This window comes from Peromyscus leucopus, chromosome 2, assembly GCF_004664715.2.
Source record: "Peromyscus leucopus breed LL Stock chromosome 2, UCI_PerLeu_2.1, whole genome shotgun sequence".
NCBI lineage: Eukaryota > Metazoa > Chordata > Mammalia > Rodentia > Cricetidae > Peromyscus > Peromyscus leucopus.
In genome coordinates this window covers 89,883,747-89,955,835 of record NC_051064.1, presented here as the reverse complement: position 1 = coordinate 89,955,835, position 72,089 = coordinate 89,883,747, and the positions used below count along the sequence as shown (strand labels likewise).

At 39.5% G+C, this 72,089-nt stretch overlaps 1 protein-coding gene across 4 annotated transcripts; it reads left to right on the top strand.

The window, feature by feature from the left end:
* The first annotated feature begins 14,602 nt into the window (after positions 1-14,602).
* Positions 14,603-68,150, top strand: Zdhhc21 (zinc finger DHHC-type palmitoyltransferase 21). Of its 4 annotated transcripts, none has more exons than XM_028873295.2 (10): positions 14,604-14,750; positions 20,172-20,318; positions 24,194-24,224; positions 26,377-26,572; positions 27,931-28,029; positions 35,685-35,796; positions 38,776-38,914; positions 48,945-49,061; positions 60,326-60,369; positions 60,916-68,150. In XM_028873295.2, the coding sequence occupies exons 4-10, from the start codon at positions 26,419-26,421 to the stop codon at positions 61,046-61,048; spliced, it is 798 nt and encodes a 265-aa protein (XP_028729128.1). In that variant the 5' UTR covers positions 14,604-14,750; positions 20,172-20,318; positions 24,194-24,224; positions 26,377-26,418; the 3' UTR covers positions 61,049-68,150. The 4 variants fall into 4 exon arrangements, 3 of the variants coding, with proteins under 3 accessions (XP_028729129.1, XP_028729128.1, XP_028729127.1); XR_005090856.1 differs by lacking the exon at positions 24,194-24,224 and having other exon boundaries at positions 14,605-14,750; positions 60,916-66,127; positions 67,543-68,150; XM_028873296.2 differs by lacking the exon at positions 24,194-24,224 and having other exon boundaries at positions 14,603-14,750; positions 26,377-26,455.
* Positions 68,151-72,089: the final 3,939 nt, after the last annotated feature.

Here is a 72,089-nt window from a genome sequence, read left to right as displayed (position 1 = left end):
GTGCTGAACACAGTACAAAGAATATGAATAAATAGGCACATGATTATCTGGACATAATCCCAGACCTTTGAAGTCTACAGTACAGGAACAAGTAAAAATACATGCTTTTGCTTCCTATTCATTCTTTTATAAAGCATACTGTGCTGATCCCTCCAAAAATCTCACCCCCAAGCTCAGAAACTGCTTTCGGAGGGAAGCCTTCCATAACCCCAGCCAAGCTTGGGTTCACTGCTTGCATCCCTCTGTGATACTGCATTTCTTTATATCATACTTCATCGCAGATCATAATTATACTTTTGTTTCTATCATTAACCAAATTCTAAGTTCCGTGAGAACAGAGACTATATAGGGGTATCTTTCCCCATTGTAGTTGGTTCCTAGAGGAGTCTAGTACAGCATGTGTAGAGCTTGAAAAATGGGTTTGTAAGTACAAAAGGTGCAATATTAATGTATGTCACATGCTGAACATATATAATGTGTCAAGAACAGTGCCAAGTTCTCTCTCTCTCTCTCTCTCTCTCTCTCTCTCTCTCTCTCTCTCTCTCTCTCTCTCTCTCTCTCACACACACAAACACACACATACACTAACACATACATGCACACATACATATATGGAGAGAGATTTTATATATAATTTCATTGAATCTGCATGAAAATGCCCAGAGTAGAGAATTCAGTGCCAAGTTTTCTAGGTGACAATGCCCAGGCCCCGACAATAGGAACCTTGCTCAAGTGTCACTGCTAAGAAGTGGCAGAAGGTGAATGACTCCCACACTTGTTTCTCCCTCCACTGTTTCAAGGAAAAAAAAACGTGTCACACACACCAGTAAACCCGTACATTCTATGCATATATGCATCCGTATGCACATAAAGACACGCACACAATACGCCTGGGTTCATCTAACGTCTATCCCTTCTTTAGGTTCCAAAGCCCTTTCTAAAGTCGTAGTAACAGTAAAGTACTTTCAACTCCGGTGCCAGAAAACACAGCCCAGAAGGCATTAAATATGCTTACTTCATTGACATGGAAGCTGGCTGAGTCAGCATCTCTACACTCTCTTGGGGACATGGGCTCCTTCCTTCTTGCCTGTCACTGCCGATCCCCACACACTCTTCTCGGTGACAATGTGGTTGTGGCTCCATCATCTACATGCCAGTGTCTATAGTAGAGAAGAAAAAGGATGTCCAGCGGTGTCTCATCCTGCAAGAGTGTTGGGACTTGAGCCCCAGCTCTGGAAACAGTTCTCTTCACTTTTTTCCCCTTGTAAAGAACTTAGTACAATCGGAATGCCCAAGATAATTGAATAATGAAATGAAGAATAAGAGAAAGAGAGCTGTTGGGCAGCCAAAAATATCGTCATCCATAGCCATACTGCTTTTTTTTTTCCTGGTTGTCATTACTTCCTCTCTAGTTCATCAACCCTTTAACAGAAGTCCTGTGTATTATACACATCTTTGTTGTACTTCCGTCTCTAATACATTGTTTTATAGTATGTGTATACACAAATACATAATGCATCATTTTAATGTTTTAAAGGAATGAAATGAGTATAAATGAGCATGTTTCATGAACTACTCTTGGAAGGGTAGCTTACATATGTGGGGCTTGTGAGTATCAGTGCACACATGTAAGCCACACCGAGTTTCTGAGTAGAATACTGTAAAAAGGCCTGAACTGAACTGTGCACACATGTTGGAGTATTCAGGGCAGAAAGCTTTGCATTTACCTGAGTGTCCCAAAGCTTTCTCAGGGGCAGAGATTGTTCCGCACGATAACAAACTGGAATAGAGAGGAAGAACAGAGGTCAGAGATGCCTGAAGAAATCTTAGAATACTCCTGCACAGGCCTCTTCCTGCTGGACGGCCACAAAGCCAGGTCTCTGTGTTGGGGACAGAAGTCACAGTTTTGAGGACAGCTCATGATCTCTGCTTCCTCGTCTAAGCCGGATCTGCACTGTGGAGTTCACGGTGGTGATAAGGTGAGTAACTCACTGAGTGAAGGACACTTTCCTGTAATGCTCGTTTCCTAAAGCCAGGCCTCCTGTCCCCTCCCGCACTTTCAGCTCAGATTGTCACAGCACTGCTTCCCTCCTTCCTCTTCTCCTTAGTCCTCCTACTTCTCTGAAAAAAAAAAAAAGGGAAAAAGAAAAAAAAAACATAAAACAAACAAGCAAGCAGCAGTGGCCCACCTGGGCTGAGTTTGGGTTAATACTTTCCAAGGAAATTGTTACAACTTCCTTTTGTCTGCCAACTAAAAGAAACACACCTCTTTCATGACCAATGCCGGAAAACAAGAATTTCCAGTAGGCATGTTTCTGTACCGTGCAATCATGTCAATGCGAGGAGCCTGGATTCCTGTTCAACAAAGGAAGTGAACACTTACCTCAGGCAAAGGATGCTCTCTTCTAGATGCTTCTACCTAGCTTAATGTGTCTTAGAAGACTGATGAATGCTTCTCCAGGGAACTTGGTTGGGCCATTACAGGGGTTCTCAAAGAAACAAAAGTAGACCCCACGCCCCATTTCCCTGTTTGTCCTTAGGGGTGCTGAGATTATGGCAAAATCGCAACGAACATTGTATAGCAGGTAGACTTCTCTCTGATGTCACATTAAACTACTGTTTCCCTCTGATCTCACTTCGAGGTCTTGCCCTTGCTCACCTCATTTCCAAATATTCAGTTATCTACAGTTCCCTAAGGCTCCTAATTAAAGTCTGCTAAGGTGTCTAGCCCATAGACATAGCAATCCAAAAATAGATACATTGTGAATCCAGGAAGCCTCAGGAATTGGGTTGGCTCATGGGGGTACCTTTACTGGCCAAGAAGGGTACCTTTCCGGCTCCCTGGCTCAAGAAGACAGAATGTGCCTTTTTGAGGAGTTTGGGTTTTATTCCATAGACAACTGCTTTTTAACCCTGTCTCTGTATACTATAATTTTACTATACTTGAGATTTTGAAATACAGAAGCTGTTCTAAGGCCTGGAGGTGGGAGCCGGGGCCAGCACATTGGTCTGCGTGTTTTAAGCCACACAGGTGATTTTTGCCAGTCAGAGTGACTGAAAATCTCTGATCACACCCAGCAAAGTCCTAGGCTCACACCCAGCGCTGGAAAGCAAGCAAACAACAACCGAAATAACAAAACCAAACCAAACCAGGAACTAAAATCTTTGTATGGCAGGAATTCCGAACACTTCTTCAGACTGTGTGAGAGTCCGGCTGTACTGTTCCCTCACCCTCTCGGGCGGGTGCTGTGCTTTTCTACCAGGACTCTGCTGAGTTCTTCAGGTCGGGGTATGGAAAGCTAAGGAGACACACTTCGCCTTTCTGATTTACTCTGTTGGTTTTGTTGGCTCACACAGGTGAGGCAAGAGTTTTACTCAACACATTTTGGTTTGGTTTGGTTTTGTCCAAAGAAACTTGGGTCTTTAAGTTGATTTACTCCTCTCAAATATCACTTAAGAAACAAAACAAAACACTTTTTAAATTGCATTTACTCTTTTCTTAGAGTTCAACTTTATGGTTCCATAACCTTCAACTATTATGGCCAATTTTACTTGCTTCAGATATTCAACAGCAATGTCTATTTCTGGGAGTCTGATTCAGTGGATTTGGGGGATTCTCTGGAATCTGAATTTTCCATAAAATATTTTAATATGGAAAATAGTTGAAGAAGTGGAAAGTGATAGGAAGAGTTCCAAGCTCTCCACCTCAGCTCAACCGCTTTGACATTCTGCCTATCTCCCGTGTCGCTCCACGTGTATGAGGTGTGTATTTATACTTGATATGCATTTGTATTTTGTTGGGCAATGTGAAAAGTAAATGCCAGGGTCTAGAGAGATGGCTCAGCAGAGCAGATCACTTAGAGTCTTCTAGACAACCACCCATCCTATTCTGTAGATCCTAACCACACAGGACTCCAGCCCCAGGGGATTTAATGTCCTCTTCTGGCCTTGGTGGGTGCACACAACACAAACATATGCACACACACATAGATACATATAAAAGAATAAAATTAATTTTTTTAAAAAATGTGAATTTCAAGTATTCTGACATTTCACTTTTAATGTAGTGTACTTACTTTCTAAGAATTATGGATATTATCATATGCAGTTAAGACAACGTCACCATTCTTAAGAAAATCAACATTTTTAAGATGCCATCCAGTTGTTTGCATTATGAGAGATACCTTCTGTATCTAGTGCTTTCTTTCTGGCATGATACCAAGGGGGAGCATTAGAGACCTTTGTGGGATAAACAAGACTTCCAGCATCTGTCCAGTCTCATCTGTTCTGGGTCAACTTCAGGAGCAGATCAGACAAATGTCTCAACTTGCCAGAATGTGCATTCCACGGCACACATAACCTATGCCAAGCCCGGCTGCTCATCCAGCTCTCAGATGCACCTCCACTCACCCGTCTGAACTGTAAGAAAGGAGAAAAAGCTCTCTCTCCCTTGTCCTGAGAAACACCAAAGAAGACCCACCTGCCCTCATTTTTATATGTGCTTCTACAAGAAGGCGTCTGCATCATTAACTACACATCCTGGTTTAAGGGAAGAGTCTTGCGTAAGCATAGGAGTCACCGGTCAGGTGACTCCTGGTGCGATTAAAGAGTTAAAATTGCAGTCTGCGTGGTGCTTTGGGGCAGCGGTAAGGAGGAGGGGTCATGGGAGTCATCGTGTGGTGTGTTTTCATGCTGAAACTGTCTCCACAGGACAGCCTCCGCTGCCGCTGCATATGCTGTAATTTTTAACACACTCTTAATCGTTACCGAGCACCCACACAAGGCTTCGTAATGACAGCCTGGTCGTTCCCGCAGCAATTAATAAATGACAGACAGCACATCCAGGAAAGAGTCTGAGAGTTCAGACTTTCACAAGTCGGGCCCGAGAAGGTTCCTGGATGCAGGACTTCCTAAACCCGAGGTCACGTTCTACTGTTGCCTACGTGTCTCCACACAGTCCCACCCCCAGGCTCTTCCTAAGCAGGAAAAGTCAGAGAGAGAGGAAGGAGTGAACAGGATATTGCTTACTGAAAAAACTCCACCGAGGAGTGACTTTTTGTAACACTGTTATAATGGAAGTTTCCACGTGCCTGAGAGGGCCCAGAAGAAGACTGTCAGAAGAGCCCCGTGTGCTGTCTATTGTGTGCATCTGGGAGCTTCCTGGGTGCCTCTATCCAGAGCAGCACAGGCAACTAATAAACCCAAGATGCGTCTTCAGGGAGAGTGGCCGGTCTTTCACTGTTGATTCTCCTGAATTCCTAGCTGCCTGTTTGCTGCAGGCTTTTCTCCTCATAACTGTATCCTGCGTTTCCTAGCAAGTTTTCTCAGGCACATTTGCTGCGCCACTCATGTCAATCAGTTTGCGCGTGCGCGCGTGCGCGCGTGTGCGTGTGCGTGTGTGTGTGTGTGTGTCATGAGCTCACATGTGTTTAAACAGCTAAGTCTGAGTCTTCCTTCTGTGGCACTGTGGAGTGTCAAAAAGGGAAATGCCAGTGGCCTAATTTTTCCAGGTATTACATGTGGATGTCATGAACTCCAAGATGGTCTGTTGAATTCATACATTTGGAAAATCTGTTAAAAGTTATTTCTCCAGTGTTTGTGGCTGTAAGACACAACAGAAGTGACTGTTTTTATTTCTCTGATTTTCCTTAAAGGACGCGGTGATCTCTCCTGAGGTTGACAGACTCGCACTGAGAAGTGCTGGGTCCTTCTTTCTACTCCCCTGGAGAGCACAGCACTTCTGTTAGAAGAGGTTAGAAACCATTCAGACCTAAGCACTCAGCTCCCCTCCTCTCCACTCCAACACCTCCCACCCTCCAGCCCCTGCCTTTTCTTTGTCATTTGATGTTGCGGACTGAGGGACTGAGCGACTGAGCCTTTTCCTGACGATGCTAACCATCCTCCTGGGTCTACTGAATCCACTGGTGTCCCTGCTCTCACCGAGTGTGACTTCCCCGTTCTCCTTCGTCTCTCTTCTCCACGTCAGGATTTTGTCCTAAAGACAAACCAGGCATCTCTCTCCTGAAACACAAATAAGAAACAACTTCTTTGGTTATCAGCTTCTTGCGGCAATAATCGATGCCTCCATTTCCAAATGATCTACCTTCTCTTGAATTATTTAGTCATTCAAATGGATTCTTAGTTCTCCAGGAAATTTCTAATCACCAAATCCAGTGGTCTTTCCTCAGCACCATGATCAGCCTTTTTTTGTGCTTTCCTGTTTCTGACTGTCCCCTCTCCTGACCCTTCTTTCACCTCCTGAATGTCTAAAACCCGTCAGTGTTCCCAGTAAAGACCAGGCTCAGACCCATCCCCAACTGTCTGGTCACCATTCTGACTCTTATTTTGAATGCCTTCTCCCCCCATTTTCCCACAAGGCAGGGGTCCATAGACACTGATGTAATGGGCCAGAGAGAGCCTGAACCCATTGTTGAAATTATAATTTCATTGGTACCCAACCTTTCTGTTCATTTACAGATTGTCTAAGGCTGCTTTACAGTACAATGTTAGAGCTGAATAGTTGCAACAAAAAACTATTAGGCTCAAGATTCAAAATTATTTCTGTCTCTTTATGGAATGTTTTACAAACCCCATCCTGAGGGTTCTAGTCACTTCAATTGACGGTTTCCCTTTTGGATGTGTGGTGGTGGGCAAGGACAGACATACAGCCTTTGGTCTTTCAGCTAAACCTCTGCAAACAACACATTGGCCACCTACATTCTCCTCCTCCCCCTGTTCCTCTTCTTCTAAGTCGTTTGCTGTTCATGGTTCCTGCTACAGAAATGGGTGAAAGTTAAAATGTTCACAACCACTTTTGCCTTACTTCTCAGAAGCAGGATGTGACACGTTTCTTGACCTAAGCTATCAATGGAGATGCACATACCTAAAAAGAAAAAGAGATTTTAAACAAACAGAACATTCATAAGTCAAGAGGTTATTGAGTTGTTTTTGTTTTGTGCATTAACTTAAGTTGTTATCATTTCACTTGGCTTTGCATCTTGGTGAGTGTAAAGCCCAAACTAGAATTACCAAGAGACGAAACCTGGTGAGTTCATATATAATCACATAATCCAGGCACTTTTCTGAGCATGCTCAGTTTAAAGTCATAGTTCAAGAAGGAAAGAAGGAAGACATATTTCTGGGTGTGCTCACCTCAAAGCCATCAAGCACATGTTAAGATGGTGGGCAAAAATGTGTGCAGACAAGCTTAGTTTACATTATAAAGATGGCGGATGTACAGGGGTGCTTCTGGGCATGCTCCATTGAAAGTCTTAGAAGAAAACTTTCTTAAAGAAATAGACACTTTAAAGGTACCAGTTGCAAGAACCATTACATTTTAGTCCTTTCTATCACTCACTAAAACTTTATGTATAATGAGAAATTAAAATCTTTTTCTCTCCCTCACTGTTTAAGACACTCCTAAAAATCTTTTTCTCTGTCCCACCTTGTAAAACCTTTATGCAAATGCTTTAATCCCTCCTTTCCAATAATACTTTTATTCACACAAAGATCCTGCTGCATTCTGGGAACTTAAGTGATTAAAGTGGCTTACCCCTTTCTGCTTTGTTTCATTTCCTGTGCAATTCTTTTAAACTAGCCAATTGTGAAGACTGAAGTCCAGTCCAAGACAACGAGCACCTGGGTTAGAGCTAAAGCCAAGCATGCTTCCTGCCCAGTGTCCTTGCTCTTCTGCTTTTGCACCATTTGGGCACTGGGAACTTATTTCTCCCATTGCTTCACTCAACCACTAATGGGTTAACAAGTACTCTTCAGAGAAAATGAAGTAAAGAGGCTTAGCCTGCCTTGGGAAGAACAATAGTACTTTCCCTGGACTCTCACAGCTGGTCCCAAAGACTCTGCATATTTGAGTGCACACAATAAACAAGGGTGTGTATGGGGTGGGGGAATCATCTTTTTTTTTAATGTATGGATCTGAAGCTCAATGGAAAACAGGGCTGGATATTGACTTGTAAATAATTGTACCACAGGGAATTATTGCATCATTTCTTCCTTTCTTGGATCTTAAATATATGTCAGCTGGTTCTCAAGATTCAGCCTTCTCTCCACTTTTACTGCATTCTCTTTCTTGGAGACCTAATCCACCCATCATCTCTATCATCCCTGCTGAGAGAACTCTACAGAATGCAGAGAAGAGCCTTTCCCAGACCAGTCCTAGAATATCACTCATATATTACTATGGCACTTCTCCGTTTCCTTGGTGTGAGATCTCATTCAATCTCTAGCTCTGATGGCTGTCACCATCAAAAATGTCTTGTAAATTATTATTTATATATTTATTTGAGGGTGACACCCATTACCTGGTATATGCTACGCAAATGCTCCACCACTGTGCCACGTCTTGAATCCTTCTCTACTTTAACATAGTCTTTGTATTGTTTTTCCCAAGGCAGGGATTTTCATCATCTTTCTAGACTCATTTACTGTCTTACTGTTTTGGGACTCTGCTAATCATATTTACGTAGATATGGTAACTTAAGCTATGTATGAGTAGGCTGTATTAATAAAGCATTTTTCCAGGCAGGTATGGTAGCACATAACAATAATCCCAGTACCTGGGTGGTGGAAAGCAGAGGATGAAGAATTTGAGGTCAGCCTGGGCTACATAGCCCAAACTTATGTACAACAAAGCAAGAGCTATGGATGTAGCTCAGTGACAGTGCCCTTGCTTAGCATGTACAAATCCCCGAGTTCAGTCACCAATACCCAGACAGGATGGTTTCCTCTTTGCAGTCTACTTTGACCTGCATTTCTTCAAAGGCTGAGGGAACAGTGACCATCTCAAAGCATCAGTTCCTCCCACCGTGGTAGAGTCCCAGTGCAAACTGCTGAGCCTCATTGCTGGGAGTGGAAGCTGCTTTACTGCACCATTGGCACTGAAAGGAGACCATGTCCTGAAGAACATTGACTTAGAGTAGTGACAACGGAAAGCTTTCGTCATTAAGTGGTCTGTTAGGACCCAGTCAGCCGACAAGGAGCAGAAAGAGGCGGGGAGCCTGACACAGTCAGACTTATTGTCTCCCAGGGAGGGGAGACACCCCTAGGCCAGAGGGATGAAGGACTGCAGGATTGTAAGGTGGACTTTTATTGAGAAATCTGTAGTTGGGTCTGAGGAAGCACAGGTCGCTTTGGGATTGATTGGCATTTGGAGGTGGGGTTAGGAGGAAGGAATTAACCAGGTATTGAGGTAAAGATAGCCGTGCAATTGCGTGTCAGAAGCAATGTGTGAAAATAGCCCGCAGCTCGAGGCTTCCATGGCAAGAAGTCAGTTACCATCAGAGGGCATCATTATGGTGTAGTTTAACTGCCCTGTGACTTCAGCAGCAATGGTGCTGTAGTCTACTCTTTGCACCTTGTTCTGTCTGTCTGTCTGTCTGTCTGTTTTTCCAGCATGGTGAGTGTTAGGCGTTCTTTTCTCTTTTTAGTTGATTTTCATTCTTTCCATTTCAAACAGATTTTAATTTGTTTAGTGTCCTGGAATCTAAATTCATATGAACACCTACCAGAATGTATTTCCCTTTGACATTTATCAAAACGTTACAACCTCAAGTTAATATTTATTTGATGTAGTCAAAACATCCAGAGTAAGCAGCAAACAAACACCAGGTTCAGTTTAGAACATTTAAATCCTTCCAAACATATTGCCGCTCTGCTTTTTGACAATGATGCCTTCAACAGCAGTCTTTCCCAGCTTAGAGCAGGTAATGACCCTGTCCACCGGCTCTTCTTCAGACATAGCTTTGCTTTTGTGGCTCATCATGACTTGACTGTTTTATTCCATTCTCTTCTCTGTCTTTCTACCTATTCTACATGTGATCCATACCACAGGGCCCTTACGTTTTCATGTCTTCATGCGTTCATCAGTCACATTTTCCTCCTCTGGAAATTTGAACCCTACTTCAAACCCTAAACCCCACATCCTGCTCTCTTTTGCTTCTCCATGAGGCTGCCCCTGACCATGAGGCCACCTGACCATGAGGCCACCCCTGACCCACCCTATTGAGACTACTGGCTTCTTCGTAACAGCAGCAGCACTTAGCGTGTGTCTGTCCAGCAACACTTCTGCTTTGTCTTCTGAGGACTCGGTGCTCTTCAGAGTTTCCCTAGCTGTTTGAAATTTAAAAGCTCACTTTATCTACATTTAACATCCTAGGGCAAGCTTTTAACCTGGTGTTCATAACTTCCTTGTGATCCTCTTAAAATGTGGGAAGTGGGACAGCGTGTAGAACTTTATACATAAATATATGAAATAATTGTGCACACTCATGTGTATGTGTGTGTGTGCACGCGCGCGCGCGCACACACACACACACACACACACACACACACACACGCACGCGTGAATGCACTTTTCTGAGGAAGGGATCTACAACTTCCATCACATGTTCGAAGAGATGTGCTACCCCAAACAAGGTTAAGACCAACTTTTAGATGATTAGTCTATTCTGGAATGGGCACTCTGCCACTCACACAGATGGAAGTGATGACTAGAGCCACCAAGAAATCATGAATGTGCATCAAATGTGGGTGCTTAGGGCATGGTACCCAGCTGGGCAGGTGGAGAACGCCATCCACCCAAAGCTGCCAAGGGCTATTAGCCAGTGCTGATTAAACTCTGGACTGCACTGACTTTTGGAAATTGCAGTCAGACCCAGGCCTCCCTGGCATGGGCACAGAAGCACAGCAGTTGGCGGAGTTTATCTCCACAAGTGCTCTCTGCCCGTGCCGTTCTCAGACACGACACTGGCAGTGGCAGCCCTGTTACGTGTCCCTGTCTATGTTTTTTTTTTTCCTCAGATACAATCAGTTTGATTAGTAATCATGCTTCAGCATCACAGATCCGTGAAGTAGAACAGAATTCTGGAGGGAAATATGGTGTGTGACCTATTTCCATGCTTAAATTAAGTAGGAAGGCTCTTGGGCTGGGGATGGTGTTCATTGGTCAAGTTCTTGCCTAGCGTTTCTGAGGCCCCAGGTTTGATCCTCACTGTGACAGCAACAAAACATTAAGAAAACCAAGAGCAGTAACAACCAAAAACCTCTTCAGGCAAGTATCTGCTACTGATGCCATATTTCTTCTGTGTACTCACCTTGACATGTGCCTATCAATACAATCAATGCCTAGAATGAATCATGGGATGAGATGATGCAACCTCATGAGGGAGGTGGTCCTTTGTCTATATTCTTTAACTTCCCATGCTAAAGCAGTTCACGGTTGGGGGAATTTTTCTGGCCACTGACCTCCTTCCATGCTTTTGCTAGAAAACTTTCTGTGGAATTGGCTTGACTGATTAGAGAAGGTTTAATTTATGAAAACAGGCATAAAAAAACATGTGTACTTTCAGTTTTCATGTGCACTCGTATGTCTCAGCTAATTATTTTGGGCAGTGGTTAAGATCATTTGACACAGATTATTCCCCTCCAAAGAGATGTCTGAAGAGATATCAAAACAATATGTAATTCAGGTCACTGAGTTTGGGGAATTCATCTAAGTATTTTCCTTCATAGTTGCCCCTCACCTTTTTTTATTTTTGCCTATTCAAAGAAACCAAGTAACAAAAATTTCACTATCTCAAATGCATAATGATAACCAAAGTTACTTATTCCAAAAGCAACTGTGACAAGCTTTCCAACACCATAGCTATGTGTGAAAGGGGGAACTTGTTAATGTGAAACAGAAAAAAACTTGCATTCAGTCAAATCAGTATCTACCATGGGGTTACTTTAGGATGTAATAGTCTATCTGAACAATTCTAAGACATGAATGTGTGTTGGAGTTCAGTGTTGGGGTTCAGCCCCAACCTATCAAAGGGTTCCTTGAAGGGAGGAATGAGGAATTGAGAAATGCTAGATAGAAATATAGATGAAGAAAAAAGGTAGAGACACAGGATAGCTTCGGGAGGGCCCTGGGTCAATACCCAGCAGCCTCAAGTTTATTTCTAACAGGCTTTTTATACACTGCTAAGTGGAGAGGCAAAAGACCTCCCCCTTTCAAGAACAAAGCACAACCTACAACCAAGTGTAGACCCTTCAAAACACCTGGTAACCATGCCCCAAGGCAAAACATCTTGTGATTAGGCCTTGAAGTATAAAACACCTGACAACCCTGCCTTTGCACCCTATTATGCAGCCTTGGAGAACAATGTCAACTCTGACTCTCTGACCTTGAGTCAAACCACAAGTTGCAATCTTTGTGGCCTCCCACAAATGTGTGTTCTGAATCATCTGGCTGGTTGTTAGAACACAGGTTTGTAGACTTCTCCTCCAAAACTTTTAGTACTATAGGTTGGGGTATGGCTGAAAAATGTGATTTTTTTTTTCACAGCTTCCCAGGTGGCACAGATGCTGCTGGTCTGGGGGATCACACCACGAAAAAAAAATTAACCTGTGACTTTAAAGGTCATGAAGTGTTTGCAGTCAGAAAGAACACATTTTCAATTCCCAAGCAGCTCATGATAATATGAAGGTGTAAGTGCTATACAAGTTCAGTAGTGACCCAGAACTCTGTGTTGGCAGGGTTCCAGATGAGTCGCCTTCCACACACACACACAATTTGGGTAGTATTAAGAGCATCATGTCCAAAAGATGGACATAGAGCCACACTCTTGTATTCCCTCCACTCAGGAGCCTGAGACAGGAGGCTGGTCTTTAGTTGGAGATACAATACAGCATTGTCATTGGAGGACTTCCACAAAGGTAAAGCCTGAACTACATTCAGAAAAGAATCAAAGACTATCCAAGGCAGCATGAATTTATTAAGTATCAATAAGGGACAACACACACTTCAGATGTAAGTGCATGTGGGGGTAGAATTATGGGAGTGAGGAAAAAGAGAAACAAGCACAAAAGAGGGGGAGTGTGCTTGAGGAAAGGACAATAAATACTACACACCTGAGACATGATTGTGTGTGTGTGTTGGCAGGGAGGCAGTTATGCTAGGAGTCTGTATGATATATACATGTTTATATATGTGTGTATGTGTGTGTATACACACACATATAATTCTGCAGCTTTCTAAGTTAACTTGTTCAAAGTACATAATTTACAAGGTTTAAAGATTAAGCAAAGTTAAAAAGTTAAGTACAGCTTAAAAATAAGAAAGGGGATGATTTACTTATTTCTCTTATCTTAAAGAATGCCCTTGAGGCAGAGGCAGGTGGATCTCTGAATTCAAGGCAGCCTGGTTTCCAGGACAGCCAGGGCTACACAGAGAAATACTGTCTTGAAAAAAACAGAACAAAACAAAAACAAAACAACAACAAGAATGTCTTTTTTTGTAAATAAGATTGTAAGGTTGTTTTATGCGGTTCATTGTTTATAGATTTAGAGTTGAGAGAGTGGTGCTAATAGAGTTAAACTCAAGGCCACAGCCATTCTGACTCTAAGTGACCACAGTGACTTTTAATATTGTTTGAGATGTATCGGGGGAGGGAGGAATGAGCATTATCTCTGAAGGCAGCCTTGGCTTTACGTTGTTGTGTTATAGTTTCTTGACACCCAGCTAAGATGAAACCAAAGGGTGAGATTCTATTTTCCTTCCCCATGTCCCTTGTTTTCTCTTTCTTCCTATCATGCCTCAATCTAAGAGGAGAGAGAAGACATTTTAGGGAAATAAATTAAAGGGATTCTACGGGAAATGACGCAGCTAGTTGAAGGGAAGTTTAAAGTTAGTACAGCTGTCATCCCAGGACCTGAGTAATTGGTACCATCAGGAAGAATTCCATCTGGAAGGCTTTCAATACCATTTAAAAAGAAGTACATACTTCCCACAGCACATAGTCTCTCTCCCATTCACACTTTGTCTTCTTCTGGGTCAAGTAGGCATAACCACCTAGCTTCACACACCATCAACAGTGGTAAGCTTTCCACAGCGCTGTTTTAGGGGCTGGGGTGAGTTGCAAAAGGTTTTACCCACTGTATCTCAGGCGTTTGTGAGGATAGCAACTTAGATTGGGAGATGGGTTATTTGGACTGTTGAGTCCAGTAATTTTTCCCAGGTTTCACTGATTGGAAAGCTGGCAACTTATAGAGATCTCCTGAAATACATATAGAGATTATTTGAAATACATATAGAGATTATTTGAATGTGGATTTAGGTTGCCAACAAGAACTGGAAAAAGCTTGGATGGCTGGAGCATCCCAACAGAGGGTCTAGAGGCCATAAGACTGAACACTGATGCTTTTCAATCTTTGGGGTGCACTGATAGGAGTCACCTGCAGATCCTATTAAAAATCAGGTATAGAATGAGCAAGCCTGAGACTATGCATTCCCTACAAGAGCCGATGTTGGAGATGTCAATGTTGCAGACATTTTGAAACAAAGCACATATGGAAAAATCCATAACTTGTCACTGGGGAGAGAGGTCTGTCCCCTAACAGAAGACCAGAGCACTGCTTAAAGCTAAGGCTGGTCCTATGCAGGAAGAGTGTGCGGACACAGGCGGGCCCCCTGGGCAGGGCCGGGGCAGCAGGGCGGGGAGGCGCAGGTAGGCTTAGGCTCTGGGCTGCAGAGCGCTTTCAGGTCTTTCGGCCCTCGGCGGCTCCCATCGCAGCTCCGGGGCGCGAAGCGGAGACGACGGCGACGGCGGCCGTGCCTCCGCGCGGGCGCGCGGGCATGCCGACACCCACTCGGCCGGTCCCGGCGTCCCGGCTCCCGGAAGCGGAAGGGGAGCGCGGCCCGGCCTGGGCGGCGGAGGCGCGGAGCCGAGTGGAGAGCTGCGGCGCGGGCGGCGGTGAGTGTGGGCCGGCGGGCGGTCCACTCCTGCCGCGCGGAGCATCGGTCCCGGAGGCCGCGCGGCCCCTGCCGGGCCGGGTGAATTGACTGGGGTGGTGAGAGAAATCCGCCGAGTGCTCCCCGGGACTCGGGCTTCCCTGCACCTCCCGGGCCCGGGCTGTCCGTGTGACCGGGCGTTTCATTCATTTCGAGGCTGCCGGTGCGGAGCTGCAGAGGATCCCCTGGAGAAACCGTGCACCTCCATTGACCTTCTTCTCTCTCCTCTCCCTCGGCCACACCGGTGGTTTTGAGAAAATGGCTTTCCGCATGGCAGCACTTTGCACTTGTTACCATTCTCTGTAATCGCTACCTGGACTTACACTGCAGTGATCGTTTAAAATTTATGGTCTTTTTTGAGCTGTATTTGGGTCACATTTTAAGATCCCTTATGAGTTAGTGGAAGATGTTTGTATCTTCAGGGCTAAGAGGACCTGGTCGATTATTACTTGAAAATACTGCAGTCTAGCAGTTCATAAAAGTACAGGAGGGAGGGAAAAAATCAAGGTCATTGTGGGTGGGTCATAAATCATAGTGTAAAATTGCAGCTCAAAATAAGGGCAAATAAGGGTAATTAAGTGTAAGTTAAAAAGACTTGTCAAATGGGTCCTCCACCCACTGCTAATATGTGCATCCCCCCAAATTCACTACCTACTTTGTGGTAAAAGATAATAATAGTACTTGCCATTTGATGACTGCTTAGTATGAGCCGTCCCTAGATGAAAGGGTTTGGTGCAGTATCTCATTAAGTTCTTCCAGCGCTTGAGATTCACAGATAAAGTTCAGAGGGGTCCTCTGTTTTGCCTTAGTTGTGCCCTCTCTCAATAGTAAGGCTTTTGAAGAGGTGTGAAATCAGTTGGAAATAAAACAAATACGATTTGGAGTTGAGGAAAGAAAAACCAGATTCTCTTTTGGTTTCTGTACTATCCAGCTGTGGGGTCATGGATAGGTCAGGGATCCAGTTTATTTTCTCATCCATATATTTAGGTAGCCAGGCTAAAGTTTTCCAAAAACTGTTTTTTTTTTTTTTTAAAGCCTTTCCATGTTTATTTGGCAAATGCCATGTTTTTAATTTAACACCTTTTGACATGGTAAGGGGACATTTAAAGTGTTACCTCATGGGAAAAAAATGTAAATATGTTTGTAGTTCCAGAACTCTAGAATTCAATTTGGATGTAAGAGAGTAGAATTATACTAGACATCTTCAGACTGTGGAGATTTCTGTTAGTACTTTAGGAGCTGTAGCTGGAAGAAACCAAATAGTACTTGTTCAAGAGAAACTGCTATCTAAGTATGCTTTGTTTTATTAAGAAAATTTAAACACTTAAGTATCCACACATCAATATAGCAATTAGGATCCAGACAAAAGGAAATCAGTCGATCATGACGTTTGTTCTTATTCGCTCACTGCCTGATTCTCTAGTTCATAGTGGGTGATTCAGAATCATAACAAAAAGCACATATATTAGTAAAGAAACTAAGAACTCTGGGAATGTCCACATGGAGCCAATGGAAGTGTTTTCAGCGTAGGGTTTTACATTGAACACTAGAACTTTATTAGACATAACTGGGAAAGCAAAGGGATGTAGACTTTCTTATTTAACAAATATTAGGACTTAGACTCAACTTTTCAAATGTTCTAGAAATAAAAGAGCATTCATTTATCATCTAGTGGAACAGTCAGTGTATAAATGGCTCTTATTGAAATTGAAAATGTTTGATCTCTGCGGCATATATTTGAGGGGGGCGAGGAAGAGAATGGAAAACAAAAGTAGAAATCAACACGCCTTCAGTCTTGTCAGGATTATGATTTGTTGGTTAAGAGTCCCCAGTAATCTGTATCTTTTGTTTGTTTTTGTTTTGTATTTGGAAACAGTGTTTCCATGTGTAGCCATTGCTGTCCTGGAACTCGTTTTTTTTTTGTTTTTTTTTGTTTTTTTTGAGACAGGGTTTCTCTGTGTAGCTTTGTGCCTTTCCTGGAACTTGCTTTGGAGACCAGGCTGGCCTCGAACTCACAGAGATCCGCCTGGCTCTGCCTCCCAAGTGCTGGGATTAAAGGCGTGCGCCACCACCGCCCGGCTTGGAACTCGCTTTGTAGACCAGGCTGGCCTCGAACTCACAGAGATCTACCTGCCTCTGCCTCTGCTGGGATTAAAGGTGTGCACAAACACTGCCTGGCTAAGCTGTATCATTTTAATAGGCATATTTTTCATGCCTTAGGCAGCTAGCCAACCCAAAACACATCTTTATTCATAATATAGATGGCAAGTCCTAATTTACTTGTTTCCTGGTTTACATCTCCCTGGGGTAAATTGTGACATTTTCTGGGTATGTCTTTTGCATTATAAGGCTCCTTTTCTTCTGTAGTCATCGTAGGGTAGATTAAGCATCTTCCAGGACTGAAAAGGCTGGATGTAGATATCTGTGTATTGCACATGTGTGTGTGCACATGTGCACAAGTGCGCATACACACACCCACACACACACCATAGATTGATCAGATTAGGTACAAATTAGTAGTGCTTGATGGTGATCTCCAGTTTCTGCTCTTCGGCTTTTTTCTGTGGTTATAGAGTTCCTGAGTTGTTCAAAATTTGCAGGTTTTCATCGTTAGGAGCATTTAGTATTAGTGTGCGTAACTCATACTTGTTTTGGTAAATTCTGCTACTGTGGGCAACCTAATCTAGCTTCCTTTTCTCCTCCCAGGATGTCTTGGCCCAGTGGCTTCTTGAAGGGCACTGGCTTACTCACTTTCCTACTTGGAAGAGCATGGGGTCAACAACCAGGAAGAGCCTTACTTAGCTTCTTCATTTCTGGCTTTTACTTCCTATGATCATGTTTGTTTTCTCCTGGTACTATTTTTGGAGGAAGGTTATTATTGAACCATCCCGACCCTACGTTAATGTTACCTTTTGTGTTCTTGTACTCCCACGTTCCTCAGTGAAGATGCCCACAGAACTCCTGTATGGGCTGAAACAGTGTTTGGTGGTCTGTCCTTAGTCGATACCATTCTACATCTTCCAAGTTATTATTTTTAGTTAGAGTCTACTGAAGTATGTAACTCTAGCTCAGTGTTGAAGTGCGTTCTTTGTGGTTATTTCACTCATGAGACCAGTGTACAGAACAGCAAATCCATGTGAAGAGCAGCCGCCGTTGTTCAAATTCAGTGGCTGAAAGCCTTCCACAGAGTCCATTCTTGAACCGCTGGAGGTGCAAGGGTGGGACACTTGGACACTGCTGCACCCACACTTCTTTCGGACTCTTCTTGGAGAGCTGTCTCAGAATGCCTTGCCTGGACTTGTTCCGAAGTCAAGTGCTGATTTCCATCCACGCCTCACTCCCTAGTTTGACGTCTTGCTTTGAAGACTTGAGACTTGGAGTAGGGCTTTGTTTCAGATCAAACTCATAGTTTTCTTTTTCTGCTTGAAAAATCTATCAGGCAGTATGTGGCACACCTCTTTCTTTCCTGCATACTTATAATGCACCACAATGCTAGTGGCAAGAATGCAGTAACTGAAGGGGTTTTCCTGACTGTTTAGTTATTTTGTGTGAATGTGTGTATGCATGTGTGTGGGCACATGCTTGCCATGGCGCGCTTGTATAGCTCGAGGACAGTGTGAAGGAGTTGGTTCTCTCCTTCCACCATATGGGTCCGAGGGATTGAACGCAGGTCATCAGATTTGATGGCAGGTGCCTTTAACCCACTGAGGCATCTTCCTGGCCCTAAAGGGTTTATTATGACAAATAATCCCCTGGCTTTGGTAATAAACAAAGTAGAAAGTAGATAGATGGCTACATTTCTGTACCACTTTTATTGATGGGATACAGGGATACTTTTTTCCTAGTCATTGCTAAAGGTAGAAGCAATACTTTAATTCACTTCCCTTCAAGTTACCTTTGGGCAATGCTGCTGCCTTGCTAAGCAGCTTCTCACTGAAGTCTCTAAGTTGGCATTATTACCTCTGTTTTGCCATGTTACAATGAAGCTTGGAAAGCGAAACAAGACTGTGCCACCATTTTACCTAGCTCCTTATTTTTAATGCCCATACAAGACTTAGGTCTACTCTGTTGACAATATGCTATCTGTGATATTTTAAAATTTGCATTAGCTTATTGGCTGATTCCTAGAGTCAGTCAGAGACTGGTATGTCAGAGTTAACTGCTGTGATTAACTAATTTTTAGAGTAGAGTAAAATCGAAATAGCGTTGTGGGTGTCTTTAAAGATATCCATCTGCAACTTTGGTTTTTATTGTGGTGTGTTTGAAAAATTATTTAAGGAGTTATTTATATTCTTTTTGATGTAGAGTGTTAATAGGTGTACAGTGTTAATGTTTTATGACATTTTATAGTTCTGAGGCACTGGGATATTCTTATCCCCTAACTTTTGGATTTAGGGGCTAAGCTAGATATTACTTATATTCCACAGAGAGTGATGCCTTTCTTGATTTCAAGTCAGTAAGTGCCTGGGATTTGACTCATGGATGATTATCCTGTGCTCTTTCCTAATAATGTGACTAGTAGAAAGTGCCGTGAGGAAGCCACTATTGAGCTTTAGCCTTACAGCAGTATTGACTTTGGCCATATTTCAAAATGTACTACATGTAATGCTCAGGATTTTTTTTTTCCTGGAAAAAAATTTATTTACCATTGAGGGGTAGCAGCTCCTCAAGTTTGTCATAAATACTTGGTTGGCCCCTAAGACCAAGGCAAAGAGAAGGAGACCCCTTTGAACTTGGTTAAAGTTAGTGGGAGCTGTGAGAAGGCTCAGTGCCTACGAGCACCTGCTGTTCTTCCAGAGGACCCGAGTTTCTTTAATATCAGTACTCTAGAATATAGTATATAATTAATAACTTGGTTGAATCAAGGAGTGAATTGGTATATCCTAAAGTTCTTTATAATATTATCTTTAAAATTTTGAACTGTAGGAATTCACTTTTGTGGTTGACTCTCCATGGTTTTGTTACAGGAAGAAAATTCTTTTGTTAAAAAAATTTGAATGAAACATATATTTTACATTTACTCACTTCATCAGTCATGCTTAGATAATGTCTAGCTTCCCATTCTGATCATCATTGTCCTGAGTCTCACCAAGTGAGCTCAGAATGCTCTGTGACTCTGCTTTGTGGCTAAGGAAGTTCAGTAGAGCCCAAATGCAGGACATAGGATTATTTGGTTTTATGGGAACTGAGTGATTTCAAAAAGGAGAGTTTCCAGGAATAATGGCCATGGGTGCTCTTGGGGGTGGGTGTATGAATGCACAGGTCAGGTCGGGTGGGATTGTCTTATTTCTGATTTTAACACTCTTAGTTATTGGCATTTTCTCAGAATGTCTACCTGCTTACTATTTTTATCTCTGAGCAATTATTGTTAAACTATTCATAGGTACTTTCAGGGAACTGTTAATGACGGGAGGCCCATATGATGAAATAAGTAAATAAAGAAATAAATAAAAGAATGACTCAAGAAGATACTACTTCTCAATGCAAGTGACAGACAAAGTACAGCTCATCTCAGTGAATCTGCAAGTTGGTAAGTGGGCATTTGATTTTACATGGAAATGTGTTTGCTTTCTGGGACATGGTATGTCCTTGGAATCTAGTGTTTAGAAGGTTGTTCATTTGCTAATGAAGAATTAAAGACAATTTAGACTTGTTTGACTTTTTAATTTTAAATCTTGACAGAATGTATTTTCTTAAATAAGACTCTTTCCATTAGAAACCTCAAAAACATCTTTTAAAATTATACATTTTACATTGTTTTATGCAGATCTTTCTGTACCACTTTTAAAAAAACTAATTTGAAGTGAGAAATCTCAAACACTTTGTAAGGTCATTAGTGTCTGTGCTTTAGGCTATTTCTATTTTTCAGTTGGTTGAAAAGAATTTAGAGTTACATGTCCTCACTAATAGACTCCGAAGAAAGTTAAGTATGTACAGAAAACATAAAAGTTGTCTTCCTCCTTACTCTGTCTCCATGTGTTCTGTGTGGTCTAAAGAACGATCTGTGATGGCCATGTGTTCAGTCCCAGGTGAGTGAGTGTAGCGAGCAGAAGGAAAGAGAAATACCAAGTAGTGAGTAGCGAGAAGCAGCACTTGACAGCAGACTGTCGTCACTTTAGGATTTACACTGTCCAGTAGCGACACTGGAGTGGCTTGACTGAGATAGCAAACACAGGTGACATCAAGCCACGGGCTTGCCGCGGCAAGCAGAAATCCATTGGGGAGTTGAGGCAGTCAGCTGTACTTCCCATTCAGTTCAGTCAGCATGTGAGCTCTCTCTCCATGGACGGCCCACCCACGGCTGAATGTCCATTCTGAGTTGGAGACGGTTCACTTTCTGCCGTTCTCAAGGACACAGAGCTTTTACTTTTAGGCTGTTGTGCAGTTTTCTTCCCTCCTTGTCACAGACTCAGGCAGGCCAACCCCTCCTTGGTTTTGGAGGATGTATGGAATAAGCATGCTTGGGTCTGAAATGGGGTGTAACCCAGCTTCCAGAGCCAGCTTCTCAGTGAGCTCAATCAGCACAGAAGAGTTGAACCCATCTGTATCATGGATGAGCACGGTTAGCAGTTTGGTTTCCGTTTCCTTCAGGCTTTCCTGTCTACTCTGTAGAAATCTCTTCTATTTTATCTAATAAAAACTATTATACAAGCTGCTCTATAATTTAGGCCCCCAAATTTCCATCTTGAAAAAAATCTAAATGAACATGGAAATAAATATGGAGGTGTAACAGCTGGATGCCATCACTTAGGTTCTGTAACTGATGGTCTGAACTTCATCATATACTCACTGTCTCTCTGTCCACCCATCAGTCAACTTCATTGTTATTCTATTTCAGAGTAACTTGCAGACATCAGGAACCCCACCCTCATACTTCAGTATTGGTCATTATTAACTAGAGTGTAGGATTGGCTTATAGTGTGGCTTTGTAAAGTGCCATGCACATAGCACAGAATGCCTTAGTCTCAAATGTGCTTTTCCCAAGTTTGGTAAATCTGTGATAGCCTTTGGATGGTACTGTACTTTCATGATTACTAAAAGTGTTGTATCTCTGTATATCCTTGTTCTGTCTACTTTGTACACTTGGGAGTATGCTTTCATAGGTAGTATAAATAAAACTGCTGGGCTAAAGGCTTTCACGTTTTGATGGGTGTGCCAAATTGCCCTCTCAAGAGGACTGTATCATTTACATGCAGGTCAGCAATGTATGGGAGTGCTCTTTTCCCTGTGCCTTCTCAGCATGTGAAAAAATACCTAGTCACTCTGCATTTCCTCATCAGTAATGACGACCCATTAGATTTTCTTCTGTTTGTGAGTTGATGCCTCATATATTTACTTTGTCTGTTGCTTATCAGCCATACATACTATCATTGTGAACTAAAGGACCAGGGAAGTTTGTATTAGCTTTGGATCATGAGTTAAATTTAAACAGTAAGCAGAGTGCTGGGGATACTTCAGACACGAACAGCAAATGATGAATATTTTTCATGCTTATGGAATAGTAATAAAGATTACAAATATATGCTTGATTTCATTTCTTGTTAGTTATTTTGGCTAATCCTTATTTTTCTCTAAAATTTTCACTCGGATATTGCAATCTTCTGTCATTTAGTCATTTTTTTTTTCCCCCCTCAGTGACTCAAATCTTTTTTCTGAGGTGGTTCATTGAAGGTTCAAGACAGGAAAGATCGTATTCCTTCAGAATAAACTGAACATTGTAAATATTTCCTCAGGGCAGTTTATTATAGTTGAATTATAATTTCTTTAAAAGTAGTTTGTGCTGTAGTAATTTACATCCATATGAAACTAGTCACTCTACTATAGTCACCAGATAGCAATTCCGGTGTTGACGAACCAGTTCATCAACTAGTCACTTCAAAGTTTGATTATGAGCTCACATTTAATATACAAATTAGCATGTGGGGATCGCCAGCTAATGAAAGTATTTGGCAAATGCCGCCCGTAAGCCTGAGCAGCGCTGTTCAGTTTGATTGTTGCTCAGAGTGTGTAATAGTTTCTGTCCAGCCATCAGCCACACCTGGTAGCCATCTACACTGGCGTGATCCTGCCACTCCACCAGTCACAGGCTCTTGGCTGTGAGCAGCTGTGGGCTCTCGGAAGACCACGGTTCTCCCGGCCTACTGTAAGGACCATGTGCCGCTGATTTTTACTGATCAGGTATTGATTTTCAGTATTCAGCAGTGTGTTCCCTGTTTAATTTCTCTGGGCTTGGTCTTCGCGAGGATGCTGTTTTCGAGTTTCACATTCATATTTTCATTCAGGGAAACAGACCCATCTTAAGTGGTTTTGTCACTGTGTGGTAGTTTCTGTTGTGAGGGATTGATCTTTAATAATAAGAAAACATTGTCACTTCAAAACTGAAGGAATTAAATAACAGTTCAAAAGGTGAATAGATGATGATTTTCCTACTTGATTAGCAGATTTGTATGTGTTTCTGTTTCTCGTGTTAACAAGATTAGGAATGAGCCACAAAAGACCTCTAGCATGTGAAATGAGTTTTCAGTCTTGGGTAGAACCAAAGCATGGAAAGCCGAAGAGGCAAATGAAGTTCTTACTACTGAGTATGTTGGGAGTCAGAGCCTCTGTCTTTTCTTCTAGCCCTTGATAGTTACATAGCAAAGCTCCTGTTCAGCTTCCCATCCTCTCAAATTATTCTTTGGAATGTGTCTCTCTAACTATGTGTGTATTTGTATTTGTGCTTCTTTAGTTTTTAGTGTGATGATTCCTAGGAAATACACAATGTTCTTTATTCTCTCTGATTTTCTTTACTTTAGTGACACTGAACTGTCCTGTAAGTTTCTGACTAAATGGTCTTTTTAAAAGACCTAGGCTCTATTCCTATTTTAGCATTCTTATAAAAATACTGATTTGAACTTTATCTGATTTAAATTGTTGAGAGTATTTTGTTTGAATTCTTGCCATTTTTTTCCCAAGGGGAAACTAGTACCTTTTAATTTAAATACATATATTTTTTAAATTAGTTTATTTTCATGGTTGTTCTTGGGATTGATGCTAGGCAAGAAGTCTGGATGGAACCAGAAAATATCGTCCTGAGTGAGGTAACCCAAACCCAGAAGGACTATGTACTCACTCATAAGTGGATACTAGATATAAAGCAAAGAACAATCAGACTGCAACCCACAGAACCAGGGAGGCTACCTAGCAGGGGGACCCTAGGATGACTGTGGCTTATAATAAGTTTTGGTTTTACTCAATTACTGGGCAAGCCTCAGTGAAACATTTCACTATTAGGATAAGAATTTATACTGTATCAAGCTGATAATAGAAAAATAAATAAATAAATAAATAAATAAATAAATAAATATGAAAAAAAAAAGAAGTCTACTGTTGCTTAGCTGAGTTCTTTTTCTTCTGTTGCTTCAGGAGTTGGGAGTTTCTAAGGATGAGAGAAGAGGTATTTTTTTTAACTTAAGTGGCCTTTGATCTTTGTTTTGGTAGCCTATGGCCCCGCTGAGTACCCTAAAGGTGGGAGAATCACGTAGTTGGGGTATCATATCAACTGCAGATCTGAGAGTCATCCTTGTCTATTCTTTAATTCCTAGTAGTGAATAAATTAGTAAGGCTCACTGATTTGATTTTACTTTAATTGGTCTCTTCTCTAAAATTAATTTTGGCTTTTGTATTCTTTTATTCTAACTGATCTGTCTTTAACTTTAGTCTCCACATGAGTGTCAATAACTTAAAGTAGAAATTTTACTTAACCCCCATTTTAATAGCTTTCCTGTGGGTAAGAATAAAGTTTGAGCATTCTAAATGACATCTCTGTTTCCCTCATGGTAGAACTCCTCTGTGTTCCCCGAGTCACAGTCCCTGGGAGGTATTATAACTTTTGGTGGCAGATTGTGACCCTCCTGTGATGCTCAGGTCATAGTCACCCTGCTCTTGCCTCTTTTTGCAGTCCCTTGCCATGTTTTTTTTTTTTTTTCTCCCAAGATAACTTCTACGTCTTTTAAGATTAAGCTCAGTTTGTATCTGTTCCAGGAAGTCCTGCTTGAATCCCGATGTAACTAGGCCCCACCTTCTGTGCATTTACTGACAACTTGTTCACAGATCTAGAACTTACCATAGTAAATTTAACCCCTTTAAAATGACTTTTTCCAGTTGGACTTGTATATTTAAGAAAGTGGTTTCAACCTTCCTAACGCTCCGACCCTTTAATATAGTTCCTGTTGTGGTGGTCTCCAACCATATATTTTCATGGTTGCTTCATAACTGTAATTGTCTACTGTTATGAATTGTAATGTAAATATTTTTGGAGATAGAGATTTGCCAAAGGGGTCATGACCCATAGTTGAGAACCACTGATTTAAGCAAAGATCATGCCTTATTAATAATTGTATCTACAGCTGGGCATTGCACGCCTTTAATCCCAGGACTTGTAGGCAGAGCCAGGCAGATCTCTGTGAGGTCGAGGCCAGCCTGGGCTACAGAGTGAGATCGAGGACAGGCACCAAAACTACCCAGAGAAACCCTGTCTCAAAAAAAACAAAAAAAGATAATTGTATCTACAATGTCTAGGAAACAGCTGGTACAAGTACTGAGCCAGCAGCAGTCATCTTGGGTTTTGAGCCTTGTTGGGAATTATTCAGTGGCCCTAGAATGGGGTCTGGGAATCTGTCTTTCTCTCTCTCCCTTTTTTTAAAGCTCTCTAATTGATTCCGGTTTGCTGCAAGTTTGAGGATGACTGGCCTAATTTATTATTATACCACAATAATTTATGTCAGAGATGCCCCTAGACTATATACAATAAGCTGCTTTTTAATCTTTGTAAGTTATACCCACTACAGAATGGATATGTTGTAGGTCACTTTGTGGACATCACTTCTGATTGAAATTTCAGCTCACTTGGAGATTGCATCATGGGGATCTGTTGCTAACTCTCAGCTGAATGCAAGTCCCATTTAAACAAGAGTCTTCTTTAGTTGATAGTAATGAAATTAGCTGGGCTTCATCCCACAAATTTTAATCATTTTAACTATTTGTAATTTTCACTTAGTTTTAGCATTTTCAAAATGGTTTATAACATTTTTCATTGCAGTTTTAAGTACATATACAGTCTTTATGTTTATATTTGCATATATCTACAAAGTACTACCCAGATAGAGGTGCAGATGTTTTTGGCCCTTTAGCGGTTCAAATTCCTTTCCAGCTAGAACACACCTCTTCTGTAAGAAAACCAGATTCGAGTCTGTGATGTTAGGCTCCTGGTTAAAGTGCTAAGACTTTTGTACATGTTTTTCGGTGGAATAGTCACTCTTTCTTTGTGTCTACACATGGCATTTGTAGTTAAGGATAAAAAAGTATTTTCATTTGAGCATATCATGCCAATTTTTACTTTTACTAGTCAAGATTTAGAATGAACAATTAAAATTAAATTATTTGAAGATTATAGTGAACTTTCTCTATTTGTTCCCCTAAATTCCTAGTGGACAAAACCTAAATATACAAAGAAAATTCAGTGACTGTTGTTATGTAGTTTCCAGGGACACAGTTTTTCATTGAGTGATTTTTCCGTGTTAGTAACTTTGCCTTTTCCTCTCTCTTAGGTTGTCTTCCTGTGGGTTGGCAGGCAGTTCTAGGACTGCAGGATGGGTCTTCGGATTCACTTTGTTGTTGACCCACATGGTTGGTGCTGCATGGGTTTGATTGTCTTTGTCTGGTTATACAATATTGTTTTAATTCCCAAAATTGTCCTCTTTCCTCACTATGAAGAAGGACATATTCCAGGCATTTTAATAATAAGTAAGTTTCTAAGTCTTATTACCTTCTATAAAGATTTTTTTATCTCATTGTGAATGTTTTGAAGTAGACTGTCTCCATGACTTCCTTTGAATGTGCTATTTCAGTAGTACTGCTAACCTTTCACTTAAATTACAGTTGTATAAAACAGTAGCTTTTTTGGACTTGCAGAGTTAAGATTCTACCTCCATATTCATTTCACTCTGAAAAGTACTTGAAGACCATTTTGTTAAGAGCAGCCTGATAGCAGTTTTATTTCTCTTTTGGATTTAACTGCAGATATAGGAGGTGACTGGTTGATTGATTGATGTTTTGAGACAGGGCTTCCCTCTGTTCCCTAGGATGGCTTCAGCGTTGCCATTCTGCTGCCTTCTTCATGCTGGGGCCCCAGGCATGTGTCACTGTGCCTGGCTTGAAAATGGAGGCATTATTGAGAAGGGGATGGGACATATTACTGGTAGATGAGAATTTCATGACCCCAAAAATGACTCATGAAGTCATCCATAGTGTTTACAGCTTTCATGTTCTTCCCCTCATTTTGATCTCCTAAGAGCTATAAGAAATTATAATCCCTATTATACATGTGACAAGACTGATCCATATTGCTAGAGATGATCATGTATGCAGTAGTCCTAGCACTCAGAAGACTGAAGCAGGAAAATGGTGACGTCTAGGCCAGCCTGAGCTCCGTAGTAAGATGTACATCAGACACACAAGCAAACAGACACACTTACGTTGCGGTCAGACACACATTCAGTGAACACTGTTTGCCTTTCATGTGTTCACTGTCTTGGCTTTTTAGTCCCCTACAAAGGCCCATGTTTTAACTTCAATTGTGTAATTATTGTGATGACTGAATCTCAATTGCTCCTTAATATTATTTTTATGGTTACTTTAACATTCAGAAGTTTCTAATTCTTCATTTCTTAATTCTTAAGAGTACCTCTCTTAAGATTCATCAAAGGAAGTAATTGAATTTCACTAATAATCAGGATAATTTTGAAGATAGAGTTGATGAAAGGTTAAATGTAGAATTTTTTAAAAGGCTGTTTTGATCCTTTAAATGAGTCCATCCATTTATTTATCATTATCAGAGGTCACTGTGTGAAAGAATCTCATTTATTTTAAGTTTATCAGTTATTGTAGAAAATCATATTTAAATTCGTACATTTAGTGTAGTTATTATCATCTTGGCAGGACTATTTGATGAGTAAAAGAAATCCTCTTCATTTTAATATCTAGTCTATTGATAAAGTTATCCTGATGGGGTTGATTAAAATGCATTTTTAAAACTTTATGCTTGTTGATAAAACATTTTAAAGGGTGAATGACTAATTTCTCTATTAAATTTCATATTACAGTATTCTATGGCATTTCCATATTCTGTCTGGTTGCCTTAGTGAGGGCCTCCTTAACTGATCCTGGAAGACTCCCTGAAAACCCCAAGATCCCACATGCAGGTAGGGTTCTCTTTATGTTTATCCATTTTGCTGATGCTAGAATTATTATTTATTAGCACATCTTATTACCTGTAATATATGGGTTATGTAAGTCACTTGAAACCCCTTTTGAAGTCTTTGCTAACATGTCCATTTTCGGTTGCAAGACCCCTCCCCACTCCCTCCTTTTGTGACTGTTCTTCTCTCCTCGCCCCTTAGATCCATATATATTCTGAACATGTAGGTTCTTTTCCCTTCTGTGTGTATGTATGTTGTTGTGAACTGTGTCTCTAGTCTCCAGAAGAGCCTGCCACTTACAACAAATAACTATCTGTTAAATGAAACAAATTACCTGAGAAATTCTGGCTTATTTAAGAACAGGATTTTCACCTTGTGATATTGATAAATTGCTTAGAGCAAATATTTTCAGTGTTATGGACACTATTTCCTGTCTTCTGCAGATTTTAACAACTTGATGAAGAATTGAAAACTTTTGATCTTCATATCAATTAAAGATAATTTTTATTATTCTGTTGCCAAATAGCCATTCAAGTCACAAAAAAAAAAAAAAAAGAAAATGGATTGTTTATTTTGTTATATGCCAGATACAATAGAAGCTCTCTTGAGCTCATTTTATTATTTCTATGTTAACTTTTAGAGTTCTGTACTTTTCTATATGTTTTTGTAGTCCATGTTGGAATCAGAGCATTTTCCATAGTAATTTAGTGGTTTCCTAATTTGTACTTTAAATTTCCCAGAGAGCTTTAAAAAAATCTCAGTGTCCAGGTCACAGCCTGTATTAGTTAAATCAGAATACTTGGGCACTGACACCGGTGTGTGTTTGTTGAAAGATTCCCCCATGGTTTCAGTGTGTAACAGAGCCTGGGAACCAAAGTGGTAATTCCATGTGAAATGAGATTGACAAGTCACCACACAGAGCTCTCCAGAAATCCTGGTTCTTGGTTTTTGAGACCTGCCATTCAGAGCCTTACTTGGTGCACAAATGTATAGATTAGATAGGAGTTTCACACTGATGTTTGTATTGCTGTAGCATTGTATCGAATATGTAATTTTTATTCACACAGAGCAGTAGCAGCACAGCCTCTCAGCAGCTAATGTGCATTTGTTTGGGGGTGAGAACAGAGAAGTGGTACTCTGTAATCCTCTTCCTCCCAGGCAGTATATCGGAAAGATGTCCATATCATATTCCTATGCTGCTACTTCAACACTGAAGTCCAGTAGCCCCAGAACAAAGAAACAGGCCTTTTGTAACTCCAGACCCACTTCTAAGGAACACTTCTGTTTGCAGTGGTCACACACTCAAATATCTATAGGTTCCTGACACAGCTAGTCCCTAAAATTCAGTCTAAAGGGAGTAGCCATGATTCAGCTATTGTGGAATTGTTACACAATTAAATTACTAGATCTTAAAATTTTAGAAGAGAAAAATGGGCACATTGCTAAGTTTTTGTCATTACAATGAAATACCCAAGGTAGGCAAGTTTTATGAAGCACACATTGACATGAGAAGGCTTCCATCAAACATTAACTCCTTCCTGAGCTTCCTCCAGAATTGCCCATAAGGCCTTGCTTTATGTATTCTAGGCTTTTCTAGTGTGTTCTCCCTAACTCTTCCAGAAGCCTAATTGTAAAACCAGTTGCACATTTTCAGTAAAGAGTTATTGTAACAATCCTACCCTTAGACTCTAGTTCTTTGTGTAGTTTTGTGTTATTGTAATGAAATACTGATGGAGAAAAGAGATTCATTTAGCTCATAGCCTAGAGGCGCAGGGGAAGGTATCTACGCTGGCTCAGCTTGGGTTGAGCGCCCTTTGTGTCACATCTTCATCCATAGCAGGCCGAGATGCTTGCAAGAACAAGCAATCACATTTCAGAGTCTGTCAGCATTCACATTTCCTGTTCGCAGCCAGACTCTTAATACATAGACCTTTGTGTTCAAACCTCACTCAAACATGAGAATTAGGAAATCTCAATTTTTATAAGAGACTTTATTAAAAAATCAGCCTAGTTGAGGAAGATGTTGAAGTTGAGCCCACCTGAAGTACATGGTGACATAGACACTCAAACTCAGTGTCTCTCAAAGAACCATCCAGACAGATAAACAGATCCACTACCAATAAAGCTCCAAATTCAAACTCTTAACACTGGGGGAAAAAGCCAAAACATACATACATACATACATACATACATACATACATACATACATAAGCAAGCAAGCAAATAAATAAGTCAGCAAGTGATGAAATTATAAAAGCATTGAACACTAAACAAATAACATAGTTTTACGGATTCTGTGTGTGTGTGTACGTATGTGTATGTATGTATGTGCACCATGTGCATGCAGGTGTCCCCAGAGGCCAGAAGAAGGCATTAGATTCCCTTGGTCCCTTAGAACTGGGTGCTGGGAACTGAATCCTGGTCTTCTGCAGGAATAGAAAGTACTCGTGATCACACAGCCATCTCCCTGCCCCACAAAGAATATCCTAGTGTATGCTGACTTGAGTCCATATAAAGCACCGCTTGTCCTGGTATCTTTATAGATGCAATGACCGAGAACACCAGGGAAACTTGCTGACTTAGGGGATTCACATTTTGTCTTGTCTTATTTGATGGTGGCAGTTTTCTTCTTAAGAGACCAAAGAACTTCTCTATTACCCAATTAAAACAAACAAATGGACAAACTCTCTTCATTACATTTTAATTTTTTTCGAAGTCTACAAGTCTCATATCACATGATGCTTACAACAGTTGAGCAGATGAGCTGGGTAGGAGTGTGATTGTCCTAGGTTACCTCGCTGGAGAGTTACACCGCTGTCAACACACCAAGGACTGTCACTGTCTTGTTTTCAACCGTGTGTGCAGATTCATTTTTCCTTGGTCATTCACCTCTGGTGTGATTGATTTGGGGGATTGGAGTTGCCCTGTACTTTTCGGCACTGGTTATGTGATACATTTGTAAGTATGTTTTTTAACTTAGTAAAAGTTGCCAATTTAACATAGGAAAATAATATAGCATGACAGATGTTGAAAATACAGAATCATGATTTTTTTTTTAGTGAAATCTTGAAGGTTAAGCAGTTTCATATAATTGGATTCTTCAGAAAAAGAAACTTAAAGCCATAATCCTTACATGTTATTAACCATATTTATTGAATCACACAGAATTACTTTATATACAGTTTCTTCTTTCTTTTTCTTCATATTTATTTCTGTGTGTATGAGAGAGAGAGAGAGAGAGCGAGCCACAGTGTGTATGTAGAGGTCAGAGGACAACTTTTGGGAGTCATTTCTTATTGACTAAGATGTAGAATGTAATAACTTTAGGGAAGCATTGGAGCAGGGTGTCCTGTCTCTGCAGCTACATGGAATACTCCAGGCTGGGTAGCCTGCAAGCTTTTAAACTGATTCTGCTACATCTGTCGCTCATAGACATGTTGTTCTTTTTTTTTTTTTTTAAAGGATACCTTTAACATACATGTGATCCACTAAATATGAGGTGAAGTTAAACACAAGGTTTTTTTTTTCCTTGAGAAGGTCCTCGGAATTTGATTTTAAAACCTTTGGGCATGTAGATGTAGTAGTCAAATGAGATTGTTATACATGTATATATTATTAAAATTATTTGCATGTATATTTGAAATAACAAGTATAAAACAGTAACCTAACTTAGAAATATCACTGTCATTTTCAAATTGTGTGGAATAATCTTATTTGAGCTCTTAAAAAATGGCTTTGTTGAGGGGAAGTCACCTGCCATTTAATTCATTCATTGAAAGTAGCCAGTTTACTATGTGGCCATCTCCATAGTCTGCTTTGGGACACATTCACAGCACCACTGACAGAACATGCTGTATTTTTTTAAAATCAAAGATTTTGTTTTGTAATACTGTGTCACAAGTGTTCTTGGGTTTTACAGAAAAGGAGTGGACTTGAGTGCCCTGCATACTGGAGTTTGCTAGTCTGCTAGCTTGGGCCCCAGCTTCTTAAACTGTGGGTCCTGTAATTGAATGTGGGGGTCAGGAAAACTTGAGCTACAGTAAAAGATTTCTGAGTTGCAGGCTTAATTCTAAATCAAATGAATGATAAATCTGAGGCACCTTTGGTAGCATTTGCCTCCACCGAGCTGGGTCGAGTCACTGAGTTCTAAATGCACAGTCTTCCCCGTGTGAATGCCTCCTGAAACACTTAGGATCAGAATCATGGCTATTATGTTATTATATGTATGGATGGTAGGGTTTGTAACTGTACATACAAAGTTTTCTTCTATTACAGAAACAATAGTCTAAAGAGAACAAGGACTTAGTATTTCCCCCCATCATTCCTCTGCATGTATGTATCAAATGAGTATATCCTGGGTGTATCGTACTGGAATGTTGGATCTTAAATATTGCTGCTTGAAGAGCTGGGTGAGGTAGAACATGCCTATAATCTTACTCAGGAGGCAGAAGCAGAGGAGTTACCCACAAATTCAAGGCCACCCTGGTCTACATAGTGAGTTTCAGGCAAGCCAGGGTTAAATAGCAAGATGTGTCTCAAGAAAGAAATTTGTATTTTTTGCTTAAATTTTTGACTTGAGTTTCATTTAAAAAAAAATCAGTAAATGATTTTTGGCTTGGTATTATGACAGAATTTCCAATAATTTCTGAAATGGCTTTAGACATTCTTATGCCATATATGTATTTACACAGTGTTCTCAGTACTGAAGATTATAAAATCAAAATATCAATCAGCTGCGAAACATTTAAAAGCTTTCTGTCTTGCAGTATCAAATATTCATCAAAACTTTCTTTTGTGAAACAAACACAAGTATTATTGGTATGAAATTCTTTAAATGTCAAAATCTTGTGTAAACCAAATAATTGCTTAAAATAATCTGTGATTCATCAATAATGTTTGATTTGTAAACTTATTTACCTATATAACTGGGGTCCTATAAAAGTGTCTGTGGTGAGAAGGGTTACAAGTGGGGTAAGTTAAGAGCCCTGGTTTGGGCAGAGAAGTTACTGTCCTCTATAGCCAGATGTTCTCTTCCCTCAGAAGGAGGATGTTAGACATGGAATAAAGCACTGATTCTCCATATGTTGCTCCATGCTAATTCATCAGAAAATGATAGAATGAAAACATGTTTGTGTTTTAAGGATTGATTTGTGGAAATTGGCCCACTGTGGAGAATCTCCTGTCTGCTTGTTTGTGGGAATTGTCAGTGTCAGTGTTGGGTGCTGTGGGATGTTCTGTATGGCAAATGTGTTGCTCTGATTGGTCAATAAATAAAACACTGATTGGCCTGTGGCTAGGCAGGAAGTATAAGAAGACAGAGGGAGACACTGCCAGCCTCTGCCATGACAAGCAGCATGTGAAGATGCCAGTAAGCCACGAGCCACGTGGCAAGGTATAGATTTATGGAAATGGATTAACTTAAGCTATAAGAACAGTTAGCAAGAAGCCTGCCATGGCCATACAGTTTGTAAGCAATATAAGTCTCTGTGTTTACTTGGTTGGGTCTGAGCGGCTGTGGGACTGGCGGGTGACAAAGATTTGTCCTGACTGTGGGCAGGCAGGAAAACTCTAGCTATAGTTGGGTGTTTGGTGTTGAGTGTAGCCGGGACATGTGCTGGGGCCACTGTGCAGGTGTCTCCATCCTGTGTGCTGTAGCAAGGCCAGCTCCAGGTGTTTACACTGCTGCCATAGTGTCTCCCATGATATGTTTCCATTAAAAAGGAACTGTAAGAGATCGTTCAGATAGTTCATTGGATACAGATGTACTTTTACTTACCTGTTTCTTCAAAACATCTACAGCAGTGTTTTCCTCACACTTTTCTGTTAAGATTGGAGTATGCTGATCTATTCCCAGCCATTAAACCAAAGTAATAGAACTTAAAAAGGGAACCCTTTCAGAAAATTGAACGCTATTGTCATCTTCTTCTAAAAACATTTAGAATCTTTTTTAAAAATTTAACTTTCGTATTTGAACAGGCATTTAGTGATTTGCATTGTATGCAAGGGCCACACTCTACATGATAATATTCTACATTCCACACTCTACATGATAATATTCTACATCCCACACGCTACATGATAATATTCTACATCCCATACTCTACATGATAATATTCTACATTCCACACTCTACATGATAATATTCTACATTCCACATTCTACATGATAATATCCTACATTCCACACTCTACATGATAATATTCTACATTCCATACTCTACATGATAATATTCTACATTCCATACTCTACATGATAATATTCTACATCCCACACGCTACATGATAATATTCTACATTCCACATTCTACATGATAATATTCTACATCCCACACGCTACATGATAATATTCTACATTCCACATTCTACATGATAATATTCTACATCCCACACTCTACATGATAATATTCTACATCCCACACTCTACATGATAATATTTTACATTCCACATTCTACATGATAATATTCTACATTCCACACTCTACATGATAATATTCTACATTCCATACTCTACATGATAATATTCTACATCCCACATTCTACATGATAATATTCTACATCCCACATTCTACATGATAATATTCTACATCCCACACGCTACATGATAATATTCTACATGGTAACAAATGAGGACTGCTATGTCTGTCCATTTACTGTCAGATTATGAAGGTAGTGGAAGCATAAGTGCTGAAATTTTAAGAATTTCATAATGGTAAAATTTCATTTTAGTAACTGCAGAAAATATGCATCTCATATAAGGAAGCAATTATTTTATCTTGGAAGATGAATAAATAGTTTTTGTGGATGTGGTTAGAACAATTTATAGTGAAAACAAGGTGCCTTTTCTTTTCACTTCTGTAAACCTGTCATTGTAGACTGTTTCCAGTACCCCAAAGGAAATTACTAACTGGGTAATAGGCAAAGCTGATTTCAGTACTAGGAGGCTGTCACAGAGGCTTCAGCAGTTCAAAGCCTGCCTGGGTTGCATTGTAGCAAGACCCTGTCTCATAAAAACAAAACTCATCTTTTTATTTGCATTATATACTAATGATATTTCTAACCTTCACTTTTTTTAATTGGGTGTCTTCTGCTGTATAAGTACCGCGCGCTAACCGATTGCGCCACTGGAGCATCCAATTGGGTGTCTTCTAAACCCAATATGACCACCAGCCTGTTTCTAATACACATGTTCAAATTAATTCATTAATAATTAAAAAAAAATGATTCAGAGAAATATTTATAAGATTGATTTCAATTTATTTGTCTACTGAAACTAAGACTTAGTCTTATTTCTTCATTGCTCTTAGATAAAATATTTTGTATAAATTAATTGACTTATATAAAATTCTAATGTTTTGATTGATTGTAGAATTTTATAAGATTTTACTTATATTCTCATGATTTTTTCAGAACCATGCTTTCTGTCATTTACTTTGAAATAATGATTTCTTATTTTTGTAAGGTTAAAATAGAAATGTGTAAACTCAGAACTCATAGCAGCAGTTATGGCAAAGGTACTTGATTACTTTGGAGACTCAAACAAGTTGAAGAGCCTGTGGGATTTAGAGTGGTTGCTGAGTCTCCGCATCACTCACTGTTGTGACTGCGTCTCACTGTCGCTCTCCTGCTGTCTTCCTAAATGGGTCCTGTTCTCCTTCTCAGAACGGGAGCTCTGGGAGCTGTGCAACAAGTGTAATCTGATGAGGCCAAAGCGTTCCCATCACTGCAGCCGCTGTGGCCACTGTGTGAGGAGGATGGACCACCACTGTCCTTGGTGAGTGGATGACCGTCAGTGCTCACAGACAGCAACAGGATTACTGGTGAAATCATCCTGAGCGTGTTAGTGCACATCTGTAATCCTAGCACTCAGGAGCTGAGGCAGGAGGATTAGTTAATGAAAATAAAAACAATCTGAGAACCTTCCAGCTTTAAGCAAAAATAACACTTAGGCCATTCCATTAAATATTCTTTTAATAAAAAATGGTTCTTACAACTTCCAGAGTAAATTATCTGTAGAGATTTATCTTTGCTAACAAGAAGACATTTGAGCAGAAAACTTCAGAATTAACACACACCCAAATATACAGGAGGACTAAGGTGCTCACATCAAATGAGGCAATTTGTGCAGAGCATTTGGTACATGGACAGATGTGTGCAAGCACTTACCTAACAGCTGTTTCTCTTCCTGGGGTTCTGAACCACAATGGTCACTGCTTAGATTCCTCTTTCTTACTCGTTGAAGAACAACACTTTTCAGATTTACTAAGAACTCCCTTCCACTCCTTACGCCTTTTATAGTATTTTCTGTTGGATATTATTAACATTTTGTATGTGTTGGATATATGTAAGTGCTAATTAGCTGTTTCTGTGGAACTGCCAACCTTTTTGGTCAATAGGGGGCTCTGTTGTAATATTTAAAGACATTCTGTTAAAAAGTAGATTTTAAAAAAACAAAACAAAAAACCCACAAATGCTCTGACTGTATTGTATTTCATTTCAAAGCTGTCACAAAAATCTTTTAGCAAGATACTATATTTAAGTCTGCTTCTCTAACATTGGATCTTGTTTAAATATTTAAATTGTTATAGCCTTAATAAACTGATATAGCACTTTATAAATATGTGCATATATATTTGTACATACATACATGCACATATATATGAAGTTAACTATATAATAGCCCCCTTTAACTTAAAAAAAAGATATTTACCTGCATTTGGCTGAAGAAGACACTTCACCTTTAATTTCACTTTCCTTATTTATAATAACTTTATTATAACTTTCTCTTATTTATAGCTATATTTTGATAGCATTGCTAATTCGCAAGATTTTAGTTTAAATTGTATTTTTAACTATAACTGTTTATTTTAATAGATTTCCAGAGACTAGAAAAACAAAAGCATTTTAAATAAAAGTACTTGAGGTTTTTTAATTGTCTAAGTCTAGTATAAGATACTGTATTCTGTCATACAGTGTTCAAAAAAATGTGCCTCACATTTTAAATAGATCAGTTCTCATTAATTATTTTAAACCTCAGTGATAGTTATAGCTACAATAAAATGAAAAATACTATGTGAAATCTGCATTCAGATAAGTGATAATCACATTGAAAAGTCATAGCACTTTTTTTGTATTAGTTTTCCTGATGAACTAAAATGATATTAAATATTCATGGTACAGTTGGGTGTTAATCTTCCTTACAAGAGAATGCCATAATTTAAAGTTTAAAAACATCGTCTGGGCAATGTGCCTGTTAATACTAGTGATATATTTTTAAGAGGTAAAGACCAGCTTGTTGGTGGGGAAATGAAGCACCCTTTAACTTGAAGTGTGATGTTGAGATATTTCTGTCCCCAGGCTTCTTGCTTCTAGTGTCTGTTTCAGGGTGTTGGTGGGAGGAGAGGAGAGTAGACAGAAATTGGAGATTAGCAAGGAAGGTTGACAGATCTAGGCTGGGGATTTCCTCCATTGAATTTGGGTCCCAGTGAGGGTGTCTATGGCATTAATTGGAAGCAGGGGCTTCTTAATGTTCTCAGAACTTCAGCATTTAACTGTCACAGCTTCAGAGTCAATCGTGAGCTCTCAGACACTTGAACGTCTTTGGTTTTTGTCTCTGAGCATTCTTTCTAAATAGTTTAAGCTCAGGTGGACAGATGGATGGGAGTGCTCTGTGCCTGTCAGGGCTCCTTAGATACTGTCTCAGAGCCTGTTCTGGAGCCTGTGGAGGAGAGAGGGGTGGGGCAGCAATAGCTGAGAGCCTTTTCAGGCATGAATGAGCTCACTTCTTTTAAAGCCTCTCTTGAAGATAACAAAGCTTTGAATTGTCCTGTTTATCAAGTATGTGCTCTGTAGCCTCAGATAACCATCCACAGGCATTTCAGCTCAGTTCTATGTTTGATTTTTAAAAATAATGCAAAACTACGCATCTTAAAAATAACAATTTAAGGTACAAATTGAACTTGACACACATATATCTTTATATAAATATATATACATACATATGTAGACATATACACACACATATATATTCACACTCCCTTGGTGATAGTATAGCCCTATTTTGAAAGGAAAACATTTATATAATTTTGAGAAAAATAGTTTCATATTGGAATTTTAAATTGGATTTTTCTATGAAATCTTAAAATATGCTAATTTTGTAATAATAGCATTTACTAATTTTAAATCAACCTTGACAATTTATGATTATAGTATCATCATCTTCCTAGTTAGACTTTGCTATTGTTTTGACAGAGAGTACATATAAGTGGTTTTGAATTCATTTTTATTTTCAGTAGCCACGGATCAATTTTTTTTATAAAGTAGAAAAATATAAAAATAAAATTTGTGCCTTGCAATTCTATCCAAGTAGCAAGTTTGAACTGTTTTCCTCTAAAGTATTCAAATTACTCTCTTGCTAGAGTGCTCTGTAGAAGGGCAGGAATGCCAGAGAGAGGTTCTCCTTCTTGCCCTCTTGGCCTCACTCTCTTCTAACTGGATAGCCTTTGGCCAGTGGCCTAAATGCTGTTTTCCTCTCCCCATGTCGTTGACATGAGGAGACTACCAGTGTCTGCTCTCCTGCCTCACTGGGCTGCTGGAGCTACAGGGTTTAGTAATTGGCCTCCTTTGGAAGTTCGGAGAAGGCACTTTATAAATGTGGATCTTTAAGTAGTGGCTTTTCGGTTTGGGAGAGGCTTCCCTTCCTGACCCTGATGTGAGCACCGTACTAAAGTGTGCATGTTTCTTTCTTTTCCAGGATAAACAACTGTGTGGGTGAGGACAACCACTGGCTCTTCCTGCAGCTCTGCTTCTACACCGAACTGCTCACGTGCTACGCACTGATGTTTTCTTTCTGCCACTATTACTACTTCCTTCCGCTGAAAAAGCGTAATTTGGTAAGACACGTTTCTGTCCCCTGGTGTCCGAGCAGCTGTGGTGTACAGCTGTAACTAAAGCTGTCTGTAGACCAGTGGACTCCGCAGTGGGGCTGACAAGGTGTCTCTGGTTCCTTCTACACAACTCTCCTTACGTCTGTTTGTGCTGAGTAGATTTCTTCAGAAAACAGAATGCTAGCTCTTTTAGTATACGAGTCTTAGTTTAAAATAGCCTAAAATAATGACTACAAAGGAAAAGTATGAAATTCTTATTTTTTTAAAAAAATAAAAACAGATATAGATTAGTTTTTTATTATACTTTTTTACTATTATAAAAATTTCTTCTCTACTTCTCCCAGATCCTTCCCAACTTCATGCTTACCCAAATTCATGTTCTCATTCTCTCTTGTGTTTCTCTCTGTGTGTTCCTTCAAAAACAGAAGCAAAAAACCAAGACAACAAAGACCACCAGACCATAACCAAAACAGGAGGACATAAAACATGGAGTCTGTTTTGTGTTGGTCAGCTCTTCCTGAGCAGTAGGTCTGCGTGTGGATAATGAATGTAATTTTTAAAGGTTTTCAAAAGTAGTTAACTTTCTGAGAAGAGGACTCCTTTCTCCCTTTTTTGTTTTTGTTTTTTAAGATTAGATCGTGGCATGTAGCCCAAGGTGGCCATGAACTCTCAGCCTTCCTGCTCAGTCTCCTAAAGTGCTGGGATTACAGGCACGTGCTGCTATACCTGTTCTTCTGCCTCCAGCTCTCCTCAGTAGTAAGATGAATTTCTAGGATGTTCTAGAGCAGTGGTTCTCAACCTCCCTCATGCTGCAACCCTTTAATACAGTTCCTCATGCTGTGGTAACCCTACAATTATAAAATTATTTCTGTTGCTACTTCATAACTAATTTTGCTACTGTTATGAACCATAACGTTAGTATCTGATATGCAGGACAGTCTCAGGCATCCCTTGAGAAAAGGGCCTTCAACCCCCAAACAGGTCACAACCCACAAGTTGAGAACCACTGTTCTAGAGTTTTCTTTAGGTACACGTCATTTAAGCAATGCCCAGACTTGCCTACATGGTGATGCTGTTAGCAGCTCTAGAGCCTTTGGTTTTTGACTGTGTCAACACTGTACTGCGGACTTCTCACTTTAGTGTTCCTAATGTTTACAAGAGAAAATTGAGGCTAAATGGAATGAAGAAGGTGCTGGACACAGAAAGGGCGGGGAGATTGCCCAACTGGTTTAGGTTACAGAGCTGGGATTAAACACAGTTGTATGTTATTTTCCATTTTATTTGGACTTTGCTTATATTTACAAAAAATACTGTGTGTGTGTGTGTGTGTGTGTGTGTGTGTGTGTGTGAGAAGAGAGAGAGAGAGAGACAGACAGACAGACAGACGGACACAGAGACAGGTGGTGGAAAGCAGGAAAAGAGAGTGTGTGCATGTGATGCATGTACAGAGATACAAGATCGAGAAAGAAGAACAGGTGGAGGGGTTCTCTCTCTCTCTCTCTCTCTCTCTCTCTCTCTCTCTCTACTATTTGCACTGTTTATGTCTTTGTATGTGAAATGCCATGTGCAGGTGAGCTGTTAAACTATAAAATATGAGTGATGGGAGTCTCAGTTCTGTGTGTGGTTGCTTTGGTGCACAGGCTTGTTCTGAGACTTGGCTGTTATGTGTGGCTGCCGACCTTAGTGGTGCTCTGTCTTCAGTGTGATTGGACTGTGATTATTAAATATGATTATTAAATACTAAATATTCGGTTATTAAAACTGAATACAATTCAGAAGACAGTCTTGCCTCTTGTTGTTACTGGTCGTTAACCCTCGAGCTCCATGCACGCTAGACAAGTGCTTGGCTGCTGAGCTGTAGCCCTGGCCTGCTTTGGAGGCAGGCCTCACTAACTGGCCAGTTGACCTTGAGCTTACTCTCACTCTGGTGCCCAGCCAAGCTTGGAATCTGTAGTCTTCCTGCCTCAGCCTTCAGAAAAGAGGCTTGTGAATATGTGTCTTTAGCATTTTCACACTGCAGATACAGTGTCTGTTTCTATTAGAATTTTAGAAATGATTCATCTTGCTAAGGTTAATCTGTGGCATAATTGGTGTTAGTTAGAACATGTGAGTTTTCCAAGGAAACTGTTTGTGTTATAATTGAGCCTCAGAAGTGTTTTAAATTTTTCAGGGGGCGTAAGATCGTAGTTTTTCAAAAAGAGAGGGAAAAGATGTAAGAGGAGTCAGTGGAGAGGAAAGATCATGAAGAGAGGCCACCTTGCAGGGCAGGGCGAAGGTCAGCAGCCTACATGAACATGGACCTGCACACATGTGAACATGCACACTTGCGTGCACACACAAATAATTTGAAAGATAGGAACTTTGGGTAAATTAATGTCAATTAGAGGAAGAATTATGTTTTAAAGTAGAGAAACTGGTTATAGGTGGCATTTGAATGTATTTTCATACATGTACTGTGTTTTTGTACATACATACTTAATGTTAGAAGAAAGATTAACAGTATAAAATATATCAAGAGGTTAAAAATACTAGGGAAAAATATGCAAAGCTATGTTTTTGAAACTCAGATAAGAATAATGCAGGTTTTTTAATAGTAATAATATCTTAGTATTAATAGATGACAATCAAGTTATCAAAAATGTTGATTATAGTAAAGCTATTTTGGTAAGAGTAACTCTAGGAATATTACCGTTGTTTATGCTTAGTAATGTTGAACAGCATTTTTCTTGTAGCCTAAGCTTTTTCAAGCATGTTGGCATTAAGTGGATTGCTTAATAGTTTATCTTTTTTTTCCCTGTGCTCACCTTCCTGTTAGAAGTGATGGAATGGCAACTTAGAAATATTCTTTCCAAGATCATGTCACATGCCATGGAGGAATCTTTTGCATGTTCTTATTTAGACATGTTTTCTGAGCTAGGGCTGACAGTCCATTCATATGATCTCAGGCTTGGGAGTCTGAGTCAGGATTGTCATGAATTTGACATAGTCAATCTCAGTATGAACTACTTTACTTCAACTCTCCTAGGGCAAATTATCCCAGTTGTAATCCTGAAAGTATCTTCATTTCTTCCATTTTGAAGGGTTTATTGGTTAGCACAGGTTAGCACAGATGAACAATTGCTTTCAGTTAAAAATTATTTCCATTGTCTATAGTCAAAAGTTTCTCCAGTCCCACCCATCCCTGTGGCCCCACAGCTGCTTATAAAATAATCATTCAGAGGCTTAAAGTTATTTACAAACTGTATGGCCTATGGCAGGCTTCTTGCTAGCTAGCTCTTATAACTTAACCCATTTCTGTTGATCCGTAAGTTGCCACATGGCAGTGGCTTACCAGTCTGCTGGAATCTTGCTTCTCCTTGGACAGTAGCTGTTATCTCCTCTGCCTCTGCCTTTCTACTTCCTATCTCTCTCTTGGATTTTCTGCCTGGCTATAACCTCACTCACCATAGGCCAGAGCAACTTCTTTATTAATCAGTCATAGCAACACATATTCATAGCGTACAGAAAGACACCCCACAGCACTTCCCATTTTCTGTCTAATCAAAAGGAAAGTTTTAACTTTAACATAGTAAAATTATACATAATAGAAAAGTTATCAAACAGGAATTACAGTTTATTTGTATTTGGCCAAATTAAAGAAAATATTCCATCTATCCTTTATTTGTAAGTCTAAGGTTTCATATCTAATTTATCTTTTTATCATAACCAAGGAAAATTATAACTATCAAGTCTTCAACTACACCAAAGACCCCAGAAGGATATAATATTACCTAAGTAAACAGGAAGAGCATTGTAAGCAACTTCCAAAAATCTAGAATGACAGAGAAAGCTGACTGCCTGGACAGTCACCCAAAGTTCCTCTGCAATGTTGGGGCATCCATCTTCAGCCTAATTGTGCAACACCAAGATGCCCTAATCTATATAAATAGAGTTCTGTGGAGTTTTAAATGCATGTGACCCTAAGGTTTGAGTACTGTTGGGCTGTGGACAGACTTTATAGTGAAATAGAGATTAGCAAAACAGAAAGAAGAAAAACAGTGTGAGACAAGAAAACTACAAGAGGCTTAGTGGAATGGTCAAATTTGGGGTTAAATCTGCTATAAAATACTGACTGTAGCAAGTATTGTTGGGCTAAAGTAATAGTACACTGTTTTTTATAGAAGTCCTTTTGAAGATGACATTGTAAAGCGTTACCACTAATTTCAGTAGGGAAGTCACCATTACCACGTTGACCTTAACAGTAATTCTAGTCCATATGTATGTATTTTTTTGTAGGACCTTCTTCATACCCTTTTCACTTTTCCTATGACCAATAAAAACCTGTGTCCTGCTGTTGAGAATGTGTGGACAGCTGGTCAGATAGTGTCAGCCCTCTTTCATCCACCTTCTGTCCCCTGATTACTTGAGATGTGAGATAAGAGGTCCAGGCTCTTTGGAGTTAATGAGTGCTGGGCATCCTTTGTGCAGCAAGTGTGTGCTTGACTTTGATCCTTTGCTTTTGTCCTGCCAGAAGTGAAAGTGTCTACCTGCTTTTCTGGATTGGATCCCCTTTCAGGTAGATAGGTGGCAGCAGAGTGTCTTTTCTCCTTTCAGATCCAAAGCTGAAAGCTGGTCTTCTAGGCTGGGAAACAAAGTGTTACCAACTCTCAGGTGCCTGTTAGTTTTGAAGATGAAGGTGTTTATTCACTTAAAAGAATAGAATTGCCTGTGAATGGCACTTGACCAGTGTTGGTGAGAAGCTGGTAGATTATGAATAACTCTTGAAAAAGAAAATTGAGAGAAAGCAGGCTGTTTGCAAATTCTGGGTAATGAACCATTTGGAAATCTAATTTTCCATTTCTTATTTTCTGTTTCTAGGAGACCTCTTTCTGAAATGGATTATTTTAGTTTCTTTGCAGTTATCCCTGGTTTTTCTTTTTCTTACAGTAACTTCATGCTTTAAAAAAAGTCTTATTTCCCCCTGTAGTGTTGGGGAGTGAGCCTAAGTTCTGTGCATGATCGACAAGCCCTTCAGTACTGGACTGCACTCCCCGCCCCGTGCTTCATCTTGATATTTACCTTCAGAATACCACCTTTCCTGGCTTCTCGTGAAGTTTTGGGAAATACTTGAACATACCCGTTGTTGAGGAAGGAAGGTATAGAAGTATAATGGCGCCAGGCGGTGGTGGCGCACGCCTTTAATCCCAGCACTCGGGGCAGAGCAGCGGATCTCTGTGAGTTCGAGCCAGCTGGCTACAGTGAGTTCAGGAAGGCGCAAAGCTACACAGAGAAACCCTGTCTCGAAAAAAAAAAAAAAAAAAAAAAAAAAAAAAAGAATAATGGCATAGTTCAACATGAATTGATGCCCCAAATAGGATTTCTTTCTTAAACTGATTTATATTGTAGGTCTTCTGCTAAGGACAGCCCATGAGCTTAAAAAAAAAAAAAAAATTGTATGATTTATCCTCATTGAAAACAGTAGTTTAAAGATTCCAGGGACTGGATAGATGACTTAGTGTATAAGAGCACTTGCTGCTCTTGCCGGATCCAGGCTCAGTTCCCAGCACTCCTCTAGTGGCTCAGAATTATCTGTAGCTGATGTTGACAGGGATCTGACCACCTTCCCCTGGGCTCCCTGGGCACCAGGCACACATTCGGTGTACATACAAGGATGCAGGCAAAAGACTCAGGTACATGATGTAAAAAATAAATCTTAAGTTAAAAAATTCCAAAGATCGCAATTAGTGTAAGAAAATAATAAATGAGTGTCTAGAAATTTTCAGAAAATTGAGTAACAGGCTCAGTTTTTAAACAAACAGGATGAAATAATCAGTTTGGGAAAATGTGTAAAGTGTATAAAAACTTTAAGTCTAGAAAAGCCTTTAAAATGTTAGGCACTGAATTTGTTTAACTTTTTCATGACAGTGTAATGTTGGGTTTTTCTTAAAACTCTTGAAACTGATGTCTTACTTTAATTATTGGGATAAAAATTATTATAGGATTTAACAAACCCATTGTTTGTAAGATCATTTACTATTCTAATTAAATTAAATGAATATTGAAGAAGATGAACTTTAATCTTTGGCCAAGGTCTATATGTGACTGTTACACATACTTATTTATAAGAGTTTCATCAGCAGATTTTTAGTCACTTAGTGTATTACTGAAACAAAAGAAAACTGCAGATTTTTAGTTAAATATGAAGGAACGTATCACTGTATTTAGAGTAAATGTTCTTAAGTTATATCTGGGGCATAAATCTTTCATCAGTCATGTATTTTCCAACTTTTATCTTAGATTGGATAATTCTGACTTGTATATACTTGGAATAGTGGGAAACATCTTTTGGAGTGTCCCTGAGACTGGTAAGGTGGCGGAGACTCAGTGCTTATCTGTTCACAGGTCTGACAAGGTGATTGGGCCGACGCTTCTGGTGTAGCAAGCACGAGCCTGCAAACATGGCTTCTGTTTCCTCTTAAAGAGCTTTGTTTCCAGGGTTGGGAGGGACAGGGTCTCACATAGCCTCAGCTGCCCTCAAACCTGCTATGTAGCCCAGGGCGACCTTAAACTTCTGGTTTCCCTGCCTCCACCCCAAGTGCAAGCATTGTAGGTAAAGGCCACTGTGCCTGGTGCATCTGAAAAGTTTCCAGGCAATTTTATCCTGGCATTTTAAAAGATGTAAGTATAGATTTGAACTATACTATCACAGTACAAAATTTGCTATTAAAAGAATGACAAGTCAATAGATTCATACATTGATGATTTCTTCTCTTTTCTTTTTCCTTTGAGGCAGCCTGCATTTAATATTTTTGTCTAACATAAAGACTGCTCATTTTATCTTATAAAAATGTCATATAGTTTAAATTTTAAAAAATGTATACCCACTGCCTACTAGATATTGTAGACAGTAATTACTATCTATGAGAGGGAAAATCCATATTTTTAAGTAAATAATTTGTAGTGTTAAAGTAGGAGTTACACAGCTAATCATTTGTGGAATGCCACTTCAGTTCTAAAATTATGCTTTTTAAAATTATTTTTAGATAAAGTAGATTCAAATTAACTTCTGATTGATTCTTTTATAGTTATTTTTATGTGAAGGTCAAAATTATACAAACTACATTTAATGATATGAGAGCAGAGGTAACAGAAGGGGACGAGGAGGGAGAATTTAAACAAAGGACTTGCTGCCAGTATTCCTAAGAGGGAAATAAATAATGTGCAGTGGCATCCAGACTCTTCTGCTAGCAAGATACATTACTGCTATCCCACCTGGTGGATGTCTAATAGTGTCTGTCATAGAATTGTGCCACACAATTCTTTGCCTAGGCTTTTGGCAAAAAAACAAAAACAAAAACAAAAACAAAAAACAACAACAAAAAACAGAACAAAAACAAAACAAAACCAAGAAGATTTGATTGCAAGTATCTTTGGATATTTCTAAATCTTATAATTAAAAGACATTTTTTTTTTTTTTTTGTATAATCATCCTTAAAGGCAATTTGACTCCTTCTGCTGTTTATTGCCATTACAATACTTTAGGCCTTAATGATCTTCATTTTCTTATCATGTACAAGGTCACTTATTTGTTATGCTCCCTGAAGATTGGAGAATACTGATGAAATACGTATTTAGTTTATGAACTTTTGATAAATATAACAAAGAAGAATGTGGGGTTAAGATCAATATGAAAAAGTAAACTATTAATGCTAGTGTGAAGGTAATCTAGCTTCTTTGTTCATGTGTACTTACTTACTGCTGGGGATGTTGTCTGTATAACATTTATATATATTGGTAGACAAAAACAAGATAATCTAACAGTTGTCAGTTCTTTGTGTCAGTGGATTCCTTTTCTGTCTTGACAGATGGAACATAGAAACCTTGTACAAGCCCTGAGCATGTGCTGTAATAAAAGGATGGCTGTGCACGTCTCCATGAGACTGTTTCTGTGGCGTCGAGTTCTAAATAGAGTAGCATTTCACATGGGCGACATAGCAGCTCTCTCATTGGAGACTGTCAGTCTCCTTGAGTTTAAATGCTTAAAACCTGGGAGCACTGTTGCCACTGTCTTAATTCTACCAAACACTGCAGTGCTGTATTCAGTTATGAATTTAACAAGATGTGTTACCCCGTTTCTTATGAATTGCTCCATCCTTTTTAGAAATCCTACTGATAAAATATGGAAAGACAAACAAGACCATTTTTCTTAAGTATTCACTGTCTGCTTGGGAATCAGGTGCTGGTCGCATTTGTTCAATAATAACAAAGTTGCACGTACATACATATATACAAAATGTGATGTTTGATTCTGGGCATTCATTGATAGTCACTAGAGAGGTATAAATTGTGAGTTTCCCTTTAGATATAAATTTTCATTAGGATGTAATGAGACTGAAAGAATTTATGTTCCTTCAAAGAACTTAGGAGGAGAGGAGTTACATAGTAAACTTCTAAACACTCCAATTATATTTTGGAATTAATAAACTGCTGTGGGATGTTCTCTATGCTGTGAATGTGTTGCTCTGATTGGATAATAAATAAAGAGCTGATTGGCCAGTAGCCAGGCAGAAAGGATAGTGTAGGCGGGACAAGGAGGAGAAGAATTCTGGGAGGTGGAAGGCTGAGGTAGAGAGACACTGCCAGCCGCCGCCATGACAAGCGAGATGTAAGGTGCTGGTAAGCCACGAGCCACATGGCAACTTATAGACTAATAGAAATGGGTTAATTTAAGATATAAGAACAGCTAGCAAGAAGCCTGAGCCATTAGGCCAAACAGCTTAAATAATATGAGTGTCTGTGTGTTTATTTTATAAGTGGGCTGTCTGACTGCCAGGGCTTGGTGGGACCCAGAGAGAAAACTCCAGCTACAATAAACAAAAGGCCCAAATATGCAGAAAAAAATAATACAGCTATAAAGATTTTTAAGACTAAAATAAAATGTATTTTGCTATAAAATGAATTTTCATATCACCATTAATCTCTGCATATAAAGGTGGTTATTTAGTCATTTTGAAAACTCAAATCTCTATGTTAGATATGTCAGATGGGATCAGATTTATTTCTTTTCTTAGAAAACAAAACAACCCAAATCCCTCAGTGATAGGCTGGTTCTCATGGGGATGGGGCAGGCATTTTTAAGGAAAAGACCATAAGCACACAATGGTTGTATTGGGGCGTCTTTCCCTCCACCTGTTGCATCTAAGAACTGGCTGTTTTACTTCCAAGTTTAACAGCAACAGGCTCCTGGAGAATCCTAATTCTTGGACGCCCTCTGGTAAGTTCAGGAACCATGATGCCAAATAAAGTGTTTTTTGTTTTTCTGTCCTTAGAACGCAGTTCACATTAAGAATCCTCAGTTCCATTCTCTGGAAATGACCAAATGACCTTTGCCTTATCACAGTTCCCATTCCCCGCCATGTTCCTTTCCATCTCTGCCGTTCTCTGTGCCCACATCTTCAGTAGTACAGCGTGGCATGTTTAGGAGTTTTACCAGCATAGTTCTGGGGTGTGTAAGGCACGTCATTATTGCTTATCATGTGTGTCACAGGGCTGACTAAATGGAAGAATGAATGGAGTGCGCTTGAAGAGGCTGTCCCATGTACTGTTATGCAGGTTTCCCCCTCATTGGGGTTAAATTTGATAATTATTAGGGATTTGGGTCACTTGAATTTTAATATTATAAATCATGTCTGTACATTCCAAATTTTGGCAGTGTAATAACAAACTTTCCGCCATGGACCAAACATCCCATACCTTTTCTGATTTTTGTTTTCTGCCACAATGTTTAAAAAAAGTAGCTTATAACCCTGGTATTGAGAGAGATTGTTATTTAAAGATACAATACAGTAGTGAACTCCTGTAGTGTTCAACTTTCTTGTTGTAAGTTCTGAAGTTATTTTTGAAAATTTCTAATATTTGTGTGTTGATGACATGGAACAAGAGGAGGAGGTGGTTTCTTTAAAGCGGGAAGGGGAATACTTAGGCATGACATATTGGTTATGACTTCAACAGTAGGCAGTTCTGCCAGTCATTTTTAAGACTTTCTTTCTCTTTGTAGGACCTCTTTGTTGTTCGGCATGAGCTGGCTATCATGAGACTAGCTGCCTTTATGGGCATTACTATGTTAGTTGGAATAACAGGACTCTTTTATACACAACTGATTGGCATCATCACAGTAAGTATATTTTTTATGTAAACTGACATGTATGAACAGGTGATGTGATTGTGGTTATAACTAAATGATGATGTAATAACTAAAAAGTTATGTGAAGTTTACAAGTTAGAAGAGAATATTACCTGCAACTGTTAATTATGTATAAAGTATACATAAAATTTTGCATCCCTCTTAAAAATTTGCAGAGTATTTTTTATATGACAGCAGACCTTGTGTTTATAGTCTTAATAATGACATATACTTTTTTCTATTATTAGCATTTAGTGTGAAGTAATTTTTTTTTAATCTTCCTTTTATACCACACCGATCATTTTGTTTTCCTGTGTTACAAATAACACTATTTCAACATTATGTTTTCCTTTAAATTGTTTAAGATAAATTTCCAATTGTGAAGACAAACATTTTACTTGTAATTAAACCATTCTTTGGATGTCCTAATTGATTTATTGATGGACAAACTAAATTAATAAGTCATTATCACTGTTTAGTATGTCTAAAAGACTGACAGCTCCTCCTTTTATATTTGATATGGAAAAAAAAAGTCTTGAAGGAATGTCAAGTCTACTCTGACATTCCTCTACATTGGATGCAGTCATTTTTCATACCACGTAATTGGAACATTCCATCAACCACTTGACAGTGTCAGGTACTGTTCTTTTCATGGGTGCATTTATTACATGTGTTTCTTAGGTCAGTTTGAGAGTGTAGGTAGAGAAGCAATGAGAGAGAAGACTGGTGTACTTGCTATGGTATCAGTCATGTTTTAGAAGAACCATATTCATATCCTTTTATCATGACAAAAGAGATTGGAAAATCGGAGAAAAATTGTAAGGATTGAAAAAAGAGTACTCTATTGGAGAAAAGTAGGTCACGTGGGCTTCTTAAATATTATTGGAAGGAGTATAATTTGACTTAACCTTGTTGGAAGGTGAATTGTCAATGCCTCTCAAAATTTAACATGTATATTCCTTTTGACCAACCTTGTCAAAATAACCTTGTAGAAGCTGTGCATTTGAATGTATGTAAACATGCTCAGAGGGGCTGCAACATTGCATTATGTTTAACATCTATATTGCATATGATCATTTAAGTGCTTACCAGCATATAATGCATAAAGTAAGGAAAGAAAACCTCAAAGCCTACCATTAAGCAACAGTACTCAAGAATTGTGGTACTGACCTGAGGATGGACAGACATATATGTACATGAACTAGAATTGAGAACTATACAGTCCCTTGCTATCTGTAGAGAATTGGTTTCAGAATGCCCTGTGGATACCAAATCTGCAGTAGGTGCTAATATCCCATATTGGAATAGCATAGTATTTGCACATACATCTCCCTCTATCCTTTATAATACCTACTACAATACCAATGTTATATAAATTGTTGCTATCCTGTGCAAGTTGTTTAGGGTGGGATGTCTAGACAAGTCTCTGCATGTTCACTGTGTGTAAAGTTTCTTCCTGGTATTTTTAGCCCATGGTTAGTTAAATCCACAAATACAGAACTCATGAAAATGGAGGGCCAGCAGAGTATATATGTATAGCCAATAGATTTTTGATAAAAAAAAAAAAAAATGCCAAGACTGTTCAGTGCAGAAAAGATTAGTCTTCAACAAATGATTCTGGGACCGCTAGATATTTACATGCAAAAGAATAAGATAGTCTCTATGCTTCATGGTATAAGGAAAAAGTTATCTCAGATTGGATTGTAGTGCTGAAGTGTAGAAGCTAGAAAATAACTCTCAGAAGAAAACATAACTGATAATCTTAGAGCACCCAAAGTGAAAACTACCAGAGAAAAATAGTTGGACTTCAACAAAATGACAAACTTTTGTGCTTCTATTCAAGGCAGTGTGAGTGGACTTAGAACTCAGTTGGTCCTCACACACTGATGCAGTATGACATTGTGCAGTGTTGCAAAGAGCAGCTCCATAGTTCTTTAAATAGAGAAGCACAGAGTTCTTCTTTAGACTCAGCAGTTCCATTTCCATATCCAAGATAAAGATGGGCATGTGTATACACAGCAGCTTTATTCTGAGGAGCCCTAGACAGGAGGAAGTCCAACACTGTTGGTTATATAGATGCCAGAATTGTGATTTGTTCATGAGAACATGAAAAGAATGAAGTGCTGGTACATGATACCACACATATAACCTTGAAGACAGGTGGACTTAAAGATCACATACTTCAGCAAGTCTATTTGTATGGAATATGAAGAATAGATACCTAGAGGAAGAATGGCATACTGATTGCGTAGGGTTTGGAGACTGAAGATGACAGATAGGGGTGTAGAGTTTCTTTCTGCAATAGTAAACTTGTTCTAGAAGTGAAATACTGGGTCACATGAAGCCCATCTTCCCCCTGCCCCTCGCACCCCTACTATTGGACTTTTTGTCAAGTGAGGCGCATTCCTCCAACAATGCATGAGAATTTCTGTTGCTCCATATCATTGCCATCTCTTGATGACAGTCTTGGTAATTGTAGCTATTTTGGTGGTTTGGAATAGTACTTTTTTCCATTTGTGTTTCTCTGATGACCGGTATTGAACACTATATGCTTACTGACATTCTTTGGGGCTTTGTGACATGTCTGTTTTAATCTTTTTTATTTTTTATTTTTTTTTACCATTGCGTGTAAATATTCCTAATACCCTTTGGTAGTGATACTAAGTGACATGGCTATGAGGAACAGTGTTGAGGATAAGATTATTTCCCTAAAATTCTGTTCTCTGCTGTTATGCCCATTCATAAGTACTTAATGATGAGCTTCTAATTCAGAAGACGTATTAAAACCAACAAGTTATGTACATTGCTTAATTTCCAATTTTGAATTTGCCAGAATTTGTAGTGGGTATTTAAATCCCTCAAACAGAAATTTTCTGATTCCCCTGTTCTTACTATTAATAGTTAGGAGTGGACATGTGGAAACATTCAGCTAAAAGTGCCCATCACTCCTGAGGGCTGGCAGGGGCTTGTGACTGAGTAGCAACTTCCTTCCCCTTGTGAATCCCCATTAACTTCCAAGACTATACTTTGATGGCAACTATTTCAAGCTTTGTAAAGGGCCTCCACTATAAAGTTTGAACATTCTGAGTTGAACATAATAAGTGAGCTATCTGTTACTTGCTTGGTTCTCGCCTGATACTATCGCAGTGTGATATGTTAATAGTTATTTTCAGATTGTATGTATTTTTTTAAATATTGTATTTAGCAGGGAAATTGAGTTCTGATAGGTCATTTCTAAACTGAGTAGAAACCAAATATACAGCAACTATGAGACATTCAGAAACGGATGCAAGTGCTGAGAGGGAGGGAATAGGTTTTGTCAGTCTGGTATTTAACCCTGTCCTTGCTCACAAATGCAAATGCTTATAATGGAAATTGTTCTGAGTTGCGTTGAGGAGATAGCTCATTCAGTAGCCCAAGTGTGAGGACCTGAGTTTGGGTTCTCAGAACCCTAAATAAAAGCCAGGTGGGGCAGCACACATCTGTAGCCCTCGTGTTGGAAGAGGGAAGCAGGTGGAGCCCTGGAATTCATTGTCCATCCAGTCTAGCTACGTTAGTGAGCTCTAGGTTCACTGAGAGCACCTGCCTCAAAACCAAAGTGGAGAGTGACTGTGGAAGGTGCCTGGTATCCATCTCTGACCTTTACATGAGTGTGCACACATGCACACACTCACACAAACACCACACAGAGAAGGAAAGACATTACAGGACATTGTAAGTCCACTTCCCTGGGTTGTCATGGTGAGCATCAAGCCCTGCTCTTTACTGGATTAAATGGGTAATGGTTTCAGAAGGTACTCCTCTCCTTGCTGATTCAGAGAGGCTTAGCTGTTTACAGTTGTCATGTCTTCTTTGGAGTGTGACTTTTAAATCTAAGGAATTATTAGCATCTATACAAAATAACATTTAAAACATTAAAGTTAAAAATATAGACTATGCTTCCCTTCTTCATAAATACTTGTTCTGTTCTATTTTTTATTAAACTAAGCTTGCCTATAGACTTCATCTCTGGATCCCTTTTCTCATATCTGAATGCACAGATTCATGAGCACACCCCATGAGCTAGTGGTGGATTTGAAGATCACATTAGAGCAGTGGAGAAGTAAGTCCCAGTCATTCCACAGAAGTCATTTTCCTCTTCCACACCTGTGCTCCCATATGCAAAAGATTCTTTGGGGAGAAAGAATATCTTTTCCTTATGGAGAGTTGGAGTTTCACAGCTTGAATGTAGGTCTATTAAACAAGAAATAAGCACAACAAATCCTGGCTCCTGTACTTTCACCTAAGGTTTCAGAGAAGCAGGGTTCCAGTGTTTAGTAATTATTTCCCCACTGTTTCCTTTAACCTGGAATGAATACCCCCCCACCCCCATAATTTCATTTCCAAATTAGAGGATCGCAACACAATCAGGTATTTCTAGTAAACTGACTAATCTGAAGCAGAATTTTAAGGGTTTGCTTTATTTTCAGATTTGATTTAAATTAGGCTTTAAATGTATGTGTTGTGTGCTCTGACTGAATTGGAAGTCATGTTTACAAAAGCAGTTGGCTTTGATGCTGTTTCCTTTATTCAGAAAATAGGTTCTCTTAGCGGCCCTCACTGAGACTTAGCTCTTTTGCTCTTGTATCTGAATGAAGTAGACAGTGATATTGTTATTAATGTAGTTGACATCGGAGGAGTCAATTTGTCTCAATTCTGTGTACAAGCATTTCTGTCTCCTGGGCACAGGAGTTCGTGTGCTAGTGTGAGCCTCTGCTGTCGTCTTCGGAGCGCAGTGCATTGGTTGCTCAGTGTGGTGAGGTTAGGGTGGGATGAGGAAGATGTGTTGGGCTGCAGCTTTGTAAGAGCTAAGTGACTGTTGCCTTGGTCTCACAGATGCTATTCTAGTTGAATACAAAAGATAACTTTTAAAATCATTACATAAAATATTTCTCCTTATACCTACTGACCCATGTTTGATTTGTAGTCAACATTTGCTTATAGAAAGAATCGTTAGTACATGGGTGACTGTGGTGGTTTGAAGTAGAATGGCTCCTATAGGTTCATATATTTGAATAATTAGTCACCAGGGAGTGGAACTCTGACAGGATTAGAAGGACTAGGGGGTGTGGCCTTGTTAGAGGAAGTGCATCACTGAGGGTGCGTTTTGAGTTTTCAAAAGCCTATGTCTGGCCCAGTCAGTCTTTTTTTTGTCTCTGTCTCTCTGTCTCTCTCTGGATCAGGACATAGAACTCTCAGCTACTTCTCCAGCACCATGAATGCTTGTGTACTGCCATGCTCCCCAGCATGTTGCTCTGCAAATGTAAGCAAGCTCCAATTCAGTGCTTTGTTTTTTAAGAGTTACCTTGGTTGTGGTGTCTCACACAGAATAGGCCTGTAACTAAGATGGTGACTTAATTTAACTGGGGTTAATCTCATGCAATGAAAAGTATCTCATGTTCAAAATGCTAAATCAGATTAAAGGAGATTAGCTATTAAGTAGCATTTTATTAATCAATTAATGGATTTCTTGCTTTTAAATATGTATCCAGAAATGTAGGCTTGGAATTGTCGATCTTTATAATTGAGTTTTGCCAAATGTCAGTGAGTCGGTGAATTGAGTTAGTGCAGTCTGTGTGCACATCGTGCTCAGCATTGAGCTTGCCGCGGCACTGCACATGTGCGGGTTCTTGTAGCCCGCATCTTTCTTTAAAGGGAGAACACTGGCATTTTTGCTTTCCTTTCTAAATTATATCTAGTTTACAAAATGTATTTCTAATACAGCATTTCCAATTGTAAATTTATATGGCATATCTCCTCGGTGTTGTCTTAAAACCCTAAAAATATTGCCAAAGTTTATTATGTTTTTTAGATGCTTTTCATGCTCTGTGTTAACACTGGGTATATTTCTTTGTATGTGGATATAATAAAGAATGTTATAGAGACTAGTTTCTCTTTTTTGTAGTAATCACAATTATGTGTGGAGTTAAATGACTTGTATAAGTGTGTTTCTGAGCAGAAATGCTTCTGTACCTCACTTCTCTCTGCTCAGTGGGATAGACTGCTTGAATATTCAAATGAACTTTGATAATGCTCTTAGGATAGTTAGTGCATAGAATCCTTGACCCCTATATGTAGAGATACTTTATGTTGCTGTGTTGTTAAACATTTTGTGTTAACTTGTTACAAGGCATTTTCCCCAGAAGTTGATTTTATCACCTCATGATCTGAATTCATGTTCACTGTGAGGTTACAAGAAATGTGTGGGGCTGGAGAGATGGCTCATAGGTTAAGAGCACTGGCTGCTCTTCCAGAGGTTCTGAGTTCAATTGCCAGCACCCACATGGTGGCTCACAGCTATCTATAATGAAATCTGGTGCCCTCTTCTGGCAGATAGAGCACTGTACACATAATAGAAGAAGCATGACTCTTCTGCATATTGACTTTCTATCTTTGCCAAAGGGAGCCGAGTCTCTTACATTCTATTGGTTTGTTGGTGATCTCCCGAGCCCTAGTCCCAAGGCTCTTTCAGTTCCCCAACTCTTGTCTGTTATTGTTAACCAGAAACCTCTTCAGAAGTGTAATATTGATGTTAAAATGTGAAAGTAGTTAGGTTTGAGTTTTCACTTGGAAGCATGGATTTTCAGTTCTTTCAGCTTCCTGGTAACTATGAGGTTACTGATAGAACGCATTTGCACACTCACCCTCTGTGTCTGCACATGTGTGTGTGCATAGTCACCCTCTGTGTCTGCACATGTGTGTGTGTGTACACAGTTTCCCTCTGTGTCTGCACATGTGTGTGTGCATAGTCACCCTCTGTGTCTGCACATGTGTGTGTGTGCAGTCATCCTCTGTGTCTGCACGTGTGCCCATGTGGCTTCTTTGCATGTGTGTGGAGACCTCCTGACCATTAGATTCTTTATTAACAACCTTGCCATGTAGCTTGTGGTTGCTCTATATAAAAGGATGAATAAATGAACAATGGTTTATTACTTTGGAGTTTTTACTTTATGAATGGATTGTAAACCCCCTTTAGTTGTAGGAACACGTATATAGTCTTGGTCATTTTGTCTGTCATTAGAAGAAGCTCTTGTAAACATAATTTGAGTAACTGATATAATTGAGATACTGTTTTTTTTTTTAAGCATGAGGAAGTGCTTAAAAACAATAAAAATGAGGACTTTTCAGTCTCTGTTGAGGATTTATTAGGAATTTTAATACATATTGATCTATTTAAACCTCAAAAACTTGGGAGGTAAGCATTCCTACTTGGAAATTGAGATATACAGTTTTAATTTCTCACCAATTTTGTATAGTCAGATGATGGTTTGATGAAGAAAAGCAAAGAAATTCCTTTGGAAAGAGATTTTCAGTGGCTACACATGTAAAACCTTCTGCCTCTGCACTCTTGTCCTGTTACTGATGAAGTGTTTATGTGAACCTCACAGTTCAAATAAAAGACACAGCTGGTCCTCGGTTAGCGGAGGACGCTGAAGAGCTGCCTGTCGCCAGTGAGTAACCTGACGGCCCTGGAGGGCAGGAGAGCGAAGGGTGGCAGGGCTTCCTTGCTTCCCCCTGAGAAGCAGTTAGAGAAAGAGTTCTGCTGTTCCTAGTGTGTCCAGCTAGTTCAGTCCTGCGGACATATACCAGAGAGATGCCCGTTTGTACAGCCCTGGCCTGCCAGGTGCTTTTGAATGGGTGGGGATTAGAAAGATGGCTCAGAGGGTGTACAGCTCCTATAGAGATCTCAGATTTGGTACGAGCACTTGCATTGGATGGCTTGTAACCGCCTGTAACTCCAGCTGTGGGATCTGGCACCCTCTTCTGGCCTCCGTGAGCACCTTCATTCATGTGCGTACTTCCCCATCCCCACCATACACACACAACTCATAAATAAAAATAAAATCATAAAAATTAAATGTACTGCTATTTATATACTAGTAAGCAATCAAATGAAGCTCTTAAAATTAGGAGAACTCAGAGACAGAGCAGGTCCATGATCTTGAAATACAAAAAAACCTTCTTGAAAAGTGTTTCCAAGGCTACATTAAGTCAGCATAGAGTCATAAGTTAGGTAACTATGTGCAGCATAGAGGCTTGATGGCCGAGGAGACCTAGGGTGAGGACTGAGTTCAGGTGATTGTGGATGCGATATGGAGCTGTCTTCAGGGGTCCCTCTCTGACGGCCACCTTTACTTTCATCAGGTCTTAATGTTTGGTATGCTAAGAAACGCCTTTTGGAAGCTGTTTCTAGAATGAAATCGGCCCAAAGACAAGGACTCTTCTATCTCTGGAGTTATTGGAACCAGACGGACTGTTTATTCTTTCTCTGTTGTTCAGTGTGTATAAGGCCTCTCTCCGATACATCCTTTTCCCCACAGAACACTTTATGTGTCCAGGTGGTGGTGCTTGGTGAGAATGAACTCAAAAAGAGCGGCTCTCAGCCTTCTGTGCCCAGGGGCCGGGTTCTTGGCCCTGTTAACCTGTTAACTAAGAAACCGATGGTGATAAATTCTTGTTTTTGTACTATACCCTATTCTAATTTTCCAATAAATCTATTTCTCCCTTCTGCTAAGAAACTTTTTTCTCTCCATTCCAGGCATGATCCAGTCTTACCTTCTAACATAATTTTACACTGAATCTGAAAGATCCCTTCTTACGCCAAGATTAGCCATTAAGAAAAGACAAAGTATTGAAAGAGAGACTAGGGAAGATAATACCTGTCTCTGAAAATCTTGCTGGGTTTCAATGCAAAACTCCAGTTTTTAAAATAGTGAGGCATTCTTTTGTATTGCTTAGTTATATAGGTCGATTGAAGTATTAGACATTTTGATCACTAGATCATTCCAGGCATAAACATTTCTCAGAACTAATTGTAGCAACTCCCAGTAACTGTGTGACTTTCACATTCCTGAAAGGATGGTTATCTGCTAGCTAGCTGAAGCTGTATGTTGTATTATATTGGTCTTGTTGGTCCCCCCGAGTGCCGCTAAAAGGGTCGAGTATTTTCAATATGCTTAAAAAAAAAAAAAATCCCACATTGTAAAACAAAACAGAGTAGGCTAGGTTTAGCAGTTGTGGCTAGCATGGTTTGCATTTTCCTGTAGTGACAGAGTCTGTCTTGAGCATTTGGCCTGCCTGTAAGTGGTGAGGTCTGACTGACTCCTGCTTGCTCCTCCCAGAGTGAGAGCTCACTGCTCTGGTGTGCAGCTACAGACTTCTGCTCTTTGTGTTAACAGTATTCTGGATGCAGAGGTAGAGAGTGGTGAGCACTTGTCGTTCCAGAGAACACAGTGGCTTAATTTGGGCAGCCTCCCAACTCCTCTTTATAACAGAGTAAACATCTCATCCTTTAAGAGAGCAGCTATCTACTCCTGGTGGTTTAAAGAGGACTATTGTCTATTTCCTGAAGTAGGTTCTAGAAAGTTGTCCGACTCCTTCAAACGGTTTCTATATTTGAAAGCTGAATTTGATGTCTTTAAAGTTGATTCTCTTCAGGACCATGAGTAAATTACTCAGTATAGATTCTGTGCAGTAAAAGTTGTCCCCAGGATTAATGGTGACAGTAGACGGACCTGACGGACCCTGCCTTCCTGTCCTCACATAGCTTTCAGGTGTAAAGGTGTTGTCAGTGGCTGTATTTCAGCTATTCACATGCCTTTAGAGAAAGTCCTCAACATGTGGGTCATGATCCTTTTCCCAGGAGTCACATATCCAATATCCTCTATATCAGATATTTATATTATGATTCATAACAGTAGCAAGATTACAGTTATGAAGTAGCAACAAAAATAATTTCATGGTTGGGGGTCAGCACACCATGAGGAACTGCATTAAAGGGTCCCAGCATTAGGAAGGTTGAGAACCCCCGCTCTAGAGCGAGCATGTGGTGAGTGCTCTCTCTCCCTCTGCAGTCTACGTTATGTCTACACCCTCAGACATTATTAAAATGACCTTACCCACTTCCTTTATAGATGTGAACCTCAAGTCCAGCTTTCCTCTAAATTCTTAAATGTTCTTATATATTTGTACGCCGTGTTTGTGTTTAGAATAAATAATTGTTTTGAGAGGAAGTTATATAACATAGCAAAAAGAAGCTTATTTTCAACAGAATTTTCAAATACCATCAATTTCAAGGCATAATCAAAAAGGATGATGCATATAGAACTGAAGTAAATCTGCCCTCTTTCTATAAGTCTTCAGGAAACTGTAAATGAACTGTTTGTTCCTAGTCTCCTGGCCCAGATTCACTTCTCCCTTCAGAGGCTGGCTTGCTCGGTCATCATTTCTGACAGTTTGTCATCACGGGTGCTCATCTAGCGTGCCTAACCATAGAGGGCTGTGGACTAGCACCACTAAAGGAAGTGCTGTATTTCCAGGAGGAGTTCTGATTAGTATTGTTATCTCCACTGTCTGCCATGTGAGCAAGTTAGTAAGAGCAAGTCAAGGGAGAAGGCAACAATTTAATGTTTTTGCACATTTGAAGATTATTTCCTTTGTATTGCTTTAAAGTGTGCTTACACTCTTAATTTTTACCTAAGTATAAGGTTGTACAATTTATTTGTTGGGTATTTGGGTATCGTAACAGTTGGTCAGTATAGTTGGTAGGTCCTCTGTTATTACAGATTGCATCAGCATTTTCAGAAACTGTCTTCTGCTAAGATGCTTTCTTTCTGTGCCTGCATTACATCCTAGTTCAGACACCCAGAAGAGAGTGGATTGCTGTAAAGATTTGGTTTGTTTGTTGGAAAAAAAGAAATGTTTTATTTTAATGAAGGCATATTAATCAACTACCTTTAATTTTCATACTAAAAGGTGTTGTAACATGAGCAATTATAGAGCGCCTTATAGAATTTTGTTATTTATAGAAGTCTGTAAAACCCAGAGTCATTAGCACTTTTTGCATCCTGGTAGTTCTGTATTCATTGATGGTTTTTATGTATCATTGGATATTTATTCATTTTTAATGTTTATTTGCAGACAGTTGAATTGAGTGGAAATAACTAGGCTTTTAAAAGAATTACCAAGAAAGCAGGTGTCCTCAGAGATTATAATTGAATGAAATGGTTCTTGTAGAGGTGTTTGACACTTTTGTAGTTCAGTAGTTTTTTGACATGTAATGTTGATTTGATTTCTCCAAGGGGACTCCAGGATATATGTAGACATAGAAACTTGTTAAATCTTTAGAATATTTTCTGAGTAGGCTTAAATATTCCATAAAACAGAAGTATTGATAAATTTGTTACATCTGAATATAATTTTTCTATTTTTAATAGGATACAACATCTATTGAAAAGATGTCAAACTGTTGTGAAGAAATGTAAGTATAAAGTCTATAGTGATCTTACTTAAAAATAAAAACAACTTAGAACCTTTGAGAATTGTGTGCATATGTTAATAGTAGGAAACTAATATAATAATGACTTTTTCTTGGTGCCCCGTCTGAGGCCCAAGCTAGACAGGCGTATCCCAGTCTTACAGTAGGGGTCTTTCAGCCATCAGAGTTTTTAAACACAATAAGTACTGATCACTCTTGTTTCCTGTCTCGCAGAAGTAAGTTAAATTATTTGTCCCAAAAGTACATCAAAAGAGATTTGCTACTGTGTTGTTGACACACATTCTGTTATGCTGAGCTCCTCCTCTGCTTCCAGAGTTACCCTGGGTTGATTGACGATGCAGATACAATATCTGCTATCCAGAGCTGAAGTTCAGCTGCATGCCACATTGAAAGAAAAGCTGTATTTGTGATGCTGGGACACAATGCATCAGAGTCCAGTAATGGATCCCCAGCCAACCTGTATTGTTTCAGCTGACTGAAGTGCACCATGGGAGTGCTGTCTCTCACTAATAATGCTGTCTTCTGTAGATCGCGGCCCCGGAAGCCATGGCAGCAGACCTTCTCAGAGGTTTTTGGCACTCGTTGGAAGATCCTGTGGTTCATTCCTTTCAGGCAGAGGCAACCACTGCGCGTTCCCTACCACTTTGCCAATCATGTCTAACAGATGGATGGTGGGCACAGATGGGTCCTCCATGCTGGAAATGCGTTACAGGTTTTATGAGAATAGAACTATGACAGTCTTCAAGTCAATTAAAATCCACCCACCAATCTTAGGCATCATAATGTGCCCCAGGCTTTATTTTAATAGTGATCTTGATCCTGTTGTGGGACTAATACAAGATCTATATTTAAGTTTTAAAAGCATGTTTACTTTCAAATTAGCCTTCCAGTAGGATTTCTTTAAATGCTTTTGTTACTAAACTCAAAAGGCAGTGATTCGGATGAAATAATTGTACATAAATTTCCTTCAGTACTCACAGTATCTTAAATTTTAATTTATAGGAAATTTGAGATGTTTAATGTTTACCTTTAAGCAGTACTAACCAAATTTGAATTTAATTCTTCAGGTTTACAAAACTTGGTACACTTTCTTATGTGTAAATTTTCTTTTTTGAATATGTTTCAATGCTTTTTACTACTTCCTTTTACAGTGCTGCAGGGTTTTAACATGCAGCGTTGGGTGAACAGCAAAGGACAGTGCTGGCCTAGGAGCAGCTCTCTGAGCCTTCCTTCTTTCCTGCTCATCAGAGGCGAAGGAAGGTGCACGAGTAATGCGCCAACTGCTACCTTATTAGAAATGAGAACCTCACTGTCGCTTCCGCTGCGGTAGTGATTGTTACAGGATGTTTGCTCCCGGGAAAATTAGTGACCAGTCAGGCATCTAGTCCTGTTTTCCCCTAGGATTCTAAAGACTGAAAAGAATAGGAAGTTTGCAATAATTCCAGTTACTTCTTCAAGTGCAGTTATATCAGAATGCAGATGTTTTAAAATGCTAATATAACTGGATGGTGTGTAATACACAGTATACAAAGGAATACTGTGTTTTAAAGTATGTATATTTTTACTTACCTGCCAGTAGATCTCACTGTACACATTGATGGTTTATATATTATATAATAGTTACTGGCCAACTCAGATCAAAGTTTAAAAGTAGGTCATTAACTTTATATATCAGTAATCACCCAGGTTGAAATTGAATTTCCCTTGCCCAGTTGTGATTTACATCACTCTAGAGACCTTTTATTAATAGCTGATGCCAAGAAATTATCTTAAAGAAGAATGGTCCATGGTAGTGATGGTCCTTGACATGGAGCCTTTTTGTATTTGAAGACATTTTTGTATAATTTAATTTTTTCATTTAGAACACTGCAAATCCATATGTTTGAAAAGTGTGTGTGCTAGTGATCTTTCCCCTGAAAATAATAGTGAAGAAAGCTACTACTCCTGAACCATATACATACTTTTCCTAAGGTTGTTGTAAAGTATAGAATCATAGCTGGGAAATGCTGAGACAGAGATCATTATTGTTAGCCAGTCAACTGTACTGTGGCTAGTTCTTTCAGATACTGTAAATGTCTTATAAAATATTCTGAAGTAATAGAATAAGCTCTTTTCAGAAATATTAATGCCATATTTTCATGTTCTAATTATGTTTATTATTTAAAGTCTTAGAAGTGGCAGATGAAAATATTTATTGGTGCTAAGACATTTAGTAAGTTTAATATAAGAAACATTTATAAAGGTTAGGAAACATAAAATTAGTGTGTTTATTTTAAGAAAAGGGGTTGGATTTTGTGCAAGCTGATTGACTAAATTGGCTGATGACAGATTCTAAAAGGAAGTGGTGTATATATAATGTAGGGAGATACAAATTGATGCCTTCAGCTGTATATATTCTATTCACATAAGACCTGGAGCATCCATAGCAGAGCCAAATAAAGGCCTGGTATGGAGCTTTATAGACTTGCTTATATTCTGGAGTAGCAGTAGCTCTGACACAAGGTAATGGGAATGGTCTCTTTCCCATGCTGAGGATTTGTGGGTATGGTTTTCTTAGGTTTACCACTTCTAGGGCACATTCTCTTCCCTTTGTCTTTACTCTCCCGGGTCCTGATCCTCTCCACAGTTTGAGTCATTGGACTACAAACTAATGCACTAGTTTGAGCTACAGAAATGCTACTGTCAATGTATTTACATAATCTATATTGCAGTATATCTATATATACTTATGCAGTATTGTCAAATGTATGTCTAACCCCACGAGGGGTTTGTAATCACTGTTGGATTCCTGGAGAAACGCCTATTGGCCATTTCCTAGGGATTAAGCTCCTATGTTCTTTCTGCGCCCTCTTTTGGCTAATTGATGTAATTATAGTGGCTCTAGGCTTTCACTCTCCCATTAGTGGGTTGTATCTCCAATCTGTGAACATGTCAGAGGTACACACTTATGGGAATATATGTAGAAAAGTGTAAAATTTTATGAAAATTGAAAATGAATGTGTTAATGTTGGTGATGCTCCTTCTAGGTAAATTGCTTGGCTTCATGTATGTGTATTCTTGTACACTTTACTGTCAATCACAAATTTAGGTTAGGATAAGCTATTTCATATTTTACTTTAAACCTTATTTTGGTAATTTAATTTGTTATCATTATGAAGACTTACTTTAAAATTACTATTTTATTACAGAACAAAACATTTATTACAATTGCTGTGGCAACCATGTTATCCAATGTGTTTTACTGAATATCAAAAAAATACATTTAATTTTTCAGTTCAGTTTTGGAATGGTCTCACACATACACAGACTCAATTGCCTTAAAATAATTAATAATTGATTAATAATACTATTTTTTCTTTGCTTTTTAAGAAACCTTCTCAGTCAGTTAAGCCTGTAGATTCCATAGTCGCCTCCCTTGTCTCTCTGAATAGCCCTGGGAATGACTGCATGTGTGGCGTGCTGGAAAGCACCTAGCAGTGAGATTGCCTTTCAGTCTGTATATTATGTTGAAGTATTTGTTTATAAGTTCCCATTTAAGTTTAGCAAAATGTGTGTTAAATGATATTTTACATTAGCAGAATCATTTCTTGGGCTTCTGGAGTTAAAATATTATTACTGGGCTGCAGTTACACTTGGCAAACAATTAGGGATGGGCCTGCAAGGTGACTCAGCACAGAAAGACTTTTGCTGTGCAAGACTGGTGACCAGATTGTTTCCAGAACCCATTTAAAGGTGAAGGTGAAGAAAAAACAACAACAAAAAAAACCCAACCTGACTCCACAGAGCTGTTCTCTGACCTCTAGAAACATGCTTGGCACACAGGCTCCTCCCCAGCATCATGCATTCGCGCTCTCTCTCGCGCTCTCTCTCTCTCCCTCTCTCTCTCTCTCTCTCTCTCTCTCTCTCTCTCTCTCTCTCTCTCTCTCACACACACGCACACGCACACGCACACACACACACACACACAATCTTTAAAACTTTAATTGGATAAGTTTAATGTAGGCAACAATGGACTTAGTTCAGAGTCTCCTAAACATTAATTGCTCTATTAAAGAGTCTTGGTACTTTGTAACCAGACTTGTTTCAAATTACTACGCTAGCTGATGTTACATGAAAATAAAAACACTATTTTGTTTAAAAATTGTTTTAAAATATTTTAGTTAACATGAAAGAGCCATTTACAATTGTAGCTAACATAGTAACTCTGTTTCAGAAGACAGTTTACTTAATAGTAATAAAGTAGGGGCTGGGTGTACCTCAGTGATGGTGCACAAGAGGCCCTGGTTCAGGACCAGGAGGAGAAAGGGAGAGATGTAGAGGAAGTGAGGCAGCCATCTCAGCTAACACTGGACCATCTCCCTAATGCGGAGAGGTGGCTCCGGTAAGGGTGGTAGCTCATTCTAACCAGTCTTAATCGACTTCAAGTTACTTCCAAACAAGTAACTGTTTTGTGTGAAGGATGTGTTAATCCTAAACACTAATCACAAAGATCCAAATTATGAGCACACTTCCAAACAGGAAGTACCAATGAATTTAGATGAAAGCCACATAGTTTCCTATGTTAGATCATAGGTAGTTTGAATGTTCTTACATGCATTGCTAAAAAATCACAGCCTGTCTTGTAGTGACTTAATATGACACTAATATTCATTCACATTTGCTAATTTTTGTCTAGACTGTCTGTTCTCTGGCTAGTTAGTTCTCTTGTATGTCACGTGTCCGATAACCTAGCTACAGTTCACTAAACTATAGAAGTTCATTATGTAAATTTTGACATGAACTCTACTACATGGATATATTGGGAATTTATTACAAGCATTATATATTTACTAATAGTTAAAACATTAGACTTTCATCCACCTCTATTAATGCTTTGAAAATTACAAGTATTGGCAAATGTAGTTAGTAAGTCCTATAAACTTAGTGTGTTCTACTTGCTAGTATTATTGACCATATAGTTAACTAATGAGTGAGTATATGATTCAGTACCCACATCTGTTGCCTTCTGTTGTAGGTACCATGCTCAGAATTTACCTACACATACAGATTTTAGGATAGTTATGTTTAGCTGTTCTTAGATCCTACTATTCTCTATAGCAGATGTGGGGAAAGATTAGAACTGTTTACTTGAAGTATTTTATACCAGTATTGTCATTGACTGTAGGAACTAATATTTAGCATTTATGCTGCCTTTGTGATGGTTTAACCTCAAGAAGTGACTTTTCTCACTTCCATTATCTTTCTGCTTTTTTTTTTTAAAACAAAATTTATTTTTAAAAGCCATTTTGTTAAAACCAAATAACATTTTTATCAGTTCTTTAGATGTGGCAATATTATCTGCTAGTGATAATTTGGAACAAATTATTATTATTATTTGAAGACAGTTTTTCACTGGCTTTGAACTCAGAATCCTTCTACCTTCGCCTCCCAAGTTCTGGGGTTACAGTCATATGCTGCTGTGTTTGGCTTCATGCTTAACATTCTTGAGTCATTGGTATTACTGATGTCATTACTTTTACTATATTGTTGTTTTTCCTCCTCGTGTACCCTAGAGTTCAGGTACCAATGAGCATCGAATAGCCAAAAATTGGATAAAGAAAGTAGGAGCATTAGTAGGATGGAGAGAAGGCTGAATGGACATGAATAATCGGCCTCGCTGCAAAAGAGTTGACTGGGCCTGGGCCTGGGATACCAGAGACTCCCCTTGCCATCTCCTCATCTCTGGCTAGCACCATTTACTGTAAGAGTCGTTTGTTCTGGAAAGCATTTGCTCCGAGTTATTTCATCTCCACTTATATTGCTCTTTCTCTTCAGCTGGCCAGATGCTCTTGAGAGATGGTTTTTAATGTTAGAGAATTGTGTAGGATATTTTAACCTGCATCGTTTTTAACATGCACATGTTAAAATAACATGGAAGTGCAGCTGTGTGATACAGAGGAGAAATCATAGGTTGCCTGAAGTTTGAGAAAACTGGAACCTATTTTAGCAGTCTCTTAGGGCAAAAAAGAACACTGAGTCACCAGAGAAAATCAACAGTTTAGGTATGAAGGATGGTTTACACTTTAAAGATTGGGGTCTTCTGCTGTTCTTAAGACCCTGGAGGTCTTCATTTCTGTTGGCATTTTTAATTCATTGCCGTGTGTGTGTGTGTGTGTGTGTGTGTGTGTGTGTGTGTGTGCGCGCTGGTAGTGCTTCCCACACTTGCTCAACTGTATAATTAACTAATTACACACATATTAACATATTTTTCATCTCAGAAGCTTTATATGTAAAGATGTGGCCCGAACTGCCATAACCAGACCATCTCCTTTTGTAGCTTTGCTTGCCCATTTCACTCAGCACGGTGTCTGATCGTTTGTAGGCTGTCAGTTAAGAGGGAAGATTGTGTGCGTACTGTGAGCTTTGTGTCCAAGCCAGTGTGGATGGTTGGTGTTTTAACCTCCTGGTGCCTGAAACTTGTGTTTTACAACCTGGGCAACTAAAACATCCTGGTGCTATTCACTTTAGCTTTGAGTTACAGTTTTAATTCTTGAACCAAAGAGTTAATTTTCTTTTTGGTTGGCTGGAAGTTAGCTTCTCACATCTATGTCTGAAGAAGTGAACAGTTGATGGAGCTTACTTTCTCTGTGTACTGGCTTGGCAGAGTCAGTTGAAAATTATAGTTATTTAGACTTAGTTTTCATTCTGTTATGCAGAGTGGTGTGGGTTTTAATTTTGTATTTTAATATAGTGTGGCTACTTTATAAGGTCTTTTACTAGCTGAAGCTACTAAAATTATTGAATCACTTTTCCCCTTGGTTTCACTTTGGCAGAGAAGAAAAACATTATTTCTATAAGCAAAGTATTCTATTAGACACCATTTTTAATTACAAGTCAAGAATTTAGCATTTCTCTCTATGTGGGTATAATCCTTAATGGCTTAAAGAGTGGTATAGGTATTTGCCTATTTTTGAAAATAAGATGAAATTAAAGGACACTTTAAAAAAAATATAAACCATATACACACTTTCCCAATAGGAAATGCAAAAGTACCTTGATTTGAGCAAACATCAACTTCTTGAACAGAAGTTGAACTTTACAATAGAAGCAGTCTGGCTGCTGCTGCTTACATGGAAATTAGAGTAAGATTGTTTTACAAACAGATTTTTTTTTTAGTGATTCATTTCACATGACTGGCAGAACACAGTCCTACGGATGGACTTTTCTGGAGGTAATACTGCTACATGTGGTTGGCGTCCCTGTTCTTCCCCAGAAGCTCTACAGACACTCATCATGTCTCCTTAAAACTGAAGCTGAGTGACTGACGGACTCAGGCCAGGAAGTGACAGAGCAGGCTGCTGGGAAAGTCGACAGTCTCACTGACATCGCTCTGTTGTTTCCATCGGCTTCAGTCTGTGTCTCCTTAATGTTGATCCAGTATGTGGTTTGGCAGTGAATTCCGAATGGAAAAAAGAATCAAGTCTAAAACTTGAGAGGTGATGAACTCATGTGCATGAAGTATGTCCAGATGAGCAGATAAGAGAGGGAGCAGGCACTGGGTGGGGAGGGCGGCGGGGAGGGCAGCACTGTGTCCGCTTGTGAGTTGTGTCGCCACTGGATTGGCCCATAATAATCCTACTCCTTGTCCATTGTTCAAAAGGCAGAATGTAGTAATTTTTCCCAAGTTGTAGATAGGAACAAATTTACCACTGCTTTCTGTGTCTTGGTGTGATTATTAAAAAGCAAAGAAAAAATTAATATAGATAGAAAAAAATCAACTGAAGTTAAAAAGGAAGGAATTCCACCCCAATCAGAGGTATGCAGATCAATGGGTTGTGAGCCCAAGGACAGAAGAGGCTCTTGGGAAAACTGAGTTCGTGGACCATGATAGATGAGCACACTCTGTGCCTGGGATTACTCTGGCAAGTGCAATCACCACCCAACGCCTGTGTCATTTTGAGACTCCTAAAATTCGATGTCAGCCCCAATTCTCACATATTCCTAATGAAAGACCCTTCCTGAGTTGAAATAATGGTATTACTGTCAGTGTCTAGGAAGACCCTGTCTGAAAGCTTGCTGTGTGCTTTTCAGTCAGCTGTAGTGTGTGTTGAGCCTGAGGGCAATTGCCTGCCTTGTCTGCTGTTTTGCTTTGTCTTACCCTAAGAAAATCTTCACTAACATTTCGAGTGTAATGAGGAGGAGAGTATGTAAGAGAAGCAAGAGTGCTTCGAGGAGAGGAAGGATGCTGAGAGGTAGGAACTGTGAGATGCCCTCATTTGTCTAGATGAGAAGTCTACACTGGTTCTTGGAGGGAAAACGAACTGTGTATCTACCTTAAGAACAACATTGCTTTTAATTTATTTTAGTGATTTGTTTTATTCATGTAATGTTCTATTTTCTTTGCAAATTGCTTTTAATTTAAATTGTGGAATTTTTACTTCTCTTGAGATGTACTATGTACTGTATTTTTAGAAATCTTATTTTTAAATAAATATTTTTGAAAAACATAGGAGTGTTTTTATCCCCTTACCTCCTTATTTATTAAAATCTACCCAAATTCTGGATTTTAGAACTACCATGTTTTAAGAATCCTCCCTTCCCAAGCGTTGTGCCATTTGGATGAATATTTAAAGTTAGTGGCCCTAGGCTGTTCTGCCACAGCCACAGAATTCATCTCATGGTCAGGAAGAACGAGGTGGGCATAGTGGACTTCAGTGTCAGAATTCCTAGGTAGGCAGATTAACTAGTCTAGAGATCAGACTGCTCCATTCAGCTGCGCAGGGTCACTGTATTATGCTAGATGCTGTTGGACGGAAGTACTTGTCTTGCACACAGTCAACTGTAGTTTTAGTCCAGATGCTGCTCTACATCTGAGGTTTGGAGTTACAGAATGTGCTTAGGACAATACTTTATACAGACTTTCAGGGCTTTTATGGACAAGCCTCCAAGCCTCAAGACATGCTGTGAATACAGTATATTAGTGAGAATGAGCTGAGCGCCAATGGGTCAGGGCCACACAGGTGACCTGTCAGGTCGCCCTGGGGATAAAAGAATGAATAACTTTTATCCTTTGATATCCTTACATTTTTTTTTTAACAGAAAAGCAATTATGACAAATACTCTGTATTAACATGGCTTGTAGATGAGACTATAAATTTTGTTGTTTGGTGAACCAAAGCACTCATTGCCTTCTGACAATTCAGATACTATAAAAACTTCTACCTGGTCCTTTTCACATTTTTTTTTCTTCTAATTCTAAGTGGCATATGCTCAGTGGGGATACATTACAACAATTTTCATGTTTTAGCCTCAGGCCTCCTCAATATTCATAAAAATTATTGCAGATATTGGTATTTTTTACAAGTTATCTTTATTGATATTTACTGTACTCTAACTTTAAAGGGGGGACTAGGAAGGTGGGTCCACAGTCAAGAGTGTTTGTTGTCCTTGGAGAGGACCTGAATTTGGTTCCCAGCATCCACATCAGGCAACTAATAACCAGGACTCCATCTCCTGGGGATCTGACGCCCTCCTCTGCTGTTTGCAGCTGCCTGTGCCCAGTTGTGCATGCATACACACAAAACAGACAGACACACACAAAAATGACAAGAGGGGAAATTAGGTTGTATGTATTTAAACACAAGCTCACCATGAATTAACAATTTTAGTTAGTATTTCTGTGAAACATAGCTGCCTTCATAGAAGAAAGTTGCTCTCACATTGCTTTATGATTTAATCAGCTACCTTGTTACCCTGAAGTCTGAAGAGACTTGGTCTTGTGCAGAGAATGCAGTTGGAGAAGGAAGGGGTAATTTTACCAGCTTCTTCAAGTAACTGATTATTCTTTTGTATGATACAAAACACAAGTGTGTCCCAGGGATGATGGCAGTCACCAAGAATACAAATGACAACTAATGCTGGTGTGGATGTGGGAACAGAAGAAGCCTTATATACCGTGGTTGAGAATGTAAACTGTTGCAGCAACTTTGGAAATCAGTCTGGAAGTTTCTCAAAAAACAAGAAATAAAGCTACCATATGACCCAGCTACAGTATGTACCCAAAAAACTGACACTCCAGAGATGCCTGCATATCAGTGATGCTTTTTGCTGTAGTCCAGGTATGTAGGCAGAGGAAACAACTTAGCTGTCTACCAACTAACGAATTACAAAAGTGTACATACGCACAGTGTAGTTTCATTCACCTGTAAAGAAAAGTGAAATCGAGGAGGAGGAGAGAGGAGGAGAAGAAGAAGAGGAAGAAGAAAGCACACCTGTTGAGGCAAATCAGGCCCAGAAGGACAAATGCAGACTCTCGCATGGACTAGTTCTAACTCTAGTACATGTGGAGGCCCAGAAACTAGGAAGCAGAACGTGGGGCGGGGTTCTGGATAGGGGAGACGCGAGACACGGGGAGGAAAGTAGAGGAGGGGACATTGAGGTTGAAAGGTTGAAGCAGGGAAGAAGGTGGGAGGGGTAGGGAGCTAGAGAGGCAGTGAGGAGGATTAACCAAAGTTAACAGTAAATAGAAAGCCATGTGGAAACCTATTGTGTTACAATTCAAGTAAAAAAGAAGTTGAAGCAGTTACCCTACATAACTGATAAACCTGCTTCTAAAAGCAGTGGATTACTAAACAACCAGACACCTTCACAGGAGCTTGTCGGAGGTCCCAGAGGATCCCAGAAGAATGAAGCCCTTGTCTGTCGGGATTGCTCACTAGAACTAGAGGCTAAGACATTGCTGAAGGTACCATGCGCCTCAGTTACAGTACAGAGAAAGCAAGCTGGAACTAAGCTGAAAGCTGCTTCCTCCTGCTGGTTAGTTTTCCTAGTGGTTGGTGACATGTAGGCTCCTGGGGTTAGGGCGGGGAGGCATCATTGGTCTCACCCAGTTGTGAATCACTAAACCAGTGTCCTAGGCAAGATATGCCTACCTGTACAGTGGTGGCACAACCAACTGTGAGCGTAACCAGCTGCCTGCTGTGTGTGTTTAAGGCCCACTCCTCAGAGGTTAACAATCTATGTCTGGGGAAGTCTAAGGAAGAAACTGACCACTATAATCTAACCTAATTAACATAGCATCAAACTGCTGTCCAAGTATCTGTTCATAGAGATAAACAAATGTGAACAACAGTGAATGCAAAGAATCAAGGCTGCCCAAGATCCCGAGCAAAAGTGACAGGTTAGGGCTAAAAATCACCCCAGCTAAGGCTCATTACAGAAGAGGGAGAAGAAAATATATAAGAGCCAAAGTTAGTGTGGAATGCCATCCTCCAGATTCATACAACCGTTGTAATCATGAACTCAAAATTGTGGTTACCTGCACTGCACCACACGAGACTTGTCAAGAATCTGAAATGGAAGGGAGAGGAGCTGTGCGGCCCTACCTACTCTTCAGTGCTGAACTATTTATAGATTCTGGGAGAGGGGGAATCATTGACTTCAGATATGTGCCCCATGCTGAGTCTGCCCGGCTCAAATAGACAGCTCCAAACCTCCATCACACAGGTGGCCCCTATTAAACTGAATGTGAGGAAGAGGTTTGTAGGGAAGGATGAGGATAAACAGGGAGTGGGGAGGTGGGAGAGGGTGGGGGTTGGGAGTGGTCAGCATGCATTATGTATGTGTGTCAAAGAATGAATTTAATAAACTCATACAAAATCCATACATAATAGTTTCTTATACTCATTAAAATCCATTGGTCTTATTCTCTCAGAATGTTCATC

Excerpts from the sequence above, each read along its gene's own strand:
- Zdhhc21 (XM_028873295.2), top strand. The coding sequence starts at position 26,419 with ATGGGTCTTCGGATTCACTTTGTTGTTGACCCACATGGTTGGTGCTGC. Across the intron at positions 26,573-27,930 it reads TCCAGGCATTTTAATAATAA|TATTCTATGGCATTTCCATA; the intron begins GTAAGTTTCTAA and ends TTCATATTACAG. Across the intron at positions 38,915-48,944 it reads CGCTGAAAAAGCGTAATTTG|GACCTCTTTGTTGTTCGGCA; the intron begins GTAAGACACGTT and ends TTCTCTTTGTAG.